The sequence below is a fragment of the Saccopteryx bilineata genome, chromosome 12, assembly GCF_036850765.1.
Source record: "Saccopteryx bilineata isolate mSacBil1 chromosome 12, mSacBil1_pri_phased_curated, whole genome shotgun sequence".
NCBI lineage: Eukaryota > Metazoa > Chordata > Mammalia > Chiroptera > Emballonuridae > Saccopteryx > Saccopteryx bilineata.
In genome coordinates, this window is record NC_089501.1 from 18,097,629 (window position 1) to 18,169,717 (window position 72,089).

At 36.4% G+C, this 72,089-nt stretch overlaps 1 long non-coding RNA gene across 2 annotated transcripts; it reads right to left on the bottom strand.

Annotated features, from left to right (window-relative positions):
• Positions 1-25,826: 25,826 nt before the first annotated feature.
• On the bottom strand, positions 25,827-56,449 carry LOC136316191 (uncharacterized). 2 transcript variants are annotated; one of them, XR_010727667.1, is made up of 4 exons: positions 56,061-56,449; positions 49,177-49,239; positions 46,213-46,271; positions 25,827-26,677 (listed from the first exon to the last, which is right to left on the bottom strand). It is a non-coding gene; the product is annotated as an uncharacterized lncRNA (long non-coding RNA). The 2 variants fall into 2 exon arrangements; XR_010727668.1 differs by lacking the exons at positions 46,213-46,271; positions 49,177-49,239.
• Positions 56,450-72,089: the final 15,640 nt, after the last annotated feature.

Here is a 72,089-nt window from a genome sequence, read left to right on the forward strand (position 1 = left end):
CATTCTAAGTGGTGATTGCTCAGCCACAATCCTCAACTGCCACGCTCAGTCAGTCTGAGGTCAGCTGCGGATTTAAAGAAATCACAACTCTCTTCAATCAAGGCAGATGGAACTCTATAGATATTGACACATGTCTCTTGGTACTTCTGTTTTTCTTAAAAGAGAAAAGACTATAAAGAAAATGACCCAAATTACTAAAACAGTAGGAAAGAGAAAGAATTTTTAAGCTTTTACTTACAGTGCATAGATCATATATATAAAAACCTCAAAGTCATCTAAAATACCCATGTACAACATCACAGTTTACCAAGAAGAAAATTCTCAGTTCCTCACTGTTAACAACCCAAGGGACATACGCATTTTCCTACTCTGTTATAAATGCTTTCGATTATAAATGATGTGAACTTAACTGCTGAAATGGCTGGTAATTTAGTATGCCAAGGTCAGCTGAATTTATTCAGTCAGTCTGTTATTCATTCAATCTATATTTACTCATGTTCCTGCTCTCATGGAGTTTGCCTTCTATTTTTTCATGACTAAATGTAACCATACTTGTCCATGAGATGAGCATAAAATACTAGACCTATGCAATTTTTTTAAATTTTTATTTATTCATTTTAGAGAGGAGAGAGAGAGAGAGAGAGGAGCAGGATGCATCGACTCCCATATGTGCCTTGACCAGGCAAACCCAGGGTTTTGAACTGGCAACCTCAGCGTTTCCAGGATGACGCTTAAACTTAATCCACGGTGCCACCACAAGTCAGGCCAGGTTTTTTTTCTATTTCATTATTTCCAAAAGAATATACTAATATTATTAATAGTTTTTCTAAAAAAAAAACATACAATACCTGCAGATATTTATTAGTTCTAAATTTAAAAAGAAGCAATTATTATTTGAAGACGTGGATTTCTTGTTATGTACACTGAAAGTGAGCTGCAGTTGTGAGTAATGAAAATATGCAATTTTTTACTGGTTAGTAATGAAAAGTCATGATGCATTCAAAGGCTGTGGATATCCTATGTCTTTTAAAAATCAATCTGTATATGCAGTCATAACAAGACTGAAATATTTCGTTAATTATTTTTACTATGGCTCTAGTATACAGTTAAACTCTATAGTTGATATTGAGAATCCAATTTAATCATGATCATATACAAGTGACTTCGAGTATTATTGAAATAGATACATACACAATTTCCAGGTGGAAGCCTGATAATTAGGTCAAGTTAAGAAAATATGTGTCTGAGTCTCATACACATATGAGATTCAAGCTCTGAAACTGACTCCTAAAGGGTGCCGTACTTCTCTCACAAATATGCTCATCAGATTAAACATGAAGGACAAATTCCCTGGAAGAAGCTATATTGAAATGGAAAATTCCCCCTTCAGCATTCCATGGAAAATTAAATTTCTGTGACTAATGAATACTGTATTGAGATATTCTATGTGGAAATGCTCACACATGGACAGAACAGAGGCCCAAAGCCCTGACTCACAGTTCCCAGCTTTTAACCACTACCTTACTTTAAATTCCCTTGGCTCCTGTTATGAGAGAATAACGCAGGAGTGAAAACTGTGAGGACTGAAGTTCCCAACTTGCAGAAAGGCAACTTGTTAGAGCAACGTGTTGTAGTGGTGAGAGTTCTGCGGTTGGAAAAACAGTGCCGAAATCCCAAGCACACATTTTTTTTTTCTCTTCACATTTCAATGTTCTTACCACTAAGTTAAGGGTAATAGTGCTTAGTCCTTAGGATAGATCGTGATGCAATCACCATTGACAATGAAGATGATGGAGGTGGTGGTGAGACCACCTAACCACTATATATTTTGTTCTTGTCACATGGCAGGCAGACTTAATACTCGGTGTTCTGCAGGCCCTGTGCAATCCAGAAGAGCAGTAAGCACATGAGCTTTGATAGATTCAGTGGGAGCACGGTCTGAGAGGTGGGTCTGTGAATACAGTATGCCCTTTGGTAATAAGTTATGTGTCTGAATTCAGTTTTTCTTATCTGTAAAAAGCAACTGATAATCACTCTTTATTTTTGAAATTGTTGTGAGGATCAAGTAAAAAAACGTATGTTTTATGCTCTTTCATCAGTGCCTGGCATATGTCTGGTTGCTTCCTCCTTTCTTGATGTGACACTACTCCCTCAATGAAGAAAAATTGTTAAACCTAGCAGTGACTTAGTTTTTTTTTTTTTTAAACTAAATTTTTTTTTTTTTGTATTTTTCTGAAGTTGGAAATGGAAGGCAGTCAGACAGACTCCCACATGTGCCCGACCGGGATCCACCTGGCATGCCCACCAGGGGGCGATGCTCTGCCCATCTGGGGCATTACTCTGTTGCAACCAGAGCCATTCTAGTGCCTGAGGCAGAGGCCATGGAGCCATCCTCAGTGTCCAGGCCATCTTTGCTCTAATGGAGCCTTGGCTGCGGGAGGGGAAGAGAGAGACAGAGAGGAAGGAGAGGGGGAGGGGTGGAGAAGCAGATGGGTGCTTCTCCTGTGTGCCCTGGCCGGGAATCGAACTCGGGACTTCTGCACGCCAGGCTGATGCTCTACCACTGAGCTAACCGGCCAGGGCCGATGACTTAGTTTTCTTTATGTGTGGGAAGAATCGCTTAATACTTCAATATCATTTGTGATTAAAGTAAGGTGATATTACATGATTGGGCCCTAATCCAAATGGTCTGGTGTCTTTATAAGAACAGGAAATTTGAACACACAAAGAGGAGCTTCTAAAGCACACACACACAGAGCCATGGCCATGTGAGGATACAGAGTGAAGGTGCCCATCTTGCAAGCCAAGGAAGGAGGCTGGGTTTTGAAACCAAGACTGCCAATACTTTGATTCTGGCATACCAGCCTCCAGAACTGTAAGAAATAAATTTCTGTTCTTCAAGCCACTCAGTCTGTGGTATTTGTTATGACAGCCCTATGAAAGCAACACGAAGTTTTCCTACCTGCAAGGGGATTGTTGACATCCTTTGAAAAGGAAGGCTAGCTGCCAGCTATCTAGGCAGTATCTGTCACTTGTTCAGCTGTGCCACCAGGGTAATGTCTCGGCCCAGGGTCCCAGGTATTCACTGTCTAAACTTCACATAAGATCTCTGAGCCCTGCTTTTCTTTTGCCTAGAAGATTTTGTTGTTAAAGTGAATGTTTGTGTGATCCATTTTTTGCATATGCCAGTGGTTTAGAAAATCCACAGTGAGCAAAACCAAGCATAAAATGTGTTACCAAGAAAAAATGAATAAATATTATTACTGATGAAGAAATGGATGGGAATGCAAGGAATGTAAGAGATACACATCCTTCCTGCAGACCAGTGTCTCCTCTGTGACTCTAAATATGACTTTATATTAATGCTTCAATAAAAAAGTTTATTAGCTTTTTTTTTATTTATTCATTTTAGAGAGGAGAGGGAGAGACAGAGAGAGAGAAGTGGGGGAGGAGCTAGAAGCATCAATTCCCATATGTGCCTTGACCAGGCAAGCCCAGGATTTCGAACCGGTGACCTCAGCATTTCCAGGTCGATGCTTTATCCACTGCGCCACCACAGGTCAGGCGGTTTATTAGCTTTTAAGAAGAAATGTAAAATAATTTCTATTGATATTTAAAAATAGACCATCATATACTTGAAAGAAAATGAATTATTATCAAGGCCCCTGGCCATATGATTTTTCACAAGATGTATATAATATAAAACCAGTCTACTTTAAAACAATGACTAGTGATGGAGGGGAGGCCAGGAACACTCAGACTGACGGCGAAAACTGTTTAGAATGTGGAAAGGCAGCCTGTGGAAAAGACTCTCAGGAGTAAGTAACAGGAAAGAAAAAGAAAGCACAAAATAAGTTATTAAAATAAGACATGGAAAGTACTGTAGAAATTCTTAATTATTATTATTTTTTGCCTAATATTTAGCTGACCTACTATTAATAGGCATCCAGGCAATAAGTACAACTGAGAGAAAACAAAGATTGTCCTCACCGCCCTGGCCGGTTGGCTCAGTGGTAGAACGTCGGCCTGGCGTGTAGAAGTCCCGGGTTCGATTCCCGGCCAGGTCACACAGGAGAAGCGCCCATTTGCTTCTCCACCCCCCCCCCCCTCCTTCCTCTCTGTCTCTCTCTTCCCCTCCCACAGCCGAGGCTCCATTGGAGCAAAGATGGCCCGGGCGCTGGGATGGCTCCTTGGCCTCTGCCCCAGGCGGCGCTAGAGTGGCTCTGGTCGCAACAGAGCGAAGCACCGGAGGGGCAGAGCATCACCCCCTGGTGGGCGTGCCGGGTGGATCCCGGTCGGGCGCATGCGGGAGTCTGTCTGACTGTCTCTCCCGGTTTCTAGCTTCAGAAAAATACAAAAAAAAAAAAAAGATTGTCCTCACCCCCATCTATTTGTATTGCCTCGATCATCTTTGAGCCCCTTTGAACCTGCTGTTTCCTTTGCCAGGAATGCCTGCCTCCTTCTTGCATCTGAGGAAGAAACTTCCCACGCCTTCAGGAGCCAGATCACTGCTACTTTGTTGTTTGCTTCCTGACTCTCCCAGACAGATTTGTCATTCCCTGAAACATATCCTCCAACTCTTTTTATTAGCACGAATCTGCAAACACCTTGATTACAACGATCTTTAGCATGGTGTGCCATGATTGTTTGTGTTAATGCATCTGTTTCCCATTGCAGATCAGAGACACTTAAAAGTAAAGACCCTATTTTTGTACCCTTAGTGACTTACTCTATGCCTGACTTAACAGACATGCAATAAAAGTTTGAAAAAAGTATTTTTTCTAATATTTATAGAAACATATTTCAGATAGAGTACACATACTTATTTATTTGTTCCATAAGCATCAATATAGTTTCACTGGAAAAAGTTCAAAATGTACAGAACTACAGTGAGCAAAATGGGGATCATCATTACTAAACCTACTGAGGCTACAATATTCTTCTTTCATTTGACAATATGTAAGTGGATGTTTTTATATCAGTAGCTCATGTTTACTGATAACAGCTGTGTGGTATCCTATAATTTGGATTTACTAGAATTTAAATAATCACTCACCCATTTATGATCATTTAAGTTCTTATTTCTTCTTTGTTTCTTTGGTTGTTCAGCTAGTTTTTCTTATCACAGCTAATGAAACAATGCTCCATCCTCGTACTTACATCTTAGAGCACGTGTACTCCTATGTTGTTGTTGTTTTATAATAGATTGTCAGACATGTGATTGCTCCAACAAAGAAGATGTACATTTCAAATATAGATACTGACAATATGCTTTCCAAAGAGGTTTTACAAATTCAGACTGTACTTGATAATGCATGTTCTTCTCAATGAATTCTAAGCAATAATTCCTGTTATCTATCTTAAAATTGTGCTATTTTGATAAAAAGTATTATGTCATTAAAAGCTTTTATTTTCTAATGGCTAGTGAGAGTGAGTCTAATCTGAAATGTCTATTGGGCAGTTATATTACCTTTAGAATTATTTTTTTAATATTTATTATCCATTTTTAAAATTTGTATTGCTGGGAAGTTATTTATTTTTAAGAACTCTTCATGTAGTCTGATAATGATATTTAGATGTTAAACAAGTCATACGCATTTTTCCCAGTTATTACTTGAGTTTTAACATTTATATACTATTTTTGTCTCATAGAAGTATTTTTTGTTGTTTTTTAAACATATTTTTAAAAATGTGGCCAGATGTGTTAGTTTATTTATTATGTTTTCTGGAATGTTAAACATCTTGCTTAGGAAGGCTTTCAGGACCTCAAATTATAAAAATATTCTTTTTTTAAAATTTGTTTTAAAGCTTACTTTTATGTTTAGTTTATTTATTTTGGAGTTTATTTTTGCATACTATATGTAGAGGTCTAACTTCATGGTTTTCTAAATGAATAAACCATTGTCACAAACTATATATATTAAATATACTATATGTTTCTCATTTTGATTTGAAATATGACCCTTTTCATAAATATGTCCATATATTGGTGAATTTCTACCCTATTCCATTCTATTCAGCTCTTTCTCTATATTTGCACCAAATACAATAATGCCTAAATTACTTTAACATCATAAAGTAGTTTGGAATATGGTGAAGCAAGTTCTTTTTCATTCTTTTTTAAAAGATTTTTTGCTATTGAACATTGTCTTTGCCTTGTAGAATTTAGAATTAGCTTATCTAGTTTTATTTTAAAATATCAAAATTTTATTTTAATTAGAATTCATGAACTATAAATTAATTTGAGGAGAACTGATTTATTTATGAAACCAAGTGCTCCCATCTAGGAACATGGCGTAATGGATGACTCTGTTATGTGATCTGGGGCTTGTCATTCAACATCTCTGTACTTTTGTTTTGCCAGCTATAAAACGAAGATTCTAACAGTACTAATCTGAAAGAGTTATTATGACGGTGAAATGAAATAATACAATACAATATTACAGGATGCTACCTGATATTTAATATGTTCTAAAGGATGTTATTATCATTATTACCATTATTATTAATTGATTACACAACTCTCTGTCAGTAAAATTTTGTAATTTTCTTCATTTGGGTTTTACACATTACTCATTGACTTTATATAGTGGTATTTTATATTTTGAATGTATAAATTACTGAATTTTAGTTATTGATATAACTGTGTGTTGCCTGAACTTATATTACTTTTAAAAGTTTTCCAGCCCTGGCCAGTTGGCTCAGTGGTAGAGCATCGGCCTGGCGTGCAGAAGTCCCGAGTTCGATTCCCGGCCAGGGCACACAGGAGAAGCACCCATCTGCTTCTCCACCCCTCCCTCTCTTCTTCCTCTCTGTCTCTCTCTTCCCCTCCTGCAGCTGAGGCTCCATTGGAGCAAAGATGGCCCGGGCGCTGGGGATGGCTCCTTGGCCTCTGCCCCAGGAGCTAGAGTGGCTCTGGTCGCAGCAGAGCGAGGCCCTCGGAGGGGCAGAGCATCACCCCCTAGTGGGCAGAGCATCGCCCCTGGTGGGCGTGCCGGGTGGATCCCGGTCGGGCGCATGCAGGAGTCTGACTGTCTCTGCCCGTTTCCAGCTTCAGAAAAATACAAAAAAAAAAAGTTTTCCAGATTTTATTTTTTATTTTTAAGGAAAACAATGAAACTCTCTGCAAATACTGACTTTCCAAGACTTCTGCCTCAGATTTTACTTGCCTCATTGAATTAGCCAGGCTGAATTATGGCAGCGATCACAGACTCAAATGTCTAGTGAGGCCAATTATATAAATGAGTGAACTAGGAACTGAGTCAAAGGGGAAAATAGTAAAACGGGGAATGTACTTCTTGTCTAAAGCTATTAAAAATCAGAAAGGGGACAAATATGTTTGGTGCAAGCAATGTCATTGTTTAGGCTGTTTATTTGCATAGTCATCACACTAGATTAGCAGTTCTCACAGTGTTGTCTGGTGATTTTGGGGAATTCTCAACATTCTTTTAAGGTCAAAACTATTTTTATAATCATATTAAGACATCACTTGCTTTTTTACTATGTTGACATTCACAATGATAGTACAAAAGCACAGGTGGGCAACACTGCTGACTCATTATAGTGCAAATCAAGGCAGTGGCTCCAAACTGTCCTAGAAAGCATTCTGTAGCTTTTATTTTCATGTGTTCATAATAAAAAAAGAAAGTCAGTTTCACTTAAGAATATTCCTGATGAAGCAATACAAATTCTAAATTTTATTGAATCTCAACTCTTGATTATATACTTTTTAAATGTTCTGCGTGAAGAAAGGGGAATTTGCACAAATCACCTCTGCCCTCTACCAAAGTGCGACTATCTTAAGAGAAAGCACTAATGCAATTGATTGCTGAACTGAATGAACCAGTTCCTGTTTTTTCATGGAACGCCATTTTACTTGAAATAAGAGCTAAGAGACAAACTATAGTTTGGGGGGCTTGGGGGCTTGGTAGCAATGTTCTCAAGGGACAAAGTAAGCCTTTACTTCAAGGAAAACAACTGAGTATTGCTGTCAATGATAAAATTCCAGTTTCTAAATAAAAAATTGGCATTTTGGAAAATGTTTAACCAATTCTTGGAGCTTCCTAATACTAAAAGACATTTTTGAATTGATAAGTGATGATATTAATGAATGTTATTTTTTGATATTATATAATGAAATCTGTCAACATTTAGAAGGCTTGTATTATTTATTCAGTGACTCAGTATTTTCCACAAGACTAATGTGCAATGTTGCAAAACCATGGGTGGATAAAGATTCATTTAAAATGCAAGTAGAACAATAAATTATAATGTAACAGTGTGGAAAGTTCATTAATATGGTTTCAGATCCTATATTGTAAAAATCTTAAGAAACTATAGCTTATTGAGTTTTGGTGTTGTATCAAAAAAGAATATTTACATTTATCAAAAAGTCTATTCTTCAATTTTTCAAGTACATATTTTTGTGAAGATTGATACTCTTTGCTTACTTCAACCAAAAGAGTATATTGTAACAGAAAGAATGCAGAAACCAAAATGAGAGTCTAGCCAGACATTAAAAAATACATTAAAATAAAAAATGCAAATGAAATTTTTTTTACTAATTGGTGTTTTTTTTTTAGGAAATAGTTATTTTTTAATAAAATATTTTGTTAACTAAATTATATATTAATTGTAAGTCACCTATGTGATTGGTTTATTGTTATTTTTAATATATTACTAAATACATATTTGAAATTATTCTGTTTTTACTGCAAAACCCCATGTTTCCATATGACTTTGGTAAAACTCATCACAACTTTTTTTTCTGATCCCCTTAAGACCCTCAATCGCTACCTTGTTTATCATTGACCAGCTAAACACAGAAACTCTAAATTTCCATTCCTTGTTTCTTAAATAATTAGTTGGGCTTCATCTTTCTGCAGAAAACAAACAAACAAACAACAAAACCAAATATAAACAACCTCCCAACACACACAATTAAGTAGACACAGATATAAGCATTTCTTACTCAATTGACTGACTTTGACCCCTCTGATGACAAAATCCAGCCCCATTATAAAATCACCCCCCTTGTCGAATTTCCTTATAAAGTATAGGGCAAATCACCATGCCAAAATAAAAGCTAAATTAAATCAAGTTCTTTCTCACTTGTTGTTGATTTATGTTGTTGTTCTTTGCCTTTGACATTAAGAATAATTTTATATATTATATTTTTGTTATCTCCTAGTCTTCTAAACATATTGAAGCTTACAAAAATAAGAAATTCTGGACTGACCTTTAATTTAAAAAAATATAAAACATTTATAATGCAAAATGTATTTTTTTAAATTTATTGTGTTTACATAGATTCTAGTGTTGCCCCGAACCCTGCATACCCCCTCCCCTGTATTCCCCTCAACATAACAGCTTCCTCCCCCTTCCCTTCAGGTTTAATTTCGTTCCTCAATTCACATTGTTCCTTGGATTCCTCAAATGAGTGGAGTCATATGATATTATTCTTTCTCTGCCTGGCTTATTTCACTTAACATAATAGTTTCCAGGTCCATCCATGTTGTTGTAAAAGGTAATATTTCCTTCTTTTTTATGGCCCCATAGTATGCCATTGTGTATATGTACCACTGCTTTTTAATCCACTTGGCCACTGACGAACACTTAGGCTGTTTCCAGATCTTTGCTATTGTGAACAATGCTGCCAAAACATGGGAGTGCATTTCTTTTTTTTGAATCAATGATATGGTGTTCTCGGGATATATTCCTAAAAGTGGAATGGCTGGGTCAAAAGGCAGTTCCATTTTTAATTTTTTGAGGAATCTCCATACTGTTTCACACAATGCACCAGTCTGCATTCCCACCAGCAGTGCAGGAGGGTTCCCTTTTCTCCACATCCTTGCCAGCACCTATCTTGTGTTGTTTTGTTGATGAGCGCCATTCTGACTGGTGTGAGGTGGTATCTCATTGTGGTTTTAATTTGCATTTCTCTAATGATTAATGATGTTGACCATTTTTTTCATCTGTCTATTGACCATCTATCTGTATGTCCTCTTTGGAGTAGTGTCTATTTATTTTTTTTGCTAATTTTTTGATTGGATTGTTTGTCTTCCTGGTGTTGAAAGCTTCAACATTATGAAAATGAAGCTGTGTTTCAATATTTACATACAATTTTTTGTATGATTTTATTCAGGAGAAGGAAAAAACAGATGAATCAGGCAGGGGTTATGTGACAATGGAAGAGAAAGGGCTTTCTATGAAAGCCACACAACAGGGTGAAAAGTCACTACACATACAGGGCAATTTGTAGAGCAAAGGGCAGCCCTTCAAATTTAAAATATCTCTCCTTTGTGCTTGTGCATATGTGTGTGTGTGTGTGTGTGTGTTTGTGTGGAATCCAAGTGACATTTAAGTGAACTGTGGAAAGAGATAACATGAGACATCGATTTAACACTGGACACTGATACCACCTAATGCCTTAGCGAGAATTAGTTGCCTACCAGGAAAGGAAGATGCAATTCTACCTGCAGTTCATCCTTCTTGGTTTCAATATGTTGGGGCTTTTTTACTCTATTCACTAATCCTGGAAATCAGGAAGCTTCCATGGAGGCCAGGAGTCAAATGTATTTTAGAACCCCTTAATCTCTGCCCTACTGCTGACAATCCCTGTCAGGCTACTGCTTGTATAGATGCTCTTGCCAAGAAGTAACCAACATCAGTGCTGAAACTTACCAAAGAGTCATGCATTTTCCTATTATTTGAATCTGTAACTCCTGCATTTTTAATAGTAATAAATACAAAAACAAAGGGAAAGGTCAGTGAATAAAAGGTTACTGGTGAACCTTTGCTCATATAATGCTAACTTCCTGTGATGAACTATTCCCATTAAGTAAAGAGCATTAACAATACAGACTTGTGGAAGTGAGTGTATTTGTTATATTTTGTTTAGACACATGTAATGCAGTCAAAAGACTAAAAGAACTTTACTAACTACATTTTGTATTATTGCAGAGAACTCAGAGTTGAAAAGAAAATACCATTTATGAATATTTTTAAAGTCACAGCACTTTAGCTACTAACCTTGAAATATTTTTTAAAGGTTTATATAATGCAACCAAAATCTCATTAAAAATTGGGCTACAAATTGATGATTAATATAAAATTAAAGTAGTCTGATCAGGTGGTAGTTCAGTGGATAGAGTGTTGAACTGGGATGCAGAGAACCCAGGTTTGAAACCCCGAAGTTGCCAGCTTGAGTGCAGGCTCATCCGGCTTGAGTGCGGGCTCACCAGCTTGAGTGCAGGCTCGCTGGCTTGAGCGTGGGATCATAGACATGACCCAATATTCATTGGTTTGAGCCCAAAGGTCACTGGCTTGAAGCCCAAGTTTGCTGGCTTGAGCTCAAGGTTGCTGGCTTGAACTAGGGAGTCTCTCGCTCTGCTGTAGTCCCCCAGACAAGGCACATATGAGAAAGCAATTGATGAACAACTAAGGTACCACAATGAAGAATTGATTCTTCTCATCTCTCTCCCTTCCTGTCTGTCTGTCCCTATCTGTCCCTCTCTCTGTCTCTGTCAAACATTTAAAAAACATTAAAGTAAAAAAAATTAAAGTAAATCTTCACCAAAATAATAGTAATTTTCATTTTGTACTATTAATAACATAGATTATTTTGGTAATATCATCTTTGGAATTGTATAGTATTATTCTGCCAAATAATTTAAATAATTTTATCTTTGTGGTATTAATTATTCTCATAATATTTCTACAAAGTATTTAAGTACATTCAGATATTTTAAATTATTTGGTTTTTTCCTTTAAGTAACACTAAGCATATTGTGATTGAAAACTGAAGTAAAAAAAAATAATATTAGGTATAAATTTGTAAGAAGTTTCTTTTCTGGTCCTGGCCAGTTGGCTCAGTGGTAGAGTGTAGAACCAGTGTGTAGAAATCCTGGGTTTGATTACAGATTGGGGCACACAAGAGAGGTGACCATATGTTTCTCCTCTCCCTCTTCATTTCCTCTCTCTTCTCCTCCCACAGCCATTTGCTCGATTGATTCGAGTGCATTCATCATGGGCACTGAGAATGATGCAATGAAGCCCCCACCTCAAGTGCTAATAATAGCTCAGTTATTAACATTGGACCCAGATGGGTAGATCATCAACCCCAGACAGGGTGGCCAGGTAGATCTCAGTCAGGGCACATGCAGGATTCTGTCTCTATATCTCCTCTCCTCTCACTTTAATACATACATACATACATACATACAAGTTTTTTTTTCTGAATATAATGATATAAAGCAATGGTTCCCAACCCCTGGGCTGCAGACCGGTACCAGTCTGTGGGCCATTTGGTACCAGTCCGCACAGAAAGAATAAATAAATTACATTATTTGTTTTATTTATATTTAAGTCTGACCAATGTTTTATTTTTAAAAAATGATCAGATTCCCTCTGTTACATCCATCTAAGACTCACTCTTGATGCTTGTCTTGTAAGTTCGACAATTATATTTAAAAATACCACAGTTTTTACGCCTGTCGCATAATTTTATTTTGCGCATTTATCCGTCCCACCCTAAAGGCTGGTTTGTGAAAACATTTTCAACATTAAACCGGTCTGTGGCCCAAAAAAAGTTGGGGTTCACTGATATAAAGAATAATACTTGAGATTTAAAAATGTCCTGCATAATTAGAAAAGCTGTCAACATTTAGCAAATTTAGATTTACTAAATTTCTCTGTATTTTTAGTGGTATATTAACGTAGCCTGCAATTTGCTTTTGTGTAAGTCAGAAAATATTCTGCATAGATATTTTAGATACTCTTATACTGTATAAAAATGTAATATTGGAGATTTTCTAGAGAACAAAATCTCATAATAATTTACTCTTTACTATTATTGTACAGCAAGTTTTTCTGAAAAGAGGAAAAGAGGAGTACATCTGAGGTGAGGAGAGAGAAAATCAAAGCTTTGGGACTTGGGAAAGCACGCTTAGCTAATGTGATAATCCTCTGTCACGCCGCTCTTGGAGGCCACTCAGCAGACTTGTCATAACAACCTAAAAGTGACTTTTCAGAGTTCAGTCCTCAGCGAATCAGTCCACAGAAATTCAGAACATCCTGTGAAAGGAAGCGCTGAGTGTAAAATCATCCCATCAGGAATAGCTTTACCTGTACAATTTCAGGTGTACTATGTAAGATGTCAGTGACATACCAGACAAAAAGAGACCCATCATTCACTCTAGTTAGAGGCAACAGGTTGTCCTGTGAGAGCATTTGCCATGAGTCCAGGAACTTCATTTCAAGTCTTAGCTTGGTGATCAACTCAGGGCATGGCTCTCACATTCCTACCTCCCTGAGTTTCTTCACATGCATCCTCCAGGAGATAAGGAAATTGGACCAGATGACCCAGAAAATTTCTTCTGACAAACTTACTGTGTTTCAACCGTAACTATTTAAGGAAAAGTATTTTACTAGTGTGTATTTTTATCATAGAAAAAAGAATTCTAACCATTATTTGTTAAAAAAAAATTAAACTTCTGAAAAGAAAACAAAATGATTCTGTGATATTTGTAAAACAAAATATTACACAGAGGATTATCACATTAGCTAAGCGTGCTTTCCCAAGCCCCACATAAGAAAATACATTAAGAAAAATTAGCTAATTCAGTTTTTCTTCCATCTCGCTCTCCACTAATCCTTCTTTAGTTTTCACCAGGAATGTACGGTATGACCAAAGTTAACAAAAGCAGTTCTCTACACATGGATAATTCCTACCCAGTGATCAAGGGCGAAAAGCAATGACCATGTATTAAAAGGTCAGAGCTGTGTGTCAGGAGATGGTCCACATTCCCACAGAGAACAAGGCAAAGCTCCTGGACCTTGTGACCCTAAGTCTGTTTCTTTGTAAATTTCAAAAGGAGACGCAGTGAAGTGCTAAATAACAATCTTATCCACCGGCGCCTAAGAATGGATTTGCTTTAGAGGGAATTAAATTGGAGCTATTGAGGGCTTGAGTTCATCTTCGTGTTTTTAACATCCACTTTCTTACAACATAACTCAAAGCTTATTTTCATTGCACCACCCACTTCATTTGTGCATATAAAACACCAATTTTCTTTAGCCATTAAAACATTAGGTTAAAAAATGACTATTATGAACAAAGTTTTGTTTTACTTGACAAAGCCTTGTTCTGAAAAACAAAACAAAAATAATAATGCAAAAACAAACTTAAGATTCTCTACCTGTGACTTAGAACTAAAATATAGCAGCACATTTCAAGCTACCAAAAGGTAGAAAATCTCCCTTAGATTATTGTGAAGCTTAATACTTAAACATATGGATATAGATGCAGCACATTTTTATTACAAAATAAGAAGCTGCCCAGCTTGCACTTTTTAACCTCAGAATTGGGAAAGCGAAGCCAACAAAGATAAGAGAACATAAAACTGTGCTGCTTAAATTTTACATCATAATTTACAAGTTAACTTGGAAACATTTTTTGTGTGTGTGTATGACAGAGACAGAGAGAGACAGAGATAAGGACAGACAGGTAAGAAGGGAGAGAGATGAGAAGCATCATTTCTTCGTGGTGGCACCTTAGTTGTACATTGACTGCTTTCTCATATGTGCCTTGACTAGGGGACTACAGCAGAGCAAGTGACCCCTTGCTCAAGCCAATGACCATGGGGTCATGCTTATGATCCCATGCTCAAGCCAGTGGCCCCACGTTCAAGCTGGTGAGTCTGTGCTGAAGCCGGTGACCTTGGGGTTTCAAACCTGGGTACTCCGCACCCCAGTCCGACACTCTATCCACTGAGCCACTACCTGGTCAGGCTTTATTAATAAAATTTAAGCAGAATTTTAACTATTTTTATAATAATAAAATGCAAATAAGCAACATCTAGTTTTAAGTTCAATTATGACAATAAAAATTTCAACAGTTTTTATCCCTTGATTTTAAATGAGAAATATCCGCATAACATTATTTGTCAGTGTTGAAAATCTTTTCCTTGCTTTTCATTTTATTACTTAGGAAAGAAAGAAGAAAATGTTAAAGCAGGACTGCATATGAACATCAAAATATGAATTACGACTAAAATAAAATATGCAACTTCAACATAGACAATGAAGACATCAAAATTGTTAAATATTTTGCTTTCCTTGCTTCAACTATTAATTCAAATGAAGACTGAAGCCAGAAGTCAAGAGAAGGCTGGGACTTGGAAGGGCAACAGTGGAATAATTTTATCAAGAACAAAGACGTGTCGTTAGAGACCAAGGATAAGATTGTCCATATCCTTGTATTTTCAGTTACTATGTGCAGATATGAAAGTTGAACAGTGAAGAAGGTTGATAGGGGGGAAAAAATCATTCATTTGAAATATGGTGTTGATGGAGAGCTCTAGGAATATCCCGAATTACCAGAAAGATGAACAAGTGAGTCCTAGAACACACTAAGCCTAAAGTATTGCTGGAGGCAAAAATGACAAAACTGAAGCTGTCCTACTTTGGGCACATCATGAGAGACAGGGTTCTTTGGAAAGACAATAATACTGGGAAAAAGAGAAGGCAGCAGGAAAAGAGGAAGACTAAATATGAGATAGACTGACTCCGTAAAAGAGCCATAGGTTTGAGTTTCTACGGGAGCTGAGCAGGGCAGTTGAGGACAGGACTTTGTGGACAACACTCATTCATAGAGTCACAAGGAGTTGGAGCCTACTCAATAGTGGATAACAACTCTTTTTTTTTCCCATTTGCTGACCCTTTCATATTTTACCCTTGCTTTCTTCTTTCTCTTACCACAGTTTTCACCTGCAGAAATTTGATGTTAAAACTCAGCTCGTGATGTCCCCATCATCATTTGAAATGGAAGACCTTGAGGGTCAGGTGTAGATGGGCTGTGTGCAAGAAGAAGCTAGAAAAGCATCCAGGCTGCAGACCAAGGGGAGAATGAACTAGACTCAGATAGTCAGACATTAAGAGTCCCAGAGCAAAAGTCAGAATGACAGGTCTCCCTGTTCCTAGGCTGCTGCTTTATATCTATTCCAGTCCCTCTTGATGTGGCCTGTAATTCCTCACTGCTTCTCTGCCAACAGGAGTGTGACAAAGAGCGCATGCTGCTTCTCTCCGGACCCTGCTCACTACTTTGAGGGAGTCCCCCGTTGCTTGGCTCTCCCATGTTATCTGTGAAAATAGGGGCTCAGAGGAAAGCATGCCGTGATCTTTTGTTTCAGTTACTACATTTATATCTTAGTGTGTGCATTAATCTGAGATACCCCAGCCTGACCTGTGGTGGCGCAGTGGATAAAGCATCGACCTGGAAATGCTGAGGTCGCTGGTTCAAAACCCTGGGCTTGCCTGGTCAAGGCACATATGGGAGTTGATGCTTCCAGCTCCTCCCCCCTTCTCTCTGTCTCTCTCTCTCCTCTCTAAAAATGAATAAATAAAAATTTAAAAAATCTGAGATACCCCAGAAGAGCACGCTGTATTCCTAATAATTATGTTCTTTAGAACTTGAGAGCTTTAATAATTTTTTGTCTGCTTGGTGTGCCCATAGGCTAAGAAAAGAGCGTTCAAAGTTCTTTTACACCATTTTGATTTTATTAATTTCTTTGCATTTTTTTCAGGGTTTTTTTTTCTATATTTGGATGCTATGCTCTTTGATTCATAAATGTTTAGGGTAGTTTTAAACTTGTAGATTGCATTCATTAATGTTATAGAAAGTGACATTCTTTGGATCTTTAATCACTCTTTCTTTCAGTTCAACCCTGTTAAACATTGTTATCAGAACTATAACTTTAATTTACAAATGTCTGGTATATGTTTGCTTGTGCTTTTACTTTAAATATTTTTAAATTATATTTCATAGATTTATCTTTTATTTAACAAGTAGTTTAAAATATCTATGTAGTTCTAAATGAAGTTTTTTCTTGATAGAACATTTTATCTTATTTTAAAATTGTTAAATCAGATGTCGTCTTCTGCCACCTTTTTATCAAATCTCAACCTCCCCTTGAAGATATCTACTTTTATTAAAATTTTTATTTTTATTTATATAATTTTTGTCAACTTTTATTCATTCAGCCAAGTTTAAAATGTATTGCCTATTTTTGTCCTATTAAATATATGAACCAATAATTTTAAATATTTAAATTTACATCTGGTTTTCTATAATTTCACAAATAAAATAATCATTGCTGCTTCTTTGAAAAAATCAAAAGAAGTAGTTTCAAATTATTTTTACTAACTTTTTATTCCCCAATCTTACTTTTTACATTCTGAAATTTTTGTCCTAATTTATATCTCACCAGATTAATATTACCTCTTTGGAATATATATGTTTTCTTTTCAAAATTATAAATGTGGAATCAGGTTTTTTTTATCTTAATCAACAGGGAGTATTTGAAATGAACTACTTGTGGTAAGACATACTTTGGACTTTAAAAAAAGCATATATTTGTCTTATCATATTTGTCTTATCAATTCTGAAATTTCTCAGCCATTACATGTTTGATCTACCCCATTGTCCCTATTTTTTATTCTAAAACCTTCATCAGATATTTGTTGAACCATCTTATTCTACCTCCCATGTGACTTAACTTTTTTTTTTTCCATATACCAAATCTCTTCATCTCTCTGCAGTATATGCTAGGTAATTTTTCTATTATGTCCTATACACTTATTCTTTCTTCAGTTATATCTAATCAGTTTTTAACTCCTTCACTGAGTTTTTAATTTTAGTATCTATGTTTTAATTTTAGAAATTTTATTTTGTTCTTTTTCAATTCTGAATTGAGAAAAAGAACTGTTTTATTCTTTTTTTATAAAACATTATTTTAAACATACTTCTTTTAATAGTCCTTATTTGATAATTTTATCATGTTAAATTTTTTTTATTTAATCCTGTTATTTGTTGTGTCTTGTAACTGTTACTCATAATAGATTTTTTTTCATTGTGTTTTAGAAGTTTATCTTCAGTATGGCTTTATCTAGAGAAATATGTTAAACTTTGGTTGAAAGAGGTTTAGCATCCTTTTCTGCTGAGCACCTCAGGACTATCACTTACCTAATTTTATATTTTTATTTCTCAGTGTGATGGTTATTGGGCTATATATATGATATAAAATTGAACCCCAATTCCGTATGAGGTCAGGACTATGTTTACTAATTCCTGAGAGTTCAGAAAGATACAGAAAAGATTTTTATTTTCCTTCTTTGCTGCCAGTGGGTGAAAAAAAAATTATTTTATTTTTTTGGTATTTTCCGAAGAGAGAAGCGGGAGTGGGAGGGGGGCAGGCAGACAGACTTCTGCATGTGTAGGACTGGGATCCACCTGGCACGCTTTCCAGGGGACGATGTTCAGCCTATCAGGCGCATTACTCCGCTGCAACTGGAGCCATTCTAGCACCTGAAGCAGAAGCGTTGCAGCCATCCTCAGTGCCCAGGCCAACTTTGCTCCCAGGGAATCTTGGCTGTGGGAGGGGAAGATAGAGATAGAGAGAAAGGAGGAGATGGGGAAGGGTGGAGAAGCAGATGGGTGCTTCTCCTGTGTGCCCTAACTGGGAATCGAACTGAGGACTTCCACACGCTGGGCCGATGCTCTACTGCTGAGCCAATGGGCCAGGGCCTGGGTGAATTTTTTATATCCTATTTTTCACTGAATTTGTTTCAGTTTTATAAATGAAGTGTACTTTTGTACCAACTTCTCCTGCCTCCATGTGGATGCTAAATCCCAACTCTTCAGCTCATATGATTAACATTTCTGTCTCCATTCTACCCTTGAAACTGCTATAGCATAGTTTATCAATTTACTTCTCTGCACTTTAGTTATTTCTTTTAATGCGGTTTATTTACATTTCCCTCCATTTATTTTGAACTTGTCTATTTTATCTTTAAATATTTCTAGTAGTTTCAACCATTCTATTTTCATGCATACCAATTCTTGCAATATTTTAATATTATTCATTATTATTTATTTATATAGCTTTCATATTTTCTCCAATTTTATTTTTTTATTTTTTTATTTTTTTTACAGAGACAGAGAGAGAGAGTCAGAGAGAGGGATAGATAGGGACAAACAGAAAGGAATGGAGAGAGATGAGAAGCATCAATCAATCATCAGTTTTTGTTGCAACACCTTAGCTGTTCATTGATTGCTTTCTCATAGGTGCCTTGACTGTGGGGCTATAGCAGACAGAATGACCTCTTGCTCAAGCCAGCGACATTGGGTCCAAGCTGGTGAGCTTTGCTCAAACCAGATGAGCCCACGCTCAAGCTGGAAACCTAAGGGTCTTGAACCTGGGTCCTCTGCATCCCAGTCCGATGCTCTATCCACTGCGCCACCGCCTGGTCAGGATCCAATTTTCTTATTTCTGCTTTTTCTGAAGCTTTCTTAAGCATATCTTCATATTATTGATTGGCTTTCTGTAATGTTTAGGTCAGTTTGTAATAGATATGAAATCTTTCAGTGTCATTTCCCCTGGTTTCTTTTACTTTCTTCATTCCTTTATAATTATTTTATTTTATAAAGTTTATTTTTTGATAATTCTCCTTAAAGATATGAAGCTGTCTTACATTGTATTTTCTTTCCCTGCTACATAGACTTTGTCTCCTAGAATACTGTTCATATCTATACTTTTCAATTTGTATTTATTTTCTTTTTGTTCTGAAAAATATTTGCTCAGATGACAAACACTTATCTCATGCTTCCTAGTTTTATCCTTTTGAATTATCATAATTTACCTAGGTCTGCTAGTTTTCTAAAGTAGAAGGAATGGAATTTTTTTGACAGTCTTTCTTGTTTTCCTGGCAACTGCTTGTTGTTGAAGATATTTCTTCTATGTTTAATTATCTGTTTGCATGCGAGAGACAGGAAGCCAAAACTGTGGGCAGCATAAAAGCTCTGTGAAATTTCTTCTCTTTTTTTTTGTAATTCTGCACCTGACTTCACTGGGTTGGGGATTTTTCTTTGGGAGAGAAATCTTTTATTTTTTAAATGTGTGTGTGTGTGTGTGTGTGTGTAAAAGAGAGAGAGAGAGAGAGAGAGAGAGAGAGAGATGGGGGAGGGGGTGGGTAGAGAAGCTGATGGTCATTTCTCCTGTGTGCCTCACCTGGGAATCAAACCCAAGACAGCCACACACCAGGCCAATGCTCTACCACTGAGCTCACTGGGCAGCCTCCTTTCAAAATCACTTAGTTTCTCACATTTAGATTGAGCTAGCAATTTTTCTCAGCTAGAGTGTAGTTTTTTTTTTTTTCAACTCATATGGTTATACACATTATTAGCCAATATGTATTTTTCTCCATGTGTTTAATTCTGGTCAGCAGTTATAAAGTTATCATGTTCTGTTCCTTACTCTTTCTAATTAGTCTGATCTAAAAAAAGGAGGGAGGAGAGGGTTAACATCTTTATTGAACACGTTCTTCTTCAATTCCACTGACTTTTCCAGTCTGCAAAAGGCAAATGGCCCTTAGGTCTGCCATTTCTTACAATTTACCCACATTTCCAGCCTGTGCCATTAGTTATTTCTTTCACTGACTCCCTGCAATACTGATCTGTGCTCACTAGCTAAGGAATGAATCATTAGCTCCCAGTGTCCAATTTAATTTATATATAATATATAACACCCAATTATTTTTCAGAAATTTTAATATTATATTAGAATGTGTCTTATTTTTAACAGAAATAAAAATTTCTTCTCTATTTCCTTAGTTTTGTGTGTGTACCTTTTGGAATTTATTTTTTTCAAAACATACTTCTGACTCTTGGAGCTAGAATTATAGTTTATTTATACTATAGGAAACTGAGATTTAAAGAAATTCTCTGTCAATTTTGTGTGACTATACATTCTTGTTACTTTATGCAAATTGCTTACTCTTCTTAAGCTTTAATGTCCTCAGTTATAAAATGAAAACAGTGATATATGTTTCCTTGGGTTATTGTAAAAATTTAATTAAGTAATAAACACAAATACAATGAACGCATCGCTAGGATGTTAACTGTTGTTACTACTATGGTAATGTTTCAAAGATTTAGATTTTTCTTTTTGTGTGTCTGCTTTTTAATGTAAAGCACAGTGTATTTTTGAAGAGGCAGAAGAGGCATACTTAGTTTATTTTAACCAGTCATTCTTTACCACTTGGCAGTATTCAGTGATCACTGGAAAATCCTATCCAAAAATAAAAAATCTATGGAACTAATACCCTGAATCAGAGATGAAAATAACCATCTCCATCAAAGGATGTTGACACAGTTCAATGATTATATCATTTTAGTCAGCTAAAACAAGGTTAGAAAGGAAAACAAAGTAAACAATGAAATAATATTAAAAAGTTTTGATGCTTTAGACATATTATGACAAATTTATAAAACAAGCTTATTACCAGACAAGAGTACAACCAAAAGTTAAAAAAAGGAATAAAAGTAACATGAATTTTATTATTGTCAAAAACAGAGCAAACATAACCATTTTAGGTAATATATTTATAAGAAAAATCCTCTTTACTGATGGCTTTGAGCTTAAGTCATTCATTTTTGCCATCTGCCACCAATAGTCATGTTAACCTCAAGAGCAAAACATGCCAGACTATGGTTTCTCTGTTAAATCAAGTTGCAATGTATCTGAAGTGAGGAATGATGGAATTAGATGTTATTAAGCAAGAGTTAATAGTTACTTATGTATTTCTGGCTGAATGTATTCTTAAGTCTGCAGCCTAAATATTTCATTCTTAATACTCAGTGACTAAAAAATTATGTCATATCACATTTGCAATTTCCAATGTTTGGGGCATCTACCCTGTGGTTTTCAACCACAGTCCATGTTTGACTCTATAATCCTCATACAATATCAGGGTTGTTAACACTTTCATGGAGCAGCACAAAATTTCTGGCAGACCAGGGTTGAAAAATAGTGATCTACCTGCTTCTTTTCCAACGTTTTCAGTTTTTCTCAGGGTTCCATTACCCAACTATCTTGAAATCTCTCATTGTTCAGGAATCAGTTATTATTCTCTTTATTCTATCTACCTCTTCCTCATCCTTTCCTTCTTCTCCCCCATTTGTCTCCATCCCCCACCACCCACTCCTCGTTTGTCTCTCTCTCCTCCCACCCCTTGCTGAACAGGAATTTTCACAGCTCATTCTACCACTTCCTCCCAAAGAGATGAGAGATGACTGATCACTGCTGTTTTCTGTAGGAGGTTTCTACTCCACTGTCTTCTAGAGCCACTAAGGGTTTCTTTGGCTTCTCTGGTTACTGCTGCTTCCCTGGGGTAACAGCTTAAGAGCCAAGTCTTGTTCATCTTAGACTTAGCTTCTGTTGGCATCATGTTCATCTTCAGACCCATTAGATCTTGGGCTTTGAGTCTGCTAAAACAAAGGTTTGGTTACAACTGTGTCACCAGTCTCCATTAAATGATGTGATTTCTCAAAGGAAAGAATCTACTTTTTTTCTTCAGTCAAGACTGTGCAACCTACACACATACACAAGCAACTTGGGCCCCAAAGTTTACAAATCTAGTGGTATGAGTTGAGCCCTAGATTTCCCCATATAACTGTCTTCCCCAAATATGTCCAAGATTCAAGGCTGACTGCTTTGGGTAGAAAATTACTATCCATCCCCAATGTGGCCAGAACCAACATTATTCATTCCATGTTCTCATCTCCATCATCCTTTCCTGACATCTTTCTTTGATTGGAGCTTCCCTTGTCTCACTGTAAATATGTATTGAATGCTTTCTATGTCCAAAGCATAGCCCAAGCAATAGTAGATAAAACAGAAATAGTCGAACATTTGTTGTAATCAGTTTGAAACTCAAAGAGGAGGAATAATGCTTTTCAAACCCTTTTCTCTTAGAAGGTGCTTTTACCTAATCAATATTTATGTATTCAGATAACTTTCAGGGATCAGCTAGGTAGAATCTAAGGCCCAATCAACATTGTATGAGAAGCTGTACAACTACGAATATCTACAGAGTGTGAGCCCTAGGTTCTTACTCATTCAAAAGCTTATTGTACATCAGTGGGATGCCAAAGACAGGGCAGTAGAGATAATCTACCCTGGGGGGCAGGCAATGTGTGTACATTATCTATGAATGTTTTGCTTTTTATTTTTACCAAACACTAGCAATTCTAAACAATATCAGTGTTAAAATATTTTTCCTAAAATAAAATTTTTGTTGGTTTAAGTTAAGAATCAGCAAGCTTTTTTTCTTTTTTCTTTTTTGTATTTTTCCGAAGTTAGAAGCAGGGAGGAATGAATCAGACTCCTGCATACGCCCGACTGGGATCCACTTGGCATGCCCACCAGGGGGCGATGCTCTGCCCATCTGGGACATTGTTCTGTTGCAGCTGAAGCCATTCTAGTGCCTGAGGTGGAGGCTGTGGAGCCGTCCTCAGCACCTGTGCCAACTTTGCTCCACTGGAGCCTTGGCTGCTGGAGGGGAAGAGAGAGAGAGAGAGAAAAGAGAGGGGGGAGGGTAAAGAAGTAGATGAGTACTTGTCCTGTGTGTCCTGACTGGGAATCGAACCTGGGACTTCCACAGGCCAGACCAATGCTCCACTGCTGAGCCAACTGGGCAGGGAAGACAATTTTTTTTATAAAGGACCTGATACCAACCATTTAGGGTTTTGGGGGAATATAAGGCCTCTGTCACAATTACTCAACTTTGCTACTGTAAACAGAAAGCGACCATAGACAGTACATAAATGAGAGTGGATGTGTTCCAATAAAACTATATTTACAAAAATAAGCAGCAGACAAGATTTGACCAGCAGGCTATAACTTATCATCTAAATTATAAGTAATTGGGTTTACTGTTGATTTTTAATACATGTAGGCTTAAAATTACCATGTTTATCACTTATCCTTTAGTAACATTGTACTCAATATGTAAATTAATCAGAGAACCCCCGTTATACAGAAGCACTGACACATGCAGACTGAACTATAGCGTTCAATTTTTAGAGTAACTTCTTTTTTTTAGAGTAACTTCTTAACAGTAAGAAATAATTTGAGTTTCAATCTCACACTCCCACAGTACTACTTATTTTTTCATCTTCACAGTGATATATAGAAGAAGAAACAGAAGTTGGATCATTTTTTTTTATTATCTCAGAGTTGACAAACTATGATTATAGCCAGCTGAGAATGGTTTTTACATTTTTTAATATCTAAAAATTTTTCAAAAGGAAAAATATTTTATAACATGAAAATTATATCAAATTTATCTATGAGTCTATGTCTATTTTGTGTGTTTATTCATTTTGTTAATTGGCTCCCACATATGACTGAAATATGGTACTTGTCTTTCTCTAGCATATTTCACTTTGCATAATAACCATCCATTTCACTGTCTATAAATAAAGTTTTATTAAAACATGACCATTCTCATTTATTTACATATTATTGAAACAGCAAAACTGAGTAGTTGCAATAGAACTCATGTGGCTTGCAAAGCCTGAAATAGTAATTATATCAGAAGCATTTGTCATTTCATGTGACCTCTTGGAGTTTTAATTGTGTTTCAAGGTTAAAATAGCCAAACAAGATACAGGCTCTAAGGTATAATATTTTTGTTTAGTAAATGTAAATTTTAGTTTATATAGGAGATATTTTTCTGACTTTGAATGATATATTTAAAAATGAAAGTTATTTTCTTTTACTAAAAATAAAGAATAAAACTAATAATACTGTTGTACACTGTATGCATACTAACAGCATAGACTGGGTGGCTTAAACAACAGAGATTTATTCTCACTGTTCTGGAGGCTAGAAGTCCAAGATCAAAGTGTGAGCAGGTTTGGTTTCTCCTTAAGCTATTCTCCTTTGTTTGCAGATAGTAGCCTTCTCGCTGTGCCCTCACATAGCTTTCCCTCTGTGTGCATGCATCCCTGGTGACCCTGTGTATGTTCAAATGTTTTCTTCTTATAAGGATACCAGTCAGATTGGTTTAGGGCCCAACCTTGTGACATCATTTTAACTTAATGACCTCTTTAAAGGTCTTACCTCCAAATATAGTTATGTTCTGAGATGCTGAGGGTTAAGATTTCAACATATAAACTTAATGCAAACAGAATTCAGCTCATAATAAATAAAATGAATGAAAAATATAGTTTTAGATTTTTATGCTTGAAGGGGAATTTGATTTCAGTTGTTCATTTTATAGCTGAGGGAAGAGAGGTCTTTCCAAGGCAAACTTGCAGAAAAACCATGGGACTCCAAATCTGATTAGTGCTCTTTCAACTAGAGTTTACAGGATAATTTTTTACTGTTTGTTTTAATGGCTGTCACTGAAATAGTAAATTTATATTGTGTCATTATATTACCTTTAGTCAAAAAGTTCCCCTTTTGGTATTTATCATTATTGTGCATAGTTCTGTCACCACTCTATGCAAAACATAGATTTGGAAAATTCTCCATCAAAACAATAAAAATAAAAGGCCTTGAAAGAAATGCTGATAGAAACCTGACAGGAAATATATGTATAGGAAGTTAATATTTTAGTGATTATAAAGGGCTTTGTTCTTCCCATCTGTCCCCCCAGCCGCATTTTAAGGAAATAGAATATATTTGGGATAACATGAGAAATACCTCTGAGTCAAGGAAAAATCAAAAATCATGTGTTTTCCATAAAACACAGCAATGTAAGCTCTATTCTAAAAGGATAGAAATAGTTATGAAAGAAAAAATGTAATTTGAATAACTAAAATCCAAAGAATTACACAGCAAAAAGATGATTTTTTTTTTCTAAAAGAGGAATATTTGAAAACTAAGACAATTTTCCTTGAAGATTTCTCTGCAAGTTTCTCAATTTCTTAAAGTCATTTAGTGATCATTCACAAATGAAAACCATATACTGTTATCCAGGTCTGAGGTTAGACAAGTTTATTTATAAAGCTTTCAAAGCATTTCAGAATGCTTGATGCTTATCACATACATAGACTCATGCAGTAGGCACGGGATGAATGGAGGCATTTTCTCATTAAACTTAACCAGAAAATGATCTTGAAAGCATAGCTAAGATTTTTTGAAAAAAGGAGCTCACAGTACCCTTTTTAAAAGGGTTAGGGTGACCCTGACTCTGGGACCCATTTTGGAGTTTGGAATCTGTACACAGAAGTGGGCAAGGTGTACTTTAACAACTAAGGGTAGCTGGCAGATTTCCCTGTCTGCGTGCTCTCAAGATCTAGCTACACTTTAGACATTTGGCCTATAAACATATCAGCTCCTGGAATTCTGGCCTCAGTTTTATTCTGTCCTTCTCTGTAATTCTCATATCAATGAAATGAATGAAGGGGGTTAAGAATAATTATGAAATGCTTGAAATCACACTAAGTTTTCAATAATGCCTGAGGTTTTAACTTTTTCCGTTGGAAGTAATATTTATTTTTTTGTTGTTTTGGCTCTTTTTCTTTTATTAAATTTATTTACATTATCTTATTTTCGTGAGTGATTTACAGTTAGTAGTTTGTAGAAAATTAAAGGTGCTTCTCACCAAAAGGAATTTTAGGGATAATCTAATCAGAACACCAGTTCTTAGAGTTAAAAAATATATATGAAAAATTAAGGTGCCTGTCCTGTGGTGGTGCAGTGGATAAAGAGTCCAGCCTGGAACGCTGAGGTTGCCAGTTTGAAATCCTGGGCTTGCGCTGTCAAGGCACATATGGGAAGCAACTATGATCAGTTGATGCTTCCAGCTTCTCTCCACACTCTCTCTCTCTCTAAAAGAAAAAAAAAAAAAGAATTAAGGTGATGTTTTAATGCCACATGATAAACAGTATTGAAATAAGAACTCAAATCCATGCCTGATAATTCTTTATTTTATTCTTCTTGATATGCCATGCAAAATAAAAAAATCAAATATATTAATTAACATAAAAAGTATTGAGTTTTTCAGTGGAACAGTAAAGAATATTTTATTTTCTCATCTCTCTAATAGAACTATCTTCTTCCTTTTGAAAATTTAATCTTCAGTGGATACAGTATTGATTTAGTCAATACTGTCTTGAGAGACCAACTGGTTACTCAGACAGAACTCAGGTGAAAGAAGATTTAAAGTAGGCATTGCATTCCAAAGATGGGGTGGGTCTCCAGCCTTCCGATTTTTTTTTTTTTTTTCTTTTTTTTTTTTCTGAAGCTGGAAACAGGGAGAGACAGTCAGACAGACTCCCGCATGCGCCCCGACCGGGATCCACCCGGGACGCTCTGCCCACCAGGGGCGATGCTCTACCCATCAGGGAGAGCCACTCTAGCGCCTGAGGCAGAGGCCACAGAGCCATCCCCAGCGCCCGGGCCATCTTTGCTCCAATGGAGCCTTGGCTGCGGGAGGGAAAGAGAGAGACAGAGAGGAAAGCGCGGCGGAGGGGTGGAGAAGCAAATGGGCGATTTAGTCAATACTGTCTTGAGAGACCAACTGGTTACTCAGACAGAACTCAGGTGAAAGAAGATTTAAAGTAGGCATTGCATTCCAAAGATGGGGTGGGTCTCCAGCCTTCCGATTTTTTTTTTTTTTTCTTTTTTTTTTTTCTGAAGCTGGAAACAGGGAGAGACAGTCAGACAGACTCCCGCATGCGCCCGACCGGGATCCACCCGGCACTACCACCATGGGGCGACGTTCTGCCCACCAGGGGGCGATGCTCTACCCATCCTGGGCGTCGCCATGTTGCGACCAGAGCCACTCTAGCGCCTGAGGCAGAGGCCACAGAGCCATCCCCAGCGCCCGGGCCATCTTTGCTCCAATGGAGCCTTGGCTGCGGGAGGGAAAGAGAGAGACAGAGAGGAAAGCGCGGCGGAGGGGTGGAGAAGCAAATGGGCGCTTCTCCTGTGTGCCCTGGCCGGGAATCGAACCCGGGTCCTCCACACGCTAGGCCGACGCTCTACCGCTGAGCCAACCGGCCAGGGCTCCAGCCTTCCGATTTTTAGGAACTTTTCTGAGTATACTATGAGATGATGAACTGACACATAATAAACTTACTAGAAACAGATTTATATAGAAAGTCTAGTGACTAATTTCCAACAAAAATGAAAACAAATAGAATATTTATGTTCACTCAACAACAAATAGAAGAGATGCCAAATCAAGGTTGCTCTCAATGATTTAATCAACATCAAGCAAATCAGACAATTTAAATAGTTATCATTGGCAGTCTAGTGATGACCTGATTTTTAAATCACGCTTATTCAGAGATTTTAGTTTACATGACATAATGAGAGTCTAATGCTCAGAGAAATGTTTTTAAAAATGTATTTTGTGTTTATGTGATATTCATAATTAACATACACATTGATATCTACAAAAGAAAAATGTGTACATAACTAAGCACATTTTCTTAAATTTGTTACACATTGCAATACTATTGATTTTTTATATTTATGTATAGAAACATGTATTTTAAATAAACATTTGAATATTTGTGGTGATAATGTTTCAGATTTCTCCTTCAATAGTCTTTAGAAGTCTATAGGTAGAATTTTATCCTCCTCAGAGAAACCCCAGTGTTTGCTTTTAAAGGCCTTTCAACTGATTGGACAGGCCTGCCCACTTTATGGAGAATAATCTTCTTCACTTAATGTCAGCTAACTATAAGTGTTAACCATATCTATAAAATACCATCATACCATTACCTAGATTAGTGTTTGATTGGATAGCTGGGTGCTATAATAAATCATAAACTTCTAACTGGGAAGGTTGTGGTGGTAGTCATTTTAACTTTTTAGGAAAAGTTTATTTGTGCCTTAAGCAAGCACAGTGTTTCTGTGCATCTAGGTTAACATATCTTTGAAATGCTTCTTTTAGTCCCTTACTTTTAATGTGCAAACCACCCTTTCAGACCTCTCCTTTTAACCACCCTCAAGAGAGCAAACAAACAATCTAATTAAAATATGGGTATAAAACCTGAATAGACACTTCTCCAAGAGGACATACAGATGACCAGTAGACATATGGAAAGATGCTCATCAGAGAAATGCAAATTAAAACCACAGTGATATATCACCTCACACCTGTCAGAATGGCTCTCATCAATAAATCAACAAACAACAAGTACTGACGAGGACATGGAGAAAAGGGAACCCTCATGCACTGTTGGTGGGAATGCCACTGTGGGAAGCCTTATAGTTACCTCAAAAAACAAAAAATAAAACTGCCTCCTGACCCATAAATTTCACTTCTTGGAATTTATCCAAAGAAACCTAAAATACTAACTCAAAAGAAAATATGCACCTCTATGTTCATTGCAGTGTTATTATAATAACTACAATCTGGAGACAGCCCAATGTCCATCAGTAGACAAGTGCATAAAAAAAGCTTTAGTATATTTACACAATGTAATACTACTTGGCTGTAAAAAAGAAAGAAATCTCACCTTTTGTGACAGCATGGGTGGACATGGAGAGCTTTATGCTAAATGAAATAAGCTAGTCAGAAAATGACAAGTACCATAGGATTTCACTCAGATTTGGAATCTAATGAACAAAATAAGCTAACAACCAAAATAAGAAACATATTTATAAAGAGAGGCTGTCAACTGTTATTGGGCAATGGGAGAGGGCAGAAGGACTGATAAAAAGGAAAAAAAGGGAAAAAACTCATAGACACTGACAACAGTGTGGTGAGAGGGAGCTGGGCAGAAGTGTGTGGACAAGTCCTGCCAGGGATGAGGATGACGGAGACACAAAGATCTGACTCTGGGGACCAGGTTTAGTGACACAGATCCACTTTATTCAGGAAGTAAACTAGCTTATATACACAGGTTACAGCGTGTTCCTCAAAGCCAATGGCTGAAAAGATCAGGGAGCAGTGTAGTTGGCACTAAGTCACTTCCTTATCGCGGCGAGCTCCCTTCCTGGGTATGCCCAGGAGGCTTCTGGGAGCTGGAGTATTCTCACAGCATTGCATCAGCCACAGCTGCTAGAAATGTGCTCTGCACTCCACCCACAGAAGTAGTGGAGGGATTAGGGCAGGGGTCCCCAAACTTTTTACACAGGGGGCCAGTTCACTGGCATTTCTCTGATGATTACACAGGGGTCCCTCAGACCATTGGAGAGCCGGACTATAAAAAAAACTATGAACAAATCCCTATGCACACTGCACATATCTTATTTTAAAGTAAAAAAACAAAACAGGAACAAATACAATATTTAAAATAAAGAACAAGTAAATTTAAATCAACAAACTGACCAGTATTTCAATGGGAACTATGCTCCTCTCACTGACCACCAATGAAAGAGGTGCCCCTTCCAGAAGTGCGGCGGGAGCCGGATAAATGGCCTCAGGGGGCCGCATGTGGCCCGCGGGCCGTAGTTTGGGGACCCCTGGATTAAGGAAATAAATAGTGATGGAGGCAGGTTTGACTTGAGTGTAAACAGACATTACAGTCTACAGATAATACGTTGTAGAATTATGCACTTGAAACCTATATAATTTTGTTAGCCAGTGTCACTCAATAAATTCAGTAAATAAAAAAGAAATAAAAAAATTATAAAGAAAGAGTACAAAGCTTAACCATCCTAAATCTAATCCCAACTTGCTTTCTTTCACCTTCCTGTAATCTCCCTTATATTCCCTCCTTAATCACAAACGTGTAAAAGAAACTGCAAAACTGTTTTTCTTCAGAGCATTTGAGCTCTTGCTCCCCAGTATATGTTGTCAGTTTGACTCATATAAAATCTTATCTGTGACATTATTCATGGTGGCCACAACGCGGAAAGAATTGAAGTGTTTCTCAATAAATGACTGCCTGAAGAAGATGTGGTACATATGTACAGTGGAAAACAACTCAACCATTAGAAGAGATGAAATACAGCCATTTCCAACCACATGGATAGATCTTGAGACTATCATTCTAAATGAAGTAAGGCAGACAGAAAAAGTCAAGAGCCATATGATTTCACTCATATGTGGGAGATAAAACTGAAAACAACAAATTAACAAACAAGACGAACAAATAAACAAAAACTTACAGACATAGACAAGAGGATTGTGGTTACCAGAAGGAAAAGAGGGTGAGGGAAGGTAGAAGAGAGTAAAAGGGTCAAATACATAGTGATGGAAGGAGTTTTGACTTGGGGTGATAAATACACAAATGCAATATACGGGTCATGTATTATAGAACTGTATACATGAAACCTATATATAATTTTATTAACAAATATATCAATAAATTTAATAAAAGAAGATATTCAGAAAAATTATAAGTTTGGACATTCTTACATTGACAATTCAAAGAAGTAAACTATATATTGATTTTTGTTATCATTGAAGAATTAAAATATTTATTATTGAACTGGTTTAAGTCTTTGCATTATATCTGTGTGGATTTAAAAAAGGGGATTCTATGGAAAGTAAATTCTTAACTGGGCAGATTATGGTGGGTAGTCATGCTCCAAGCCGAAAATTTCTTTACTGGAAGGTTTTAAGCCAGGCTTCTTCCTTGTTTTTGTGTATTTAGGTTAATAGCCCTTTGAAATATGAGAAGTAATATCCCTGGATGGGGGTATGAATCCTCAAGAGAGCACATAATGTTGTTAACGATCCTGTAATTAATCCCTGCCTTGCTTTCTCCCTCTTCTATGTATGTCTCTCCTTAATTTCAAATGAATAAAAGAAGCTGGGAAATTGTTATTCTTTGAAGCATCTGAAATATTGCTCCCCAAAATATGTCATCAGTTTGGCTCAAATAAACTCATAAAAATTCTTTACAAGTTTAGGTTTAGGTTTTTCTTATATTGACACCTGAAAAGAGGTACTGTGTCTTCAAACATTTCCAACTTTTAACACTAAACTCCTACTATTCCGTGAAATAAAAGAGCAAGGGCTTCTGACCCATAATTAGGAGTGAGAAGAAGAAAGTTGAAACTTGCACAGTACCCGTAACAGCCACATTTTTTTTCTTTTTATCTGCTGCAGATTTTCTACTTGTGAAGAGCTTTGGTTTAATTTTAATCAAAAACAGCTATTTCAGGCAGATGTTCAGAGTTCAAAGACATTATGTACACAATTATAAAAACTTTCCTTTTCAGACACAGGAGTAAACCAATCTAAGTTTAGCACGCCTGGGATTCAAGTTACATCCTTGTGTTCTATTTAAGAATATATCTATCATAATGCTTCCAAGCAGCTAAGGAAACAATTTTGTCACTTTTTAAGGCATGAAAAAGCCTGAGTCAGGTCCCTGGGGATGTTGCCTTTTGTCATCTCTCCAGATATGTAAATTGCTATCTCAGGGCAAAACTGTTTACACTACTTCCAAATAAATATTGTTTATTTTTTTAATTATAATTTTTTTTATTGAATTTGTTGGAGTGACACTGGTTAATAAAATTTTAACAACAGTAACAACAAAAATCACCCATAATTACTGACCCAATTACATCTTTTAAAGTAAAATTCTTGGCTACTTGCCCTTCCAATAGTCTGCCAAAAGATACTAGAAAGAGAACTTCTGCTAACATTTTCGAACCACTTAAAAACCACTAACTGAGGATTCTAAGCACTTGCCCTCCTGGGTGTGAATGTTTGTCACCTGCTGGGGTGATGTGTTGTCATAGAGCTTTTATCATTTATTAGGACAAATTGCCTGATGGGTTAGGTATTTCTGAAGGGGTGAATCAATATGAAAATAAACACAAGTGGAAAAGCAATATTTTTATATTACTCTCTGCTCAAATATAAATAAATTGTGAAACATGTGATACCGCTTTGAGAAGCCAACAAACATTGCAACTATTTAATAATCTATTTTAGAAAAAAAAATATTCAAAATTCTAGATGGAAATAAGGAGATTTTTATTCTTTAAAAAGTTATTAATTATGTATATTATTAATAAAAGACTGAAATGGCTCATTTCTAGGTTTCACTTAGTGCTGCCACTGATTAGTTAGATCTTGAGGAAGATTTTTGACTGCAGTGGGCCTCAGTTTCTTCCCTGAAAAAGGGAGAAGTGAGACTACAGGAACAGTTGACAGATTTATGGAATTCATGGGTTAGTAAAATTAAAAAAAAAAGAAGTTGACACTGAGCTGACAACTTTTTTTTCTTTTTCTTACAGCATTCTTATTTACCCTCTACTATTCTTACCATTTTGTTGAGAAAGGACATGAATACCAAGAAATGGGAACAACATAATCCCAGAATACCAGTTTTATGGAAGGAATAAATTCAGGTTGAAGGAATAGAAAAATGACAACATTGTCCTCATTTGTCTCATTTATCCACAAGCCTGTGAAAAAAATTGTACAGCCCAGCACTTGTCCTCCAACAGTTTTTTTTAAATCAATAATGAAAATTATCTCCAAGATAATTATCTCCTTCTCACTCAGAGCCAACATGCTAAATTAGAGCCTACAATCTTAGAATTATATAATTAACTCATCACTTTCTTGTTGGTTTACTTTATTTTCTTCATCTGTTTATAATTTATTTTCCAACATAAATACTTTTTCTTACCTAAATTCCACATATTAGGGCATATTTATATTTCTATAAATAAACCTACATCCTCTCTTTTCTTTGTAGTTGTGTACATATGTGTGAGGTGGTACTAGCTCTATACTTTGTGAGACCTTCTTTATCAGGTCATTATCAGAATGTATGAAGTGCAGGGAATACATTTAAAAATGGCTGGTGAGATTCTCTTTTGCAAATGTGTTTGATCTTGGAAATTCCATGTTTTTTTCCCTATGTATAGCTATGTAAATAATCTATCTGACATTTAAAGAAATTGCATTCTCTTCCTAAAAGCCCTTCACAGGCAAATAAAAAAAATTTAATTAAGAATTCATAGAGCCTGACCAGGTGGTGGCACAGTGGATAGAGCGTCGGACTGGGATGCAGAGGACCCAGGTTCGAGACCCCGAGGTCGCCAGCTTGAGTGCGGGCTCATCTGGTTAGAGCAAAAAGCTCAGCAGCTTGGACCCAAGATGGCTGGCTCCAGCAAGGGGTTACTCCGTCTGCTGAAGGCCCGTGGTCAAGGCACATATAAGAAAGCAATCAATGAACAACTAAGGTGTCGCAATGTGCAACGAAAAACTAATGATTGATGTTTCTCATCTCTCTCCATTCCTGTCTGTCTGTCCCTGTCTATCCCTCTCTCTGACTCTCTGTCTCTGTAAAAAAATAAACAAATAAAAAAAAAAGAATTCATAGAGAAAAAAATAAGTTGCCAAGGCCTCTGGATTTCACATTTCACATTTGTTGATCATTTCTCACCCCCATCATTTTTATTTTATCCTTCTAATGTCTCAGTAGTTTCTGGCAGCAACCATTTGATTCCATAATCCTTATAATTACTACTTTTCTGGAAGCTCTCAAACACCTGTTTTCATCAGCAACACGTTTCCTTTGATATGTATCCCATCCCATTTCAACTGAACTGTGGCAGCATGGCAGAGGCTACTTGAACCCTACCTAATAAGTGATAAGTCTTCATGCTGTTGGATGGAGGTGGGCCCAACTCCAAAATCCCATTTTACAACTGATCTTAGAGCTAACTCTCCTAGATGAGTTTCCCTGAGAATAGGCTTTGATAGAGATTTTTATTGCAGTAATAACATCTCTAAAATAAAAAGAGAAGCAAGACTAGGAAGATGAATACTCAGTATGTGATGCAATTCTTACAGAGGATTTTAGACAATACCTGTTGAGGCAAAGGGGTCTGTACCTTTATACCCCGGTAATCTAACAATTACCGAATGTGGCAACATCACTTTGGAGAGGAAGCTGTTCACAGTGGGTGAGTGGGGGTGATGTTTGGGAGGAACTCAACTGTGAGCATTCAGTAAGCAAGAATCCCAGCAGCTAAGGGATTGAGTCTAAAATGAGAATCTATTCTTATTGACCCAAAAATTTCTTTTGAAGGAAATTTTTGGCTATTTTCCCTGAGTATACACTACCAAAGATATTAGAAAGAGTGATTAACTTTTGTTAATACAATATCTGTAAGGTTGGCAGATAATGGGGAAAGGTCAGGCCCAGGAACTTTAGCTAGGACCGCCCACAACCAACCACGCCAAAAGAAACTCCCCAAGAATCCTTTGGAAAAAAGCAACTGACTGTCAGCCAGTGACATTTCACCATGTCATATTAGCTCGACCACCCTAGGGACCCTTTAAATATCTTCCATGCGGGTCACCACTTGCGACTTCCCTGGCCTCCATATTTTCTCAAGACCAGAGAACCTCGTTGGGCGGGAAGAGCTCTGTACTCAATAAAGCCTTTTATTATTTCACACTTCGTGGCTCTGGCCCCTTCCTTTTTTCTTGGTGGGGAAAAATACCTTACAATATCCATTACAAACAAATTATGATTTATAGTTTAGAAATGCTTATATCTATTATCTTCCTCAGACTCAGTCACTTATTTATCTTGCATTTAACAAATATCTAAACCATAACTAATGCACCAAGCAACTGGGTTGGGTGGGAATACAGCAATGTAGGGGATAGGCAACTTTCTTCCACATTTGTCTGAGGAAGACAAGAAATGAACCATTTATTAATTTATTTAGCTATATTTGAATTAAGTATTTACTATTTTGATAGATCTGACTTTAAGTATTAAGGACATCACAATGAATAAGACAAAGAATATCCTTGCTTTCAAATGTCTGACATATTGTTATTGGGAAAAATGAAAAACCTATCAGTGAGTAAATAAAGGAATGAGACTATTTTAGATAGTGACAAGTGTTATGGAGAAAATAATACAGAGTAATGTGATGAAAGGTGACAGAGTGTGGAGGATGGTCAAGAAGAGCATGTCTAAGCAGGTGGCACTTGAGATAAGACTTGAATGGTGATGGTTAACTGGTAAACCCGTCATGTGAAGGCCAGAAGGATATATGTTCAAACATAAGCAATAGGTTCCCTGAGGGGAACAAGTAGAAAGACCAATGGAAGTATGGCTGGGCTGAGTGAGGAGGGAGGGTAGATGGTGAGGATAGAGAAGTGGGCATGTCTCACAAGCCATGGTAAGAAATTTGGATCTCCTTCTAAGTGTTGGAAAACCATTGTGGAATTTTAAGTAGGTGTGTAAGAAATCTGGCTTGAGTTTTTACAAAGATCATTATAATTATTAAAAAATTGAATATGTTGGGGATAGGTGTGGAAATAGGTCTTCTAACTAAAGGGATATGGTAGCAGTCTAAAGTAGTAATATTAGTAACTGGCTAGCATTTTAACAGTATAGATGGAACTCAATCAACACTTATTGAATACCTTTTAGAGCAAGAGGCTGATAGATTGATTCTGTTTTCATTTGATCACATACTTAGACAAACAAATGAAATAAAAGCGGTAAATACTTTAAGAATGATGTGCTAGGGATTAATGGGAGAGTCATCTTTACGTATATGGAGATAGCATGATAATACAAGGCTCTTTGTGAAGGTAATATCTGAGCAGAGATCTGAGCCATGAGATACGGGGCAAGGGTGAATAGTCTCAAGGAAGAAGTCCTGACACCATCAACAAGGCTTGGTATAAACAGGAGCCCATGATGGCTGGAACATAGTGAAGAAAGGGAAATGTTATGAGATATGGTTGAAGAAGGAAGCAAGAACCATAAAATAGTTACTACTACTGTTTTTAGACCTGTTATGAAATCAGTGAATTCACTGATTATATAAAAAAGTGTGAGTGGGAAGTGGAAGAAGGCCAATATGGCTGCGGGAAGAGTAAAGATTTTATGGTTCATAGTATTTGGCAAAGGCGGTTTGACCACCCACTTATTTCCAAGGACCACTTAAAAATATTTTTAATTGTGCTTCAAGATTCCATATGACTGCGTAAATAAAAAATTCATTTGTGGCTTTTAGTTTTAAATTTAGAATTAATTTCTGGCAGGCTTGCTAACAAAATAATATGGAACACATGCAATGTTCAAAATGTTCTCAATTTTCAACATTTTTTGTAAGACAACATAAAAGTTATTATACTTATTTTATCAATCAATTAAAGTGAGTCGTGGATTAATGTAGTGGACTTGACCAATATGAATGCCCAATTAATGGAAGAATTAGAATTAAAATCCAAGTCTTTCCTTTCTACTAAATCCCTTCTTTGTAAATACTAAATCATCACAAAGAACAATGTTTCACAGAACGAAGTTTTAGACTTCTGATGGGAGCAAGGTTACAGAAAGAAGCTACAGAGAACAAACAGCACTCTGCACAGCAAGGGATGCTTCAAAAGCAAACTGGCTAGGAAGCCTCAAGCTGAGAAGTTCCGAAGATGAAAGGGGAATATTTCTTAAGCCTTTCTCCTCCCATTTCTAGTCTTTACCTTTGCTGGAAAATGCCTATTTACATCTACTTTACAACTGGGGAAGTTGCTCCTTAGATCAATTTTGTCTTTAAAATTATACTTCTTTCTATTTTAACCCTGTAGATTGACCTTTTTTTTTTTTAATTTTAAGCATCTGGAGAGCAGGGACAGCATCATCTATGCATTCTGTGCAGGATGCAGTACGTTGTGTGAATGAATACGTGACAAATGTGTTTCACAAAGTGATTTAGTTGTTTTAATTATAGATAGTGGCTACATACTGTTGGTTCAATTACTTAATAAACATCTGTTCAAAGAATATAGGCATCATATCTGAAGTTTAGTCTTCACATGCTCAAGCAGCTACATGTGGGTTTGGAAATTCACATTGATCATAGGTTATGGCTGACTTGATAAAACAAACAAACAAACAAGAGTATATTGTAGACTAAAGCACATACCAACAAGGAAACTTCATCTACATCCTTTGAGATAAATCTTTGAAAAACATTAACTTGAAACTCAATTGAATAATGCTGCATACTTCTGCTATAAGAACATCAGGTTTGTGTATTGATATTATGATCCTCTGGCAGCGATCCAATGTTCTCAAAGAAATTCAATGTCTAAAAATGTGTTATTTGTTAGAAAAACAACTTGACTCTTCTCAATAATCTATTTAGATACACATAGGTTTTTTGCAGTATAAACTTTTAGGACATGTGTAATTCTTTAGTTTCTCCATCTGTAACAAAAAATTATATTCCTTTTTCTTCTTGAAAATCAATTAACTATTTACTATTATATGGAAGAATCTCTAATCATAATAAAAAAGAGATTACTCAGAAGATTTAGCTCTAAAACTAAATTTTAATAACATAGATAAAAAGTTAAGTGTGTGTTTAAAATATTTTGATTCTAGTAATATAAAATATTAGTGGTAATGACAATTATTATTATTAACTAGTGTATGGTTATTTACATTTAAATGTCTATTGGGTGTGGTTGAAACAAACTCTAAGATGAAAGCCAACAACCTTTTATTCTTTGTTCTTCTCCCAAAACCTTCCTGATTGATCATAGCTGCTCACCTAAGACTCCTTTATGCTCGCATCCAGGAAAGATATGTTTAAAATGCCTTTTCTTTGAGGAATAGAAAATTTTAAATGAGGTGTGTCTTCTGTTCTCTCTTCCTCTCTATGTTTCCTTAGTTGTAAAATCACACTGGATGTTTTGTTATCCTAAGACTGTGAAAAATACTAATCTCTTAAACTGAAATTTTTCATACAAAGGTTTTATCAAAGAGAAATAATATTTTTTAAGGTGGGTTTTTTTTGGGGGGGAGGTATGAAGAATAATCAAATGCAGATATGCTGAGTAACAGTAAAATGCAAAGCTTTGCTCACATCTTTCTCTTACATTATGTGTGCCTTCTACATACATTTGTGTTGCCTTACTATTTCTGAAATACTTTGCATAATTCATTCTTGTCAGATAAATATCTCAAAATATACTGCATGAAAAGTAGACATGAATTTCAATACACAGCAGTGACACTACAGGAAGAAGTCTGGAACCTCATTAAGAATATTGTCAGAATTTGAGAGGGATTTGTTTTAGGCATGACAAAAAATACAAAAATTTGAATTTCTTGCACAACTGTAAAATCAAAACATAGTATAACCTTTCTGTGTTTTGGTTGGACCAAACATCTCTCCATCTATTCAGATAAAAACTATTGGATGCATGTTTCTTGGTGAATTGTCAACAATGAAGCATGAAAACAGATGTATTTCTGCTATGTTCATTATTAGGGAAATAAAAGCAGCTGTGCGGGGCTTGTGTGCGAGGAAGGCTCTCAGTGAGGCCTTCACACTCTGCGAGATGTAAAAGCTGGCGGTGCAGACCAGAACTTGTAGCATGAATATCTTCAAACAAATGCCTGGCATTGTTCAGGGTTTCACTCCTTTCTGGAGTTGGTAGTTAGGTTTTTCTGCTATCAGAATTCTGCGTGGGAACATATGCTAAGGCTAGGTAAAGTTATATGGCCTTAATTTGCATAAAACAGTAAGAAAGTCTATTTTATAACTGTACTTGGTCAGAATTTGAGACTCTATCATTTAAAGTAGTGAATGTAGCTTATTACATTTGGGAGTGACTAGTACAAACTATTAATTGTACTTCGATGTAGCTCTACTATCTGGACAGGAAGGACCAAATATGCCTTTTCTAGACACAATACATACAGTGGGGAAAAAACTCAGCATGTTTGGTGAAAGAAAAATAAATCAAAGTATAAAAACAAGTCTTCTTTTATGCACTTGCAGACCTGACAGTAACCAGATGGTAAGTTTTTTGCATTGAATCAGTGTTTTTTGTGCAGAAGGGCTATTTTTGGCCTGATTTGGAAAATTTGTCACAGAAGTTCATTTGTCTCATGCTTTCTCCTCCTTCTGCAGGAGCCTGGTGTTTGTATTTGTGTGTGTGTCTGTGCATGGGTGTGTTTGGGGGGCAGAGCTCCTTATATATGTGGTTATGTATTCATCCTGCCTCTACATGGAGCAGAAGTTATCTCTTAGCAAAGAGACAAAGGTAAAATATGAGAATGATGAAATTGGGTTTCTCTGTTGATTTGAAGTTTGAGCTGATATTATCTTTGCGATCAGATAAGAAAAGATTAAAGTAAAGAAATTGATAAAAAAAAAGAATAGTGACATATTTAATTCTACAAAATTTTTTTAAGCATGGCATTTCTTGACAGTATCTTGAGAAATTTTCTCAATGGAAGAAATAAGATTAAGAATAAAGAGGATTGTATGACCGATGGTGCAATAGATAGAGCATCAGCCTGGAGCACTGAGGTTCCAGGTTTGAGACCCTGATGTCACTAACTTGGGTGTGGAATTATCAACATTATCATAAGGTCGCTGGCTTGAAGCCCAAGTTCACTGGCTTGAAACCCAAGGTTGCTGGCTTGAACCCAAAGTTGCTGGCTTCAGCCCAAAGTTGCTGACTTGAGCAAGGCCTTGGTCACTGACTTGACTGGACCCCCCCTCCCCATGCCCCATCAAGACATGTATAAGACATATGAACAACTAAGGTGAAGCAACTACAAGTTGATGCTTCTCATCTCTCTCTCTCTCCTCCTTCTCCCTCCCTACCTGTCTGTCTCTTTTTCGCTCTCCCTCTCATAAAAAATAAAAAATGAATAGGATTTACACAGGCTATAGGTAATCAGAAAACCAATAAATTCAAGAATGCATACCTTGTGCTTTAAAATTAAGACGTTATGCTTTCTTTAGGTAACTAAGAGCAGCTCAGTGCTGTAACCTTAGAATCTCTAAGGTACAGACGTAGCTGGAGGTGTTTCTAATAAGAAATGAAAATCTGTAGTGTCTTAGCATTCATTTTTCACACATTGCCCATGTGCCAGAAACTCCTAAAACCCTTTGATTTCTTCCACCTCTGGTTATAGATCTCAAAAGACTCATTTTGAAATAGTTTGAAAAGAAGAATGGGGATGAGGAGAAAATTTAGGTATGGGTTTCAAATAGCTTTGGCATAAACTCTGAAACTCCTGCCCACACAGGCAATTATGGAGAGCTGTTCAGGGAGCTTTTCTTTCACAGGTGAAATATTTTTGACTCTGCAAATTTAGCTCACTTGTTAATTTTAATTTCCAAAAACATTCTTTTTTCCCCTTTCTCTCTTCTCCCCTTCTATTTCTCTCTCTCTCTCTCATCTCTCTTTTCTCTTTTATTTCTGGTTTTCAAAAATGGCATTACTACGGGCTTATATTTGACCAAGCTCAGAGAAACTTATGAGGAAATGGTTTAAATGTTACAATCACAGAATGGTTGTTAGGAATGACTGTTCCGATATGTTGGATGTTTGATCAACTATCATAGAAGTGTAATTGAAGAACACAAATTTGGTAAAATCCTATTGATTTTTAAAGCCCAGTTTAAAAATAATAACTATATCCAGATTGTCCCTACTGAGTATTCTGGACTGGTTATAGATTGAAAGTGATCCCAAGGACCTCCGCTCTGTAAGAGCAGGAGGTCATAGCAGCTGGGAAGTGAAGGAAAGCAGTAGGTCTCAGGCTCTGCTTTCTCCAGGTAGCACCTCAGAGAGATGTAAACAGCTGTGCCTTAACCCCCCAGAGCAGAGCCAGCTCAGATCAACTTCTAAATTTTTGTCTTGCTCACTTTTTTGTAATCCTGCCTTCCCACAGGACATGTAATGCCCATTTCTTTGGCCTTGATCTAAATATTGTGTATGTACAGGGAATATTAAGAAAGCAGTGGATCCCAAACCATGCTCACTTTCAACTCTTTTATGTTCAGCTGCCACATTGAGTCCATAAGTGCAAAATCCCTTAACTTTCTTCTCCCCGAGTCCGATACACAGACTTGTAAGCATATCTTCTATTCTGAGAAAATGAAGCCTCCCTCATGATTACAGTTAATCTCTCTGCCATGTTCATGATTTTCTTTCTTCATTGCATTGAACCTTATTCCATCAGTTATCCTCCCTCTCCAACACTTTTAATCCCCTTGTCTTCACCTTTTTCTATGGCTTATATTACAGACAAATCTTTTCTATTTTTAAAACCTCATCTTGACCTTATTTCTTCCTCTGGTTATTGTCTTGTCTTTCTTTTCTCCTTCCATTGCAAACATCACAACAATATTTACATACTCTTTCATAATTTCCTCCATTCACTCTTCAACCTACTGTAATTTCTGCCCCTCAGAGCAATTCTTCCACCACTTTCTTTTCTTTTTTTTAATTTTATTTATTTATTTATTTATTCCGAAGCCAGAAACGGGGAGGCAGTCAGACAGACTCCCGCATGTGCCCGACCGGGATCCACCCGGCACGCCCACCAGGGGGCGATGTTCTGCCCATCTGGGGCGTTGCTCCGCTGTGACCAGAGCCACCCTAGCACCTGAGGCAGAGGCCACAGAGCCATCCTTAGCACCCGGGCCAACTTTGCTCCAACTTTGCTCTAATGGAGCCTTGGTTGCGGGAGGGGAAGAGAGAGACAGAGAGGAAGGAGAAGGGGAGGGGTGGAGAAGCAGATGGGTGCTTCTCCTGTGTGCCCTGGCCGGGAATCGAACCCGGGACTCCTGCACGCCAGGCCGACGCGCTACCACTTTCACTACTTTCTGATTCTCATTTTACTTCTCTGACTTTCCATCTTAGGCTTCTTTTTTTTTTTTTTTCTATCAAGGGCTTCTTTTTTTCCATGTTCCTTTAGAATTTGGATGATCCTCAGATATTTTTTTTGTATTATATGCTTTATTTGAGTAATATTTTGTTTCAAGGTTTTAACTATTGCCTGACCTGTGGTGGTGCAGTGGATCAAGTGTCGACCTGGAAACACTGAGGTCGCCAGTTCAAAACCCTGGGCTTGCCTGGTCAAGGCACATATGGGAGTTGATGCTTCCTGCTCCTCCTTTCTGTCTGTCTGTCTCTCTCTCTCTCTCTAAAATGAATAAATAAAAATTAAAAAAAAAAGTTTTTAACTATTGCCTATGCACCAAAGATTCCCCCGATGAATTTATCCAGTATAGTCTTCCCTGAGAAAAAAAGAACCCTATATTCATTTCCTCTAAACATTTACACAGGGAACTCATTCAGGCTATTTCATGTCAATATTTCCCAAGTGGAATCTGTCTCCTTTCCCTGTTCCTCATATGATCTCATTATTTTTCCCTCTCCCTTTTTCTCACGTACACTGTTGAAAATGAACCATCACCAAATCCTTTATTTATTAAATATTTCTTGACCCTCTCTTATCATTCTCTCATCATCTCTTGCCTGTATTACTATTATAACCTTCTAGCTGGTCTCCCTGTGTCAAAATTTTTGTTCTTTAAGTTCATCCTTCACACTTATCAGAATGGAGTATCAAAAATTTATTTGGCCATCATCCTATTCAACCTATAAGATGGCCCTATTTGACTTAGTATATAAATTTTTTATCATCTGCACCCTGCTACATTTTCAGTCCTATTCCCAGTCTCAGTTTGCTTGCCAATATTTCTTTTCATTCATCACATTTCTCTTGCTTTAATACCTTTATTCCTGCTGTTTCCTCTAACTGAATCATTTTTCTTTCATATCTTCATTTAACTTCTTTACAATGCCTCCTTGACTAGTCTTCAAGATCTCCACTCTCCTGGATGGATAATATTTATGCTGATGGTTTGGGGGCTCACAACACCTGCTAGATACTAGAAGCCAGCCAGGTAATACAGGTCAGATTAAGGGTATTGCTCCTTCATTCAAGGCAAATGTTTCAATCAGCATCTAGGTAGTCACCATCATGTTGAGATGGTAGAGTGTGAGAGGAAAACACAGAAACTAGCAAATTAAAAAACAGTAATTTCAGGCCGGACCTATGGTGGCGCAGTGGATAAAGTGTCGACCTGGAATGCTGAGGTCGCCGATTCGAAACCCTGGGCTTGCCTGGTCAAGGCACATATGGGAGTTGATGCTTCCTGCTCCTCCCCTCTTCTCTCTCTCTCTCTCTCTCTCCTTCTCTCTCTCTCTCTCTTTCTCCAGTAAAAATGAATAAATAAAATCTAAAAAAAGACACACACACAAAAAAACAAAAAACAGTAATTTCAGGTTTTAAAGTTATATCCAAAACTTTGGCTCTGGTTACTCCCAAATAGAATTAAGTAGGATCCTAAACACTGGACACCTGTTAATTTTTTAAGGACATTGTATTGTCAAAGAATTTATAAGCTAGATTTACAAAGACTTTTATATTTTAAGCTCTAAGTCAGATCATTCTGTACCAGAAGAAATCAAACTGCAAATCTGAGCAGCCCCTCAACTATACTTTAGATGGCCACAGAGGGCAATAGACTAGAAAGGATCTTCCCAAGAAGCAAACTCAAGGGCTCTTCAAAGAGAGAAGTATCAAAAATAGTCAGTCTGTCTATAAAATAATTTACTTTGTGGCAGGGAATTTTTGCACTTCTTACAAAATCACTCTTGATAATCTCTATTGGTGAATAACTATGTTTCCCATTTTCCCTCTTTAAAATTAGAGACTTTATTACAGTTATACTTGTCATATTTCACCATTGTAAATTTGGTGTATGTGTGGGGAGGGTGTCACTTAACGACTTATATTTTGTAGGTTGTCAGATGCTAAACAAGACTTGGAGATGGCTGGAATATGCTCTATATATGAGAAGAATACCACAAGTATTTGGGTAGGCAAAAGGGCAGACTGTGGAAGAGATGGGTAACTGATCCCTAATATGTGTTCTCCTCATCTGTGGTAATGGAATTCTGACTCTTACAAGGTCATCCAAAATAAATAGTATGTTTTCTAACTTTTCTTGCAGTCAGTTGTGGTTATATGATTTGATTCTGGCTTTTAGAGAAGAAATAGTGTGTGTTTCCTGAATTTTCCCTTAAAGGGATGCTCTTTCCTTACTCCCTTCGCCTTTTCTAGTTATAGAAAAGAAGGCATTAGGTTATCAACTAAACACAAGATGGAAGCCACTTGTCATGAAGGTTAGAGCAATAAAATAGAAGGAGCCTTTGTTCTCAATGCTTATAGAGCTATTATAAAAACCAAATGACTCAATAAAAGTCTATTTCTATCCCAGGACAAAAGTAATATAAAATCAAATAAAGAAAAATTTTACAAATAGTATCTACATAATCCCACATAGTTAATTCAACTTTACTATTAAATTACATGTTCGTTTGGAGAGTTTTTATGTTTTTTACTTTTTCAAAAGTAGTTTCAAATTTTCTCTGGAATCTGCAAAACCAAAGTCTTTCGTGTGTAGTTATTTTTCCATTCATCAATCTTCATTTTACTTTGCGGGTAGTGTGAAATCTGAGCTGGAGGTGAGGTACAATTGGAGAAATAAAAATGAATTATCAGTTTCTACTCTCTTGTCTTTGGGTATGTATTTAAAATGCTTTGTTTACACTGAAAGAGTAGGTACTTATATTATTGCATGTTTTGGTAAATATTAATTTGTAATGGTCAAAATCACCAACAGATTAATTTCAAAGAGCATAAAAGCTATAAAAGGTGAAGTAATTTAAGAAATCTAGGGAAAAGGTAATAGTATGCACATTTATGAGAGAATTGGAACATTGAAGGATAGGATTTCTTTGGACATGGATATCTAGATTTAAAGTTCTAAAGTCCTAACGGCCATTTCATTTGAAAGTAATGGATACAGGGTGGTTCAAAAGTAGGTTTACAGTTTTTCATATGAAAAATAATACAGTATCTAATAAATAATAATACAGAGATAAACTGTGTTTTGACTACTCACAACTGTACATCTGCCTTTGCCCCAATTCTGTATATTGCCAAAAATTAAGTATTTCTTTACTCATTTTGTGTCTTCTCCTTTCCTGATCTGGGAGATTGCTTTAAATGATTTAGTTGGTTTTTAAATGCCATGGCAAGTGTCCTTATAAGAGAAAGGAAGAGAGAGATTTGACACAAATGTAAAATGTGTGTCATGGGAACATGGAGTGCAAAGAGGAGGAGATTAGAGAAATGTAGCCATAAGCCAAAGAATGTCAAGGAATGCTGGCAAGTACCAAAAGCTAGAAGACTCAAGGAATAGATTATCCCCAGAACCTCTGGAGGGAGAATAGTCCTGCCCACACCTTGATTTTGGATTTCTAACCTCTAGAACTATGAAAGAATAAATTTCTGTTGTTTTAAGTCACCAGAGTCGTAAAATTTTGCAGCAGCTCCAGAAAAATAACATAATAGGCAAATCATAACTGTACTAAACATTGAATTGTCTCCTTTTGTGTTAGTGTATATAACAAAGTTACTCATTCATTCATTTCTTTATTCATCTAGTAATTATAGTTCTTTTCTAGTAATTGGCTGTGTGTGTGTTGTGTATGTGTGCGTACTCGTGTATGCAGTCATGCTGACTTTATCTTTCAGTATTTAAACAGAGAGTGTGATGCTATGTCTACCTTTTCTACGTGCCTTATTCTTTTCTGTTCTTCATGACTTCAGCCTTTCTAACCTGTTCCTGTATTAAAAAGAAAAAGAAGCTATGAGTAAGTCAATTACTTAAAGCAGTTTCATCTATTAGCTCTGTTTTTTGCTGACACATGCAAGCACAATTATTACTTCACCTGGCCTGGCAGTATGACAAACATTTGATGGATGAAAGGTTTTACAATGCATTTTATTTTCCTAAGAATTGCACAGGCCTTTATTAGGGTCATATTCATGACACATAGACCATATGCTTTAAGAAAGCAAACAGCTGAGATTTAGAAGTCAGCAAACTGGTCTACAGACAAGGGCAGCCAAAACCTCTGCTGTCATTAGACAATGTTCTGCCAGGGGAGACATACAAAAGAAGTATGGATAATATTTGAAAAATATTAAACCAGTGTGTTTTTATCCCTCTCTCCCATAAACCATGTTCTATCATAGAATATTACTGGTAGAGCCCATAGAAAAGGTATGGTGATAAATACCACTTCAGGAAAAAGGAACCAATGTGATAATGAAAACCTATGTTACGGAATAGACAGCCTGTCCACATTTTGTCCAGTAAATTAAAAAAAAAAAAGAAACAATGAGACAGAAATAGGGGAATAAAACAGTCAGACTTGGGCTTTTACTGGAGGAGGGCATAAGGGCTCAGGCTACACTCCCTATTAGGTCTCTAAGAAAAGCCCACACAAAAATTCGTGGCCACACAAAAATTGTAGAATGGCCCACAATGAATGAGTGGGTGGATTGGTATAAACAGGTCAAGACAAGGTTCTGTTTTCTCTCCAAAACCTCCCCCAGGTCCTGTGTAATGTGAAAGCTGCATTAACAGCCAGTCCCTGAGCAAACCAAGCAGATTCGACTATGAGTTCATTAGGTATAGCTGTCAGCAGCAAACACCAACAAAAAGCACAGGGATGAGAATGAGCCAACCACAGCTCACTGGATTCAGCTAGAACACTGAAGGTGGTGAAAGACATGGGTATGGAGTAGACTGCCTGGCTTCAATTCTTGACTTGCCATTTATGACGGAGTAATTTGTACAAATAACATTGCTTTTATCTGTCTCAGTGTCTCCAACTGTAAATCAGATTAATAAAAGCATTTACTTATAGCATTGTTGCAAGGATTAAATTATGACATTTATATACAGTAGTAATCTGTAATCCATGGAGGACACACCCCAAAATCTCCAGTAGATATATGAAACTGTGAATAGTATTGAACCCTAAAAAAACTATATTTCTTTCTATACATACATACCTATCTATGTAAAGTTTAATTTATAAATTAGGCTCAGTAAGAGATTAACAACAACTAATAATAAAATAGAATAATTATAACAATATACTCTAATAAAAAAGTTATATGGATGTGGTATCTCTTGCTTTACCTGATAAAAAATCTGATCCATGATATGGCTACTCATTGACTAATGGGCAGGTAGCATTCAGAGCATGATTCATGTCCTGGGCAGGATTGACTGGAACAATAAGAGATTTAATCATGCTACTAAGGATGGTGGGCAATGTAAAGTTTATGAATTGCTTATTTCTGGAATTTTCTATTTAATATTTTCAGACTGTGTTTGACCACAGGTAACTGAAACCACAGAACTGTTTTATTTTTACTGTATGTATTAAAATATTGTTTGAAGAAGCCTGACTTGAATATACTGATCTTATTTCTTTTGTCACTAAAACAAAACAGTTGTAAAGGATCCTAAATAATACACATCTATTATAGGCAATTTAGAAAACGATGCCAAGCCAAAAAAAATTATCCATAATCTCATGTCTCAGAAACAGTCACTATATGATATTTTCCTTGTTTAACTATATTTAGATGTAGAATCCTAATTATTATAATTTTATATTTAGTTGTAGAGCTTTAAATATTTTATTTTTAGTTTTTTGCAAACTAATGTTTCCTAGAGTTGTGCCATTTTGTTGAATTGTGATTTTCAATTCCCATTTTTTATACCACTTATTTCTCTAACCCAGATTTTAATCCTGTGTACCATACTCCTCTATCCTATGCTACTAGATAACTTAACTTGGGTATCTTATAAGAAACCCAGATTCTATGAATCAGATTTGAAATTCATTGGTTTCTACAATCCCCATATTCTGAGTTTGGGTAAATGACACCACACCATTATTTACCAAATTAAAATTTTTAGGCAAGTTCTCATTCTTGACCTATCTCATCCCCTTGCTCTCCATATTTAAATACTAACTATCTTCTACAGATCCTACATACTGCAAGACTACCAAATCTGAATTCAACTATCCTGGCTGTCACTGCTTCAGTTCAAACTTTCAAAATATTTTTATAACAGTCATTTAATTCTTTTCTTATCCTGCTGCAATGAATCTTTCTTTAAAAAAAAAAAAAGTAAGCCTGATTATTTTTACTTACTCCATTATTTTTCACACCTCAATGACCACTTTCCTAATAAAAGCTGAACTCTATCATTTGGCACACAAAGCATCTCCTAACAGGACTCCTCTGTTCTGGGTGCCTTGTATCTCATCATTTTTTTTTCCCACTGGGATGTACCTTCAGTGTCTAAAACATACTCCAGCCTCAAACTTGCTTAGAGTTCCTAATAGAATACCAGACACCACATAGTCATTCAGTGCATGTTTATTGAATACAAGAATATAAGTTTGCCTGACCTGTGGTGGCGCAGTGGATAACGTGTCGACCTGGGAACACTGAGGTCGCCGGTTCAAAACCCTGGGCTTGCCTGGCCAAGGCACATATGAGAGTTGATGCTTTCTGCTCCTCTCCCTTCTCTCTCTCTCTCCTCTCTCTCTCTCTGTCTCTCTAAAAAAAAAACAAACAACAAAAAAACCTGAATAAAGTTAAAAAAATAATAATAAAAAAAGAATATAAGTTTAAGAGGAATTTCAGAGCTTACTTACATTGTGAACATGTGAAACAGCAGACCATAGAGATGAAAAATTCAAGTAAAAAGGGAGTTGTATCTAAAGGATTCAGAATAAGGAAGGGACATTTGAAATCACAAAGACGGGGTTTGGGGCTTCATATTCTAACTCATGCTGTCTTCTAGACATATAACATGAACTACATCAATCATTTTAAACATTCTTATATCCATATTTAAAAAGTAAAAAGAAACAGGTAAAAATAATTATACCAAGGTAATTCATTTAAGTCAATATAATCAACATATTTTCATTTCAATGTATAACCAATATTAAAATAATTGAGATATTTTAGATTCTTTTTTTTCATACTCATTATTTAGAATCCAGTGTCTATTTTACACTTACAGCACATTTTAGTAGAGAGTAGACACAATTCAAGGGCTCAATAGTCACAACATAGTTCGTGGCTACTCTAATGGAAAACAAAGGGCTAGCATCTACAGAGAAGAATCATATCCGGTATAATAATACTGTGTTGTTATCATTGGGGCAAAACAGCAAGTATCCAGAGTTTAAGTTTGAAGAGTTTAGGAACACTGTATTTTTTACTACCTATGGATGAGATTTAAGATGAATCAGAGAAGATGAAAACATTAATAAGAGTGAAAGTTAGGAAAAAATTTTATGGTTAAGACTGACAACAATAATCATGATGCAGACATAAGAACACCGAAGTGGAAAGTTGTGTTACTATGGTACAAGAAAACAAAATATAGCTGCTTCAGATAGGCTATCAAAACCTTTATGGATTTAGACTTTGCCAAATGCTGAGTGTGTTTGCTATTATTTTCTGGATTACTTTTCATGGCCTCAGTGGAAAATGTTTTGCCATTTCAGAGGTTCTTATCATTTATTTTATATTTACTAACATTTTTATTTGTCATAACTCAAAATCCAAAGTAGTGGTTTCCATTTTTGTCATCTTGAATTATAAGCAAGTCAAAGTCTCTAAAATAGTACAGGGTGGCAGCAATCACTAAGCAGGACCTGATGACAGAACCTCTCCCTTCTCTCCAATAAATAGGCTGAGTTCAGATAGAGCCCAAAGCGGAATCCCGGCACCTTTATTAGATAAGGACACTAATTATAGTGAGGTGGGTGTTACTCATTTACATCCTCTGATACTTCTGAAGTAACAGGAGCAATGATGTGTCAGAGCAGATAAAAGGCACTCAGTGTCAGGCTGCCTGGTTTTTGTCCATACGGAGTGTACATCTGTGATTAAAGACATGTTAGACTTTCTGGGAAAAAACAAACAAATCTCAAGACACAATCTTTATAAAAGAAGTTCTTTTTTTTTACAAAGACAGAGAGAGGGACAGACAGACAGGAACGGAGAGATGAGAAGCATCAATCATTAGGTTTTTTTGGTTGTTGTTGTGCATTGCGACATCTTAGTTGTTCATTGATTGCTTTCTCATATGTGCCTTGACCACGGGCCTTCAGCAGACCAAGTAACCCCTTGCTGGAGCCAGCGACCTTGGGTCCAAGCTGGTGAGCTTTTGTTCAAACCAGATGAACCCACGCTCAAGCTGGAGACCTCAGGGTCTCGAACCTAGGTCCTCGGCATCCCAGTCCAATGCTCTATCCACTGCGCCACTGCCTGGTCAGGCTATAAGAGAAGTTCTTATAATTAGATTCTCTATTTGTACATAAGTAATACACTAGAGGCTTACATTGCTTTTCTCTCTGCTGGAATGTTTTAACTCTTGTATGGGTAATTTATGAATTCCTATAAGTAAAAAAAAAAAAAAAAAACACAAAAAAACAAAAAACAAACCCAGAAGTTTAAATTAAAAGCAAAAAAAAAAAAAAAAAAAAAAAAAAGGCAAAAGATTGCATTAAAAGCAACTAACCTTTTACATATTATATCAATTGGCTATTTTAATAATGTAACCATATCTGCAACCATCTGGTGATCTAATATGCAAAAACCATTGAAAATGTTCCTCTTCTATAATAGTCATTTTTTATTCATTTTTCCTAATTATATTATTATATTATCTTAATTATCAGCTTTTTGGTTTTGACATTCAATAAGTATTTAATGAGTTTATCTGATATAACTTCTGATAAAAGAAACTAAATTTTCTTTATTGATTTTGATTTATACTTTTTCTACCAAACTGTACATCTTTTGCAACTCAGCACTAAAAAAATAACAAACCTTTATTTTTAATCACAGACAACAAAAGATTGATTCATATAGGCCATAGAAACTTGGCTATAGAGCTAGGCTTTTGAATCTAGTTATACAAAGTCTCTCTAATGTTGTACGTGTCTTTCTGACCTATATCTGGTCCAAATTTAAATCCTTCGCCAGTGTAATAGGGTGGGGCATGTAGTGGGGAAACAAGTTGAGCTGAGATTTGTGGGGGAGAGGGTTCTGGGTGTATGGGTGTATTTGTGCTGCTCTTGCACAAATAATGGGGTTTGAATGTCACAGGCAAAACTGTGGCTATTTACTGCAGGAAAAGAAAGTAATTGCTATTTCTACATTTGTTTCAGATTAAATAAATTTTTAAATAAATTTAAAATACCTACATATCTAATTGTTCATTGAAACTAATAATATTAGTTCTACTTGAAAAATCTCTGGATAATTTTCCCTTTGTTTTCTTCTTGAACAAACTCTGCAGATAATTTTCACTTTGTTTTCTTCTTCAACAAACTCATGTTTCCCACTTCATCCTAAACTGGGGCTTCTTCTTCACAAGTTTTAAACAGGTCTTTTTCAGGGTAGTTCATGACAAGATCTTCAAGCTTCACGATGATAGATCCCTGTGCTATTTTCCGCTCTTCAATGGCCTCATTCAGCTCTCTAAAAATCAGCCTTTAGAAAAAAGAGTGCCAAACAGTCAAATTTCTCCAACCACAGTCAGGCTTCAGAGTGAGGGGACTTTCTCATTAAGAAAACACCTAGGAAGCCTTTTATTTAAAGTCTGCTGCTGGCACTTTGAACCTACAAACTGATTACAACCCAACTGCTAATGGTTTCATACAACCGTGTACTTTTTTTTTTTTTTAGAGAACTGTTTCTCCTGCATCTTCCAAGTTATTTTCAAGAAATATGTACCATACAAGGAACTAAAAGTTGGACAAGAGGGCATCGTCTAAGCTAGTCTGTGATAATAAAGGAATGAAGTTCAGATTATTTACATGTTTCACTTTTACCTAAAGGGGAAAAAAATCCTTTTAATGGTTTTATTAGACCTGCAGTTGGTTAGAGCATTGTCCTGATATGCAAAGGTTGCATATTCAATCCTTGGTCAGGGCACATACAAGAATCAACCCATAAATACATAAATAAGTGGAACAACAAGTTGCTGTTTCTCTCTCTCTCTCTCTCGCTGTCTCTCTCTTTCTTCTTTCCTCTTTCTCTAAAATCAATTGATCTTTTCTTTTAATTCTAAAGATTTTGTTGTAGTGGGTCTATCTGTTTATTTTTTATTTGTTTGTTTTGCTTTTTAAAAGAAAATAATATAGTGCCATCTCTGAGTCATTAAGTAATATTCTGGGAGTTTTTAAGACAGGTAGTTACTGAATTTGATTAGTCACTCTGTAGATACTAAAAAAAGTATAAGTCCAATAAGTAATAAGACTCTAAGAAAAAGAAATAATAGTTAGGAAAGAATTTAAAATAAATTGGTAATATTTAAATCAGCTACAGTCAGAATATATTTTAATGAAGCTGTTTTTTAAAAAGGAGAGGAATTATTAACATGGCCAAAAGAAAAAAAAATTATAGTCAGATTGATGTTCAAAGTTAATAACACCTGTAACTTTAACATTTCTCTCTTGATGTAAGCTTCACTGTCAAGTTGTTAAAAAATAATGACTCAGTCTACATTTACAGTACAGTCCATGGCCTGTAGCAATCTATAAAGATGAGAGAGAACGAGGTAGGATTAACGTGTCACTCTCCCATGCTACTGAACCATGGGACCTGCAAATCCCAAGGAAGAGAGAGAGACTCATACAAGGTCACTTGGGATTAGGCATGCAAACTAATGGCTTTACTCATTGTTCCAAAGGGTCCTGTGATTGGGCTTGAAGCCAACACACTTGAGCCAACAGAGTCTCTCAATTAAGTACAGTCCCAATGCCAAGTTTCTCAGCAAGAGCATGTGAAAGAGCTCCTTTTGACATTTGATCAAATCAACTTAAAATCTTTGCCATGGGACTCTGAAAATTGCCATTTTAAAAATATGTCTGGAATGCCTCATACCTGGGAACAAATATTAAGTACTTTGTCTTACTATAGAGATTATGACCAATGAGCTCACACTTCTCTCAAATAAATGGATTCATAACAAAATATTGCTGTCGACCATGGTGGAAACAGGAAACCCATTACTCTGCCAGCAGTGCTAGACTATCAACTTTTTAGGGCTTGTATGTTTGTGCAGGTGCAGAACCCCGTACATGGTAGACACTTAATGAATGACTTTTACATTGAATAGATAAATTAAATAGCAGGGTTTTTTTTTACTGAGCTTAGAAAATATGCATCAAACAAATAGATGGTTTATCATTTGGAAGACATTTTTTTTTACCCTATTTTCCCAGTTACCTATGGTAAGAACTTTTAGGAAAGGAGAAGGGCTTTTTACAGTAGGAAAGCTAGCCCAATGGCATTGTGACTTGTTGTGAAGGTTGAATTATCCCTTCTGCTTTGGAATGCTCATTTGTGTTGGGATGTCAAGTCTCCTGTCTTAGCTATTATCATAGAGCTATAGAGAAGGGCTTGCATCTTAGTATACTTTATATTCTTCTCAAGGATAAGAACAACAAGGTTTGACTAACATACAATACTGGACACATTGTTTTCAGATCTTGTTTATCTCTTTTATTGAATTTTTTGAAGACAATAATCAAACAATGACACACAATCCATAAGAGAATTTATACTTGTTCTCTTTAAGAGGGATGCTGCCATGATTTCAACTGGGCTGAAGTAGACACAATAAGCAGAGACATGAACCCCAAAGCGTGAGACTTAGGCTAGACTGTGGAAAATTTTGTGGCCTGTGCATACGATCTATCTTGCTAAGCTCCTCTACATAAAGTAGAACACATCTTCAGAGAAAAAAACTGAAATAATATTTTTCCTGATGAGAAATGTAAGAATTTATGCGATGTTAAACAATTAAATCTTTTTTTTTAAATAAACCTTTTTTTTTTTAAATTATTTTTATTTATTTATTCATTTTAGAAAAGAGAGACAGAGAGAAAGAGAGAGAGAGAGAAGGGGGAGGAGCAGGAAGCATCAACTCCCATATGTGCCTTGACCAGGCAAGCCCAGGGTTTTGAACCGGTGACCTCAGTGTTCCAGGTCAACGCTTTATCCACTGCGCCACCACAGGTCAGGCAAACAATTAAATCTTAACCATGAGAATTTAAACTAAAAAAGAAAAAGTACTTTTATATATTTAAACAATATTTGAAAACTCGGATGCTATAGCAATCAAAAAGAAAACAAAGATTTGTGAAGTGAACCAGATATTAGATTACTAAAATGGTAAAGACTGTGGGGGAGTGGTTTGTGTCTATTTCAGAGTTGTTCAAAGTATTTCAAAGTGTCAAAAACACACATACAGACACACACATGCACACAGAGATACACACCTTGAACTAAACATGTCAGTGACTGGCTATATGTAACTCTTTGGTCATTATTTTTAACCCATGAATTCTACCACAGTGTTTTATGTAATTTTGCCAGGTTAGGACAGTTTTCCCAGTTGAGAGTCAAACCAGGATCCGCTTCATGTCATGTGAAATCTTTAAAAAGGTGTGATTTCAAAAGGACTAAAGATTGAGCCCTGTGGAGGATAATTCCTTCTAATTCTTTCCTAATTCACCCGAAACTCAATCCACAACTACCATGACCCAGTAAGGTTTTACTCTTAACCTTTATTCAGGACGCCTCTCCTTGAGCTCCCCCTAGAGGTAAGTGTCTGCCACTAAAAAATTAACTGCTTCCAATGTCTTCTGAGAGAAGATGGGAAAAACATGCTGGAATAGGAGTGACACCGTTTATTTTTTGTTTGTTTGTTTGTTTTACTTTATTTAATTAATTATTTTTGCTGAGATAATAACAATCAAAATGAAAATAAGAACAAATGTGTGGGAATTTATTCCACAATTTCTTTTGCACTAAGTAAATATTTAGGGTAGAGTATATGCAAATAATTGTGGTAAGTGTTCTGGAAAATATTAAAATCACCAATTGCACAATTCTTCCCTCTGTCTTAAAGCTGTTCTGCCTTTCTGACATCTTAAAACTCTTTCACTAATTGTTCTACTATATACTTCTTAAGTAACAGTGTTCTTCAGAATTCTCTTCAAACCTTCATCTTTTCTTGTTTTACATTCCTTTACTTATATACTCTCATTTATTCCAGTGGTTTCAGTCACTACATATTTTCTGATGATTTCCACATTTTTATCTCTGCACTAGACTTTTCTTTGAGTGACAGATTCATGCCTTCATTTTTCTACTGAAATTCTTTCCCACAGCATTTCAAAGTCACTTCAATTCCAACATACCCAAATTATAATTCAAATAATAAGTATTTAGTGCCAAATTAGCATCATCAGTGCTAAGAGCTATGAATCTAGATCACTAAAGGCTGAGAGTCTCTGGAAAAGTCTCATGGCAGAAACAGACTTGGGCAGGACTTTGAGCAACAGATTGTGGACAACAGTGTAAACAAAATCAAGAACGCATCTATCACTGGTTTTTTTTTTCAACATAGACTTTTCCTGCTGTCCTAATACTTTTGAGGTCCAAACTCAGTTTTTATCTCTACTACAAACCAAATTTAAAAAAGAAAAAGAGAAAGAAAACTTGCCTCAAGGTGATCTCTTTCTCTCATTACTTTCTTCTTCTCCCTTCCAAGTAGAGAGATTGGAGATTGGAAATCAAATAAGCAAAGAAAGACCCAGTCACATTCCATTAACAATGGAAATATATATGCTTTTTTCAAACATTTGTAGATTCTTCTAGCCCTGAAAACCAGAAAGGGCAATCCTGAAGCCCAGTTGAGAGTTGGCTCTTGGATACCAGGCATTTTCTTTATTCATTCTGCATCCACTTAAGAGTGTGGATCTGGTCCTGCCTTTGTTCCATTCAAGAAGCTGAATGCAGCCTCTGGGGCATTGAGCATTGCCCTGCAGTCTCATAAAGAACTGCCTTCTTTCCACCCCTTCCCTTGCAGCAGCCCTTCGAGTTTACGTAACTCTCAGTCCAAATTGGACTTTGTATAATCCCATCAGCCAAGCTCTTTTGAAGCTTACTTCAAAATAAAATAGATGTTTTCTTCTTTTTATCTAATGCAATGTTGCTGTTTGGAAGGGACATGGAGAGGCTTTTCTCTCCTCAGCCTTCACAGCAGTTGCCTTTCTTGTACAGAGTTGTAAATAATTACAAACATGATTTCTTAAAAGTATAACTGGACACACAATAAAAAATCTTAGCTCTCTGAAAATTTTTCAGGAGAAAGAAGAGTCCCTTTTACTGTGACAGCCTCAGAGGTGAAAGCAGTTGTGCGACAGCTTGCGAACAAAGCAACACAGTTGTGAAAATTCAATCAAAAGCATAAGCTCCAGTGAAGAGTTTTAATGTCCTATTTTTTTCCTCCACATTAATAGTTGCAAGATTTAAAAAAATTATATATATAGTAGCTTTTGAACAGAAAATTGTCCATTTGCAAGACAGGTAAATACAATCAGTGTCATGAAAAAAGATCTGTTGGCATTAGTTAGGTCATATTGTATATCATGACTTGTTTGCCAGAATACTGGTTTTGTTTGTAATTAAAGGGCTATTTGGGGAGTCTGTTTAATGAAGGGCTATGTATTTTTCTTTTATAATTTCAAAAGTAATAAGTGTTTAGCCCAGATTAATGAATAAATAAGCTTTTGAAGAGGAAATGTCCCAATTTTCATTAGTTTATATGCTAGTGGTTGCATTGAGAAATACTGAAAAATTTGTTTTTATTGTAAATGTAAAATAAGATAATTTACTTAGCTTGATTTTTGATGCAGTAGTCATTTGCCTTTTAGAAATGTATCCTACAGAGAAGTTACAGTTTCTGCTCCACTGGAGTTCAATAGAATGAGGAGTATGAAAGGTCTAGGGATTAGCATGACCTGTTTCAAAGGTCAGGATATAGATATGGGCATAATAGAATCATCTCCACCCCTTCCTCAGTACTTCTTTTTTAGAAACAACAACAGTAGTATCTCTCCTTAAGCCCCTTTTCTTCCCCTGCCCCAAATAAAATTGTTGAAGAACCCTAGGAATTTACTCAGTTGAGGAAGTGAGTGAGAGGTCATCCTGATTCTAACACTAAGCAGAGAGAAACTGTGCCTGTCTAGGCTCTCTGCCATTGCTTCTCCCAGGTACACAGTGTTGATGGTAAGGACTCAGTCTATGCAGCTTGATGGATGGTGCTTGTGTACTGTTGCTGGGAAGTCCTGATGATATATAAACACATTAGGCCAGATAGATGTTCTGCATTATGTGCCAAGGTTACAGCTTTTTTTGGTTCACTTTGCTCAGCCACTGTTCTTGAAAGCACATAAGTGGGGTAAGAACATTCCGGGCATATAAAACAGCACATATAAAGATCCAGAGGCAGGAGAAGTATGGCTGTTAAGATAGAGAAAAACACTGGAAAACTATGTAATTGTTTAATAGTTAACTCTGGACAATAGAACTATGAATGATTTTTTATTTCCCTATACTATGTTCAACTCTCTTAGGTTTCTGCAATGAAACCGCATTACCTTATTATTTTTAAATGTTTAAGTATCCAAGAGAGTAAAAAATCAGTAATGTTGCAAAACAGTAGAACCTCAGAGTAATTTTTTATTTTTAATGATACAGGGAAATACTCAAAGCTGGATAAGAGATGGGAAAAGGGAAAGTGAATTCTAGGGTAATACCTAAAACATTGGTGTTAAAAACCCAGGTCTAGAGTGAAGAGGTGTTGGTCTGGGTGCTGGCTGATACTGTGGAGGTTATAGAGATAATAATAATAATAATAATAATAATAATTCAGGGCTGAATTAGATGGGAGTTTTTCTAGTCTGTTTTCCTTATTGAATAGGTACCAACTATACCAAATGCCTGAGATTTATTCTTAATCTTTCACAGTCTCTTCCCCCCCAAGATTTTCTCTTTGTCTTTGGTTTTCTGCAGTTGAACATGATATGCCTATAATTTATTTTTATTTACCCTGCTTTGTGTTCTCTGAACTTCTTGGATCTGTGGCTTGGTAGTTTGTCATTAATTTTGAAAAATTCTCAGTGATTATTACTTCAAATATTTCTGTGTTCTACTGTAGAGTTCTAATTATGTTGTATCTTTTGCAATGATTACACTATTCTTTGATGTTCTTATATTTTTATATTTCTTTGTCTTCACATTTTAGTTTGAGAGGTTTTTGCTTAGTTATCTTTAAGCTCAAACATATCCAGGTATATTAATGAGTACATCAAAGGTATTCTTCAGGTCTGTTAACAATTGTTTTTAGTTTTAGAATTTCCTTTTGACTTTTTCCTGAGAATACCCATCTCTCTGCTTACATTATTAACTTGTTCTTATATGTGATCTACTTTTACCATTAGAACTTTTTAACATATTAACCATGCTTATTTTAAATTCTCTTTCTAATCATTCCAAAGTGTATATGATATCTGGGTCTGATTCCCATACTTCTGTTGTCTCTTTAAACTACTTTTTATTGCCTTTTAGCATGTCTTATATTTTTTCTTTTTAAAAATTTTTATTTCCTTGGGGGAGGGGAAAGCTACAATGTATGAGATAATAAGAAATGAAGTAAATAGCCTTTTAGTATGAAATTTTATTGCATAGGAGTTTGGTCAGGCCATGTTTAATGTTTGCCGTAGCTATAGATGACAGACACTTCAAATTCCTCAGGTTCTCGGCTTTGTCTTTCTTGTTGACTGTGAGCTTCTCTAAGAAGTCTGTCTTAGAGTCAACATCAAGCAGCTCTTTATAATTCACTGCTATTACACTGGAGCCTTGTTGGTGTGGTGGTAAAATGTGGAGAGGAAAAACATTCTACATTCTTATGACTAATTCTCAGAGCTTTAGTGAGTTTGAGTTCCTAGAATGTGACCTTCACAATGGTTCCTTCACACTTTTCCTCTCCTTGTACCAGACGGAAAAGTTAGAGGGGGTGGAAGTTGAGGGTGAGGGACCGGGTGATGTTTTTTCCGCATGTTGAGAAAGTCTTTTCCTCTGGAGGTAGGCCTCTGTTGTGGAGAACATGCTGAGGCTCTGCACCTATTTCAGATGGATGCTTTCCTCCTCCCCCTACCAGAACCACAGGGGATTTTTTTGGCTTTTCAAAAAAGAACTTGGTGTGATGTCTGGGTGGAACCCAGGAAAGCTTGGGAAAGTGTCGCTAAGGCTGTGCCCCTAAGGCATTTCTCACTGTCATGCTAGCCCACACTTGGTCTCTAGCAATTCACCAAAATTATCATTTAAGTGTTCCTGCTAGTTTATTGTTCCAGAGGCTTCCTCCCAAGGTAAACATATCTTAGCTATGACTCTGGATTCTCCTGGCTCACCAGATTCAGAGGTGGTGGTTTGCCTTGTGGCTTAGGTCTCGGGATCCAAGAAAAGTCCTTGTTTTTCAGTTTGTTTAGTTTTATTGTTGTTTGTTGCTGGTATTGTAAAGAAAGCCTCTAAATTTTAAATGTTAGAGCTAAAAGCAGAAGTCCTCTTCACTTCTTCATCCTTCACAAACAATCGATCAAAGATTCCTGGTTTTATCTTCTTTTTTTTTTTTTTTTTTTAAATAATTTTATTTTTTTAATGGGGTGACATCAATAAATCAGGATACATATATTCAAAGATAACAAGTCCAGGGTATCTTGTTGTTCAATCATGTTGCATACCCATCACCCAAAGTCAGATTGTCCTCTGTCACCCTCTATCTTGTTCTCTCTGTGCCCCTCCCCCTCCCCCTTTCCCCAATGCATCCCTCCTTCTAACCCCACTGCTATTGCTTTCTTGCGTGCTTCTTTGTCAGCAACATAGATCTTTCCAGAAACTTCATAAATGGTTCCTGTGCCCTTAAATCCCCTCAAATTATGGTAAACATACATCCCAGTTTTGTGGAAACACTTCTAGTTTATGCCTATTTTTGGAACGAGATGATCATAGTGCTCTTTTTTAGTCTTAAAGTATACCAGTTTGGCAACAATTATCGGTCACCTAACCTCCTTCAGTCTATCTTGTCTTGAATCTACGTCTGTGTTCAAATGGTCTTTCTAAAAGTTAAATATGATCATGTCTCTCTTCTGTATAAAGCTTTTTAAGTTTTTTTTCTCTATCCATAGGTAAAGTTTCAATGTCTTATTATACATGGCATCCAAGGTCTTCCATGACTTGATTCTTTCTTTTCTTTTTTTTTTTTTTTTTTGGCTGTTTTTTATTATGACTTTCTCAACACCTTACAGTTGGAGATTTAGCAAAAATAGAGCTGCTTAATATTCTTTGAACACAGCATGTTGTTTTATATACTACTGCTACCTCTTTATTCTAAAACCATCCAAGACCCATTCTACCCCCTGCCAGCTCTTCCCATATACCTCTTCCAAATTCCGTTATTGTAAATTATGGTTAATGACTCACCAATCATTCATAGTTACATATAATACTCATTGTTTCACAGGCTTTGTAACACACATACAATACATTATAAGCAAATACTATAAACACTAGATTATGAACCTCTCAAGAGCAGAAAACGGGCCTTAATCATTTGAATTCTCAATGTCCAACATAATAGGTGCTTAACAATATAGGTAGTCTTCAACAGACACTCTGTTGCATTAACTTAGGAGACAAGAGAGCAATAAAAAAGTTTAAATTAGTAGCAAGGTACACTCAAGTTAATGTTAGAAATTTACACAGTATAAAGTTTCCTTGGGCCTATGATTTCTTTTGGGAAGATTTATAAGGCTGGCTTTATTTCTGGAACTTCAAATGATTAAAGATAAAAGAAAAGCAAGGAAATTCAATGATTTAGAAAAAGCAAAAAAGAAAAATGGAATAATAATAATTAAAAATTACCCTTGACCATTTGGTCCAGTTCTTATTCAGGATTCTGGAATTCCTTAGAATTCCATGCTGGCTTCTGGTGCATAGCACACCCTCATTTCCTCCCCAATCTAGCCTACTTTTATAATTTTTGCCCTCACTCTTCACAAACAACCACTTTCTGGCTACCTCGTTGGGCCTAGAGTTGTTAGCTTCCAGCAGTATTGATGGCAGTTAGGGATATGGCCAGAGGAAGTGGCTTGTGCAGGGACCATGAATTTCTGTGGCCCTGGAATGTAGAGTGTGCTCTAGAAGGAAAGGCATAAGCATGTCTTTAGACCCTATAGACGCCACATCTCCACTGGGAGAAGGGTAGCTGAAAGAGAGCTCCCTGGGGTCCTCTAATGTCTAGTGCTCAGAGTAGGGGCTTCTCTCCCCAGGGACTAAGGATGGGATTGGATTGAGGACTATAAAGGAAATGAAAGAGAATAGTGTTCTGTTACATAATCATATTTTTAATTAAAAAAAAAGAGGTAAGAAAATGTTTGGTGGAATGATAAAGTTTTCCCTGAATAGAATGAGGCCACATAGGAAAAAAAAACCAAAACACAAAACAAAACCAAAAAACAATAGACAAAAACTATGGCTGAAAATAAATATAAATTATTGGTGAATATTAGCTCATAATCTCATTTTCTCCACCAATGCCTTTCCTGGCTCCCTATAGTTGAATATATTGATTTGGTTCCTTACATTATGGACAAATTCAGTCCCCTGTCTTAAATAAGGACTTTTCTTGCTGCCCACAATAAGCTTTGAAATAAGAAATTTCTTGATTCACGTCCTTCTTTTTTCATTAATAATTTATGTGGTCTTCAGTAATTTAAGTGGCAAGACCTCAATTCTTATAAACCTGAAATGATCAAAATGGATTACAATATTAGTCTAAGGGCAGTGAGGGAGTTGGTAGGTAGAAAGCAAAATCAGGAGATATCCAAGTACAACTAGAATTATATCAAAACCTTTGAGCTATGATGTATGTAGCTTTTTTTTTTTTTTTTTTTTTTGGAAACTTTCCATTTCATACTAAAGACTTCATTGGCTTAATCTGTTGGAAATTGAGAGAAAAATTTTATTTCAACCATAGCTGGTTTTTCAAATAGTTTATCAGTCACTTGTTTTATTTTTCCATCTGTCACAGGCTGAGTTTCCCAGAGTCAGATGCTGAAGAGTGTAAGCTCTTTATTAGGGGTCAATACCTGCAAAGGGAAAAGCAGAGGAGCAAGTGAAACAAAGATGCAGGTCCTAAAAAATCTTGGCCAACCCAATGAAAAGTTCTGTATTAAATATTGACCATGAGGTCTTTCCCAAGATGGGCTTTATGCCTGACCTTGCTCAGTCACTAACATGTGTTTCCACTAATGTAGAAGGGCATAACCTCAGGTGAGGCAGCTCTTCACAGCTGAGACAGACTGAGGAAGCTGACATTTGGAGGCAATCTGCTGAATACACTCTCTGTAGTGGAGCAACCAGACCTCCTTAAAGAGAAACATAAATGGCACGTCTCCATGTCTACCTCACCATCTTTGACTCTGCTTCTTTCTTCTGTGCCAGTGTCATTCTGAAGCCTTTCCAAAGTTATGGCAATGGTGTTCACCCAAAGCTTCAGACATATTTTTCCAGCTTAACAATTTTAGAAAAAGAGTCTATGCAACTTCCAGCTAATGCCTTGAGATTAAATATTCTATTTGGCTTGGAGTCATGGTCTCATTACTAGAGGTAGAGTGTAAGTTTAGTCCCACCTAAACTGTGTAGACCAAGAGCAAGAGAGGAGAAGGTCCTCAAAGGCACATCTTGTTACTGTTACTAAATAAAGTGTGTTGGGGGAGTAAGATACAGTTGCCTCCTATCCCACTGTAGGCCCTGATGCATCCTGGAGTTATTTCTAGATGGGTCTGAACTTCCCCAAGAAATGACTAAACTGCACTTCATTGTAGGTAGAAGATCTTAAAATGCCTTCACATTCACAGAGACCCTCATTATTTTGGAAGACATGACTTTGACTTGTCAATAAATAAGAGAATCAACAATGTTATAATATACAAAGTATTAAAAATTCTCTCTACAAATTCTATCTATTTTCTGAAGCATCTTTTGCTTTTCTTTTATTTGTAATAGGGTGGCAAATAACTGTGGTATTCTGCAACAAACTGAATAAAAAGTAGCGCAAGAACACAGTAACAAAGAGCCTTTCAAGCTGCAAGGGAGAGCAGTCCTGCTGACATGGAAAGCTTCCACCACTGGGGCTGCAAACTGCAAATCTGTGCAAAGAAAGCGATGTCTACATTCAGAAATACTGGCTACATCTAAAGGAATGTCAGTGTAATTGTGTGTGCTTGTGTGAGTGTGCGTGTGTGTGCCTAAACACACACTTTGCTTGTATGTCTAGGTATATATGTATGTGTGAATCTTTTATTTAAAATCTCTTTGGTTGGGTTTATGAAAGTTTGTTTTTTCTTGGAGTGCTGAATCTCTTTTTCTTAAATAGAGTAATCCAGAGCTTTTACTCAGGGCGTAAACATCAGTGCAACCACACTACTTATTAAATATTAAAATATTTTTCTACTAGTTGGTAAATTATATCATAGTAAATGTGATAGGTACTAAAATAATACATTCTAACACATATCAGAAACCAAACACTGCTGTAATTTCAAGATATTTTGTGTGTGTGTGTGTGGGGGGGGGGGTTGGCACTCGAGCACAGAGTTGAGAGGGACCTGCTGAAGACATCTTGTTATTTGTTTCAGGTTTTAAGAAATGTGAGGGCAGGGGATTCAAGTGTCCTTGACCAGGAAAAGGAAGGCTCACAGCCACATTGAGGAGACACTTGGCAACGAGTAAAGAGTTTGGGAGAAGGCTGGGGCACAGACAAAACACGTGAGGTTTAGGTTTCAGGTTGTCGTAGTAATCACTTAGGTATGTATGATTGGGAAACTACGCTCTATTGGACAACTGCCCTGAAAGGTACTGACCGTCTCACAATGTGAGGAGGTTGATGAGGAGGGGTTGTTCCTGGATTCCTTTTCTGGGTCAAAAGAATGTGTTCTGGGAGATGTGACAGTGAATGCCTCCTTTTAGACCCCTTCTAACTCCCAGTGGCCAGTTCTCCCAATGGAGAAACCTCAACACATTTTACCCCTCAGCCTCCCAACTTCGAATTATTGCTGCAACTCTTCCAGACACTGGTACGTGCTGAGCCTGGGAGCAATTGCTCTTTGTTTCCATTTTCCTCTTCTTTTCCCCTTTGCTTTTATCCTGCTTATTAACTGGACTTAAACTGGTTGTCTACAAACACCCAACAAACACTTTTTCTTGACTGGACTTTGAAGAAAGGCAACCATGTTAACCTTTTTTGGTTGAAAAAAGCTAGAAAAAAGTTTTTTAAAGGTTCTTTTCTTACTGAATTTATTGGGATGACATTGGTTAATAAAATTATACAAGTTTCACATCACAGTTCTATAATACATCATCTGTATATTGCATTTGTGTTCACAACCCCAAGTCAAGTCTCCCTCCATCACCATCTAGTTCCCCTCTGCCCTCCGGCACCTTTCCTACTCCCTCTCCCTTCAACAATGCCACTCTGGTGTCTGTATCTATAATTTTTTTTTTTTTTGCTTAATCCCTTTCTTTACCTTTTTCACTCAGCTCTCCAAACCCCATCTCTCTGACAGCTGTCATTTTGTTCTCTGTATCTATGAGTCAGTTTCTATTTTGTTTGTTAGTTTATTTTGTTCATTAGATTCCACATATAAGTGAAATCATATGATACTTGTCTTCCTTTGACTGGCTTATTTTACTTAGCATAATAATTTCCAGTTTCATCCATGTTGTTGTAAAGGGCAAAATTTCCTTCCTTTTCATGACAGAGTGGTATTCCATGGTGTAAATGTACCACAGTTTATTTATCCACTCATCTACTGATGAACACTTGGGCTACTTCCAAATCTTGGCTATTATAAATAATATAGCAATAACGTTGCAATAACAGTGCATATATTCTTTTGAATTTGTGTTTCGGGTTTCTTGGATATATTCCCAGAATTGGAATCATTGAATCATAAGGCAGTTCCATTTTTAATTTTTTGAGGAATCTCCATACTGTTTTCCACAGTGGCTGCACCAGTCTGCATTCTCACCAACAGTACAGAAAGGTTCCATTTTCTCCACATCCTCGCCAGCACTTGTTTATTGATTTCTTGATGATAACCATTCTGACATGTGTAAGATGATATATTATTGAGTTTAAAATTTGCATTCCTCTGATAATTGGTAATGTTAAGCATCTTTTCACATGTCTACTGGTCATCTGCATGTCTTTTTTGGAGACTTGTCTATTCGGGCCTATTCCCCATTTCTTAATTGGATTGTTTATGTTTTTGGTATTGAATTTTATCAGTTCTTTGTAAATTTTTGATATTAAGCTGGTATCAGATATATCAGAGAATATGTTCTCCCATTCAGTGGGTTGTCTTTTTATTTTATTGATTGTTTCCTTTGCTGTGCAGAAACTTGTTAGTTTGATGTAGTCCCATTTATTTCTTTTTGTTTCCCTTGCCCAAGGTGATATATCAGACAAAATATTGCTATAAGAAACATCCAAGATTTAACTTCCAATGTTTTTTTCTAGGATTTTTATGGTTTGGGGTAGCACAAAAGAAAGTGTCAGGGTCAGTCCTGTGGCAGAGGGAAAGAACTGTGGATAAGAGCCTTTATCATGATGAGGCAGAGTGAGCAGGTTTAGAATTACCTGGTAAGAATAATTTGAATGGGCTTGGCATATGATGGCTATCCTTAGTAGTCTCTCATCTGGCCCAGAGGTGATTAAGGCAGGTATATAGTGGCCCAGAGAAGAAAGCCTGAGAAGCAGGTGGCTGAGGATGTAGTCTCAGTTGGTTGGACTGTAGCTGAGAAGAGTGCCCCTGGGAGGAGGATTCCCCCAGAAGAGTAGGACAGTGCAGGAGACCAAGGCAAGGCGACTGAGCCCTACTACCCTGTTTTTTGGATCAAGTTGTGTTTGGCATATCTATATCTGTCAAAAGTTAAAGCATCAGGTTCACGGATTCTAAAGACATGATTAATATACATTTTCCCTCTTTATCTTCTTTTTCTCTCCCTCTGGCTTTTATACTCCTGTCAAGAGGTTCATGATAAAGGTCCAGTGTTCTCTGACCAATGAGGAACAGAGACAGAGAAAGCTGAAACTGAGATGGGGCAGGAAGATGAATCTTCGCTCTCAGGTGCCCCATAGCATCCCTTGTCACCCAGTGACCTTCACTTTAACAAAGACGTCCATGGAAGAATTTTGTATGCAACATTTTATCTAAGAAAAGAACAATATTTAATATCTCTGTCAACTAAATGTTAATGACCTTAAGATCATTAGAATGACTTGATGAATAATTTTTACTACAAATATAAAATAGTAAGCAAACATAGAAGGTTTAAAGAATTTATATTTAGAAAATGAAAGAATAAACTGTATTTTATATTTTATATTATAAACATAATCATACATCATTAACACAAGTTTAATATGAATTTAAGATTATACATTTATTACACATGACATTGACCATTCTTATCACTTCCAACTTTCCAAATCATGATTCTTTTTTAAAGCTTATTAAAAATATCATCTCCTCACAAACTTGATTATGATCACGACTTGAATCTCTTCTGTCTGTTGTTGCCTTCCCCAGTCTTTTGGCAGTAAGATAATTAATCATCCTCTCCCCCGGTTCCTAGAGCAGTTGTACTTTTCTCAGGATGAGTGTATCCCAGAATCATAGAGAAGAGTCTCCACTGAAGTGTATATTTGTAGTCTAACCCATCATCCAACTGCATATACAAAAAAAAAAAACAAAAAACACAAAAAACCTAAGGAATATTTGAATCTAAAGTAGTGTTTCTTAAAGTGTATCAAAATCACTTAGGGGCAATACTGACCTAAAGCAGACAATACAGGAGACTATAAGTCTCAACTTTTTTTTCCGAACTGGAGAACTTGGAAGCAGTGTTTCCTGACATACTGACCTGGGTCATGGTGTTCTAGCATTGATCACATTTTCTGATTCTACTCAGATCAAGGCTAGCAATGGTCACTGCTGGGCTTCCACAATGCTCTAGAAGTTCCAGTTGTTCATGATTGTTACTGATAGCAAAGCTCCTATGATTGAGGTTTTGTCTTAAGTTTTATCACCCCTCTTCTCTTTCATGTTCTGTTCACCCACTTTCAGCATGCCCAGCCAGACCTCTGTCTTGACTTACAGCTTATGTTTTTGAAACCTTGCCTTATTATTTAGACTTTATGAAGGATTTCTGCTAGAATAGAAGCTCAGCCTGCATCCATAATAAGTTTCCTAGATGGTGATGGCATGCCTGTCTATACTGCCAAGTGGTTCCTATTGTTATTGGCTAGGCCTGCCCCCCATTAACCTGAAATTTAACTCTAATAAATGAGTTTATTCCTAAGTCCTGGCCATTCTCTGAAATTGAATGTTGCTTTGAGTAATTGGTCATGTCCAGACAGTGAGTGATTATCATGTCTAGGTAATGTAGCTGGAATATATTAAGCATTCCAGCTACATTTGTTCTCTTCACATACTTTATATCAAACACATTGGCTTGTTTTATAACTATTTAGATTCAAGGCATCACTCTTACTTCTATATTTGAAGGAGATATACCTCTTTCTATCTAAAATTTATCTTCCCACTTGAGTTCTAAATTTTCCCTGCTTCCTGCTCTTCAAATTTGTGATTATTTGATAAATGATCAACCTCCTATAATATACAGTTTCTAGAAGGTCAGTGATATTATTCTACTTTTTAATCCTATTGCATCCTTAATGCCTGGAAGAGTGCCTGACACATAGTAAATGTTCAATAAATATCTGTTGGATAAACAAATGAAAATACTAAGGTCCTTGAAAGTTGGGAGGGTGTAATGTTAACTCCATCTTAGAATCTACTATTATGTTAGCCTGTCAAAATATATTTAAATTATAGATGAAGATGCTTTTGGAGAAATATATAACTTAATGTAATGTAAGAATTCATAGACATCAAGAGATTAATGTTCAATTTCAGAGAATATAAAGGTTTAGACCTAAATATAAAAGGACATATTCCTGAATAAAAATGACATTCCTTTTTGAAAATATGTATTGGTAATTTTCTCCTTTTCATGTTGGCAACAAGACAAAATCAGATAGACCAAAGGACTCAACACAGTTTTTAACCATCACATAAGCCAACAGAAGGTTTATTCTCGGTGCATTTTTTTAGTTACTCCACATCCCCCTCTTGTATTATGGAATGTAACTGGTATTTCCTGCTTCCACTCAAACCCCAATTGATACATCAAAGATTCAAAAAGGCAGGACTGTTTTCTCTCTCTTCATAGAACAAAGAACACCTCTCCTCACACACATACACACAAAACCCCAAATAAGACCAGAAGGACTAACAACTTTAGTCCTAATTCTGCTTGTTCTATAATAGCACTGCCCAGTGGGAATGCAATGCCAGCCATAATGCGAGCCACAGAATCAATTTTAAATTGTCTGGTAGTCACATTAAAAAAAAGTAAGGGAAACAGATGAAAATAATTTTAGTATTATGTTTTATTTAACTTAAAATACCAAAAATATATCATTTCAACACATAATGTAAAAAGTTATTGATAATACATTTTTACATTCGTTTTCTATACTAAACTTTTGACATTTAGTAAAGTACACTTTCCACTTAGAGTTCCTAACTTTCACATTTTAAAAGCTGAAAGCCACATGTGGCTGATGGCCACACCCGAGGCAGCAGAGTTTGAGAGTGTGTTTCTGTGCTAGAGTTTTCTACACAGTCATAAGAGATGTCCCCATTCACCTTTACTGCAGCCACTGACACCCTAGCGAGGAAAGGCAACCTGTTGAAACCTCTGAGAAATTTGAAATTTTAAGTAGATTCAATAAGGAAGACCTTCCAAATGCTTTAGCTGTCTCTAAGCCCTGCTTGTCATGACTATACCAGCTGGACTCAGCATATTTGATACAGCACTGCTAGGCTGATGCTGTCCTTGTTGCTGTGATAAGGTGCCAAGGAATTGCAAATATTGTTAACATTAGTATTTTAAAAGGAAGAGTCAGTCCCCCCTTACCCCTCTTTTCTGAAGAGAAAGAAATACTAAAGAGAGAGATATTAAAGGGACAAAAGTTAGTTAGTAACTAATCATAGTTTAACTATAGTTCTCTGGAAGGACTGAGGACACTACTTGCTAGACAGAGCAAAGAAGGTAAAACTTATCTGAAAACTTCCTCTTCCTCTTCCTTAAGAACCTTTAGGAGAAAATGTGAACATATCTTAATTAAAAATTCCTACACTGATTCTAACTCTTCCTCCCCTCCTGGAGTCCTGAGAGTGACGTATACCTCTAGACAAAGGGATCACGAGCCCACTCCCCTTGCTTGAAAAATCTGTATTCTCTAATATTTTATATGCTTTCTAATAATCATCCTTCTGAAATTCTTTATATGTATAAAACTTGTAAACTAAGTAAGCAGGGACTAGCTTAGTAGGCGATAGCAGAGCAACCAAACGGCGCCGTGATTGGCCCACCATGAAAGCTGGAACATCCACTAGTAGGCGGGAGAGACCAGGTTGACCAGCACTGCAAAAGTGGGCAATTTTTATAAAAAGGTTCATCATCATGGCCCTAGAAGATTTGGGAATGTCTTTGCTGGGTATGTAAAACATTTATCACTACTGTGTTATCTTGTGGTCTTGATATGTGGGAATGCTTTTTCCTTTTAATAGAGCCTATAGATAAATGTTGTAAGCTTGTTAGTAATTGACTATTGTACCATGCTCCCCCTCCTTACCCACCCCAACCAGTATTTGATTTTGTATAAAAGAAGGCTCAGAACTGTATGAGATCGACCTGGAACACTGAGGTCGCTGGTTCAAAACCCTGGGCTTGCCGGTCAAGGCACATATGGGAGTTGATGCTTCCTGCTCCTCCCCTTTCTCTCTCTCTCTCTCTCTCTCTCTCTCTTCTCTAAAATGAATAAATAAATAAAAATAATTTTTTTAAAAAGAAAAAGAATCTTAAAAAAAAAAAAAGAACTATATGAGAGTCTACATGATTTGGGACCATGCCCCATGTAGGTAGCCGGTTAATTAATAAACTCCTCAAAATTTCTTCTGTATCCTGCCTTGGTGTCTCTATGTAACCCGTGGATTAAAGTACAATACTTTACAACATTACAGTGATCAGTATATGTCCCTGTCCAAGCTGCACTGTGGCCCAGGCACAAGAGGACTCATTTCCTTTTGGTGTCCAACATGGCCAAGGTTAATCAGACCGAAACTGATGCAGCATCTCACTGCCATAGCCCTTTTCAAAGGTACTCACGTTTGTTCTGTTTTTCTTACTGGGATAACTTGGAATATCAGACAGAATCCTTCCAAGCCAAGTACTTAGATGTTAATACTTAGAATGATATTTTTAATGAAGGTTTTTATAGAGCAGGCCAATGAATTTGTGAAGAATTAGTGGACCAACCTATACAGTTGTGAGAACTGCATAAATTTTCTTACATTGTAATATGTAGTCAATCATGAAGTTCATAGGACAGATTCCAATAATTTTCCAATTTGTCATTATTAAAGAGTGTTGATGATAACCCTTAACATAAGATTATTTTCTCCTTTGTTAAAACTGTGTTTGTTAGGCTGCATTCTCCTGCAGAGCCTGCTGCAGGGACCCTGGGGTCAGGGACTGGGGGCAGGGGGCAGGGGCAGGGGAAGGCAGAGGGTGGGGATCCAGAGGAGCCGGCAGCAGAGGTCCAGGGCGTGTCTCTGTCTTCAGCCAGAGCAGCTCTGTTTGTATTTTTTAATGCATCTGGGCAAGATCTACTATGGATAAGTGACTGTGTCAAATTTTTAGACAATCACACACATAAGGAATTGCCTCTGTTCTGATTCAGTTTGGGTCTTTTTCTGGGCTTCCCACGTGGCATTTTTATCCTGCCACCTATGCTGAGATGTTCACTTTCGCTTGGGGCCTCTAGGGCCAACCACTTAATCTTTGTTGTGCAATTGCTCAAAAAAAAGCCTATAAGTACTACATCTATTAAGTTCATTTTAATTATTCTTATTGTTTTTTTTGCTTTTTTAAAATAAATTTATGCTTATTGTGGGAAAATAAAAAAAAGAAAAACTAGGTAGAATAAAGAAGAAAATAAAAATCAGCCATAATTGTACCACAGAGACCAATGATGTTAACATTTTGATATATTTCCTTCTGAATTTTAATACTTATATATTTTAAACAAAATTGGAATCATATTTTACATGGTTTTATACCTTACATTTCTCTGTTAAAAAATATTAGCATCATAATGTGATCATGTTTTTACTTCATTAAAGTGTGATTGTTATTAGCTTTTAAATTTGTAATATTATGCATGTCTCATAATTTACTTAACCATTCTTCTATTGTTGGAAATGTGGACCATTCCTGATTTTCCTTTATTAAAAAGATGCTTCAAATATCATTATTGTACAAAAATAGTGCTTCAGTAAACATCCTCACATATAAATGTTTATCTACTACTCTAAATTTATTTTCTAGGAATGGATTTACTAAGTAAATAAACTTTCTAAATGCTTACACTCTATATTGCTTAAACACTGCCTTTAAAATCCTTCCACTAGTTACATGAATGGCAATCTAACCT